Source organism: Varanus komodoensis, unplaced genomic scaffold, assembly GCF_004798865.1.
Source record: "Varanus komodoensis strain SLA01 unplaced genomic scaffold, ASM479886v1 scaffold8, whole genome shotgun sequence".
NCBI classification, from domain to species: Eukaryota; Metazoa; Chordata; class Lepidosauria; order Squamata; family Varanidae; genus Varanus; species Varanus komodoensis.
Window position 1 is genome coordinate 9337 of NW_025336481.1, and position 54054 is coordinate 63390.

The following is a 54054-nucleotide window of genomic DNA, read 5'->3' on the forward strand; positions in this document are numbered from 1 at the left end:
TTATTTAAGCGGTATTTTAACTGTTAGTATTAACTGATTTTATCTGGCCAGGGCGGCTTATTTTATATTGTATTTTTTGGATTTTTAATGTTTATATTAATTTATTGTTGTAAGCTGCCCCGAGGCTTCGGCGAATGGGGCGGCATAAAAATGTTTTAATAAATAAATAAATAAATAAATAAATAAATAAATAAATAATATCCTCAAAGTGGGTCCTACAGGTTAACTATGCAGTAGGAGAGGATGAATTTTTTCGGGGGGGGGGTGAGGGGATTCATCACTATTCCCTCTTCCCCCTTCCTGCATTTCCTATAAGGAGCACTGGTCAAAGTCTACCTTTCTGGGTGGTTTAAAGTACTTGGAAAGGACTAGCTTTGTTTTTCCGTAGTCATCACTGATTCCATGCCAGGTTCTGTTGGGAATATTGGGTGAAGTTAAGTGCCCATCTCACTGCCAGCCTTCCCAGCCTGGCCACAGCGGGATCCCCGAGCAGGAACCTGGGGGAGGGCGGGAACGGGAAAGCAGGCTCTGGCTCGGCAGTTCCCACCTGAGCGGGAAGAGGCCTCGGAGGGCCGTGTGCTCCGGCCAGGCCAGCTGCTGGCCGGAGGGGAAGCAGCCCGGCTCGCTGGCTCCTGGGACTCGGGTCAGCTTCCCGGGCCGGGGCGCAGGTCCTTCCTCTCTGCGGACTTCCCGTCTTGTCTTGCCCACTTACCCACACAGGTGCGTTCACATTCCTTTAACGTCTTGAAATTGTTTTTGTTCCCGCCACAGCCACCGTAAATGAACTTCTCGCACTTCTTGGACGCTGAGTTGTAGAAGTAACGGGGAAAGTACCCGTCGCACGGTCCAGGGTCGGAAGGGAGCCAGCAGGTGTCTGTGGAAGAGTCGAGGGGGTCGGCGATGGGCCCTGAGCCAGCTCCCTTATTGCGCAAAAAGTCGCTGGAGCCAGAGTGCCTTCTCCAGCACGAATTATCCCCCAGCTGAAGCCATGCGGAGGAGGTGGGCGCCTGCCTGCCCGCCCAGCGAGGCCAGAGGGTCTTTGGGGCGTGCGCTTGTGGCTCGGCGGAAAACCAGGCCCAGCTGTGGGCTTGGCGAGGCCACAGCGTGCAGGAGGCCCCTTCCCAGCACAGGCATGTGTGATGCGCAGCCACAGCCAGGGGCGAGCGGGGGACGTGCATGAAGGCCGTGGAGGAACTGGTGGAAGATGGACGGCCCCCCGCCTCCCACAGCACCCAGATCCGCCACCTGCCCCTCCTCTGCTGGCTCCCTGGAGGCCCATCCATCCTTCTGCGTCCCTGCACCGATTCAGAAGGCTGCCAACGGGCACACCTCCCTATTCAGCTGCAGTCTACCTGTGGGAATGGGATGCCGGAGGGAAGTCGGGGAGGGCGAGCGCCTCCATCGCCCCCTCGTACGGATGTGCTCCCGGGGGCCTGTCCCCAGGCCGGGGACCCAGTGCTGCCGCCGGCCCGACACGGAGGCCTTGCCGAAGCGGCAGAGCTGCTCTTGCGCCCACCGCTTGGTCGAGCGTCCGACGCTACGGTGGCGGCAGAGAGGAGAAAGCTGCCCTTCGACACCCTTTCTGCCTCCCTCGTGTTCGGCGCAGGTCCATCCGGGGGCAGGAGGCCCCTCGCTCCGCAGGCCCCGTGGCCCCTGCCCTCACCCCCTCTCCCTGCCCCTCTGCCGGCCTGTGGCTTCACCCGCCTGCCACTCTGCAAGCGGGAGGGCGGCCAGCGGGTCCCAGCTCATCTGACGGCTCCCAAGGGGGGCAGGCCAGCCGCATTCCTCAGCTGCAGAGGTCACACGCCCCCCCCCCCAACGCCTGTCCAAACACCCTGCCTGCGCAGCGTTTTCCTGATGCCTGGAAAGCCCAAGGCCGCAGCCCCCCTTCCGCCCGGCACAGCAGCTGTTCTAGCCTGGCACCTCCCTGCTGCGTTCAAAGTGTTCTGCACGTGCCCCCAGGTGCCGCCCCATCTGCTCTCCTGCACCCGAAGATGCAGCCGCTGCATGACAGGCAAGTGGGAACGGGGCGTTTGGGGATCGGGTGTCCCACCGCACGTGCAAACCCGCCCGATGGAGGAAATCCGCCTCTCGGAGCTCTCCCGTGTGTGTGCGAGGGAGCGTCCCACCCAGGGGAAAGGGGGGAACAGAGCTCTTACCTAGGTGTTCCTGAGCAGAGCGGGGTATCAGCTGAACCCAGAGGGCAAGCAGCCCCGCAAGGAGGAGCCGGGCCCCGGGCTGCATGATGAGGCCGGCGTGAGTCCGCGGGCCGGCTCCGGGCCCCCTGCTTATATCCCAGCCAGCAGGCCCCGCAGGGACTCTCAGGAGCAGCAGGTTCAGGAAGCGACCAAGTGCTGGGGGCGGGGCGGGGTTTTGCAACGAACCCCCGCAGAAGAGCTGCCGGGCCAGTGCCCACGGCAGGCCATTCCTGCTCCGCTCGGGTCAAAGGGCAACCATCCGGACAGGCAACTGAACACTGCTGGCTCCAGGACGGGGCAGGAGGGTCTGGGGCTGAAGCCGCCCGTGGAGGTGGCTGGAGACCGTGGCTCGACGCAGCATGGCCGACGCCAAGGCGGAGCCAGGAGACAAGTGAGGCCAGGTGCCAGCCAGGCCCAGCAGGTCCAGAGGCAAGCGGGGGGGGGGAAGCAGGCGTGGGCCAGGCGTGCGCTGGGACCAGAAGCGGGCAGGAGTCAAGGCCTGGCTGGACGCGGGATCAGACCACAGAGCAGCCACGGTGCCGCCGTGGCCACGCCTAGGCGGCCCTTCTTGGGGCCCTCCAGAGCCCTGGCTGTGCTGCACGGCTGCGCAGGCCCCGATCCCTGCGTGGGCCTCCAGACATGCCCCTGGTCCTGCAGGCCTGGCTGGAGGAGCTGCATCCACGGGCCAGATCCTGAAGCCTGCCCGGCGTCTGTCATGGAGGCTCCTTGGCCTCTGGGCAGCCTGGCTGCCATGCCGTGGGCACAGCCGTCCGATCCTGCAAGAAATGGGCCATGTATATTTGAAAGGCAAGCCAGCCACGCTTATTAAGAGCACGGCAGGCAAGGCAAAGCTGTTGCTGCCCCTGAGCACAGGCTGCACTCCAGGGGGAACCCTGGTCAGCCACGCAGCCGTGCCTCTATACTCACAGACACAGAGCGAGTCAGAAGGGGCCTCCGGGCCATCTAGTCTGACCCCCGGCTCCAGCCGGCTCTGCTCACGGCGTGCCCACCATGTGGACGTCCAGCCTGTCCTTGAGCACCCGCACCGCTGGCGCCTCAACCGCCTCCGTGGAAGCCCCTTCCACACCCTCGGCGTCCCGACTGAAGGGGACCGTGGCAACAGCCGGCCCTGCTCTGGAGATCCTCCCGGTGCCGTGCGCTGCTCGCACTTCGTCCCGAGTGCCCTGGCGAGGGTCGCCCTGAAGCCCCGTCCCTCGCCCGCCGGAACCCGTGTCCCGCCGGCTCCCACAGCGCTGCAGCGTTTCCACGGGGCAGCTCCTTGGCCACGCGCGAGCAACGAGGCGAGGGGCAGGCGGATTCCTCTCGCGCGCCCCACGCGCGGGTGGGGACGCCTCGGCCCCCGCCAGGCCCGGCTGCCCCGCACGGAGCGCCGCCCCGCCGCCCCGGGGAAGCGCCGCCCGCCCTTGGGGAAGGTGGGGGGCGACCCTGCGAGCCCCGCCCGCGCCCGCGCCGGCGGGGGGGGCGGCGCTCTCCCCTCTGCCGCCCCGCGCCCCTCCCCGCCGCAGAGGCTGCGCCCGGCGGCCCGCGCTTCCCTGCGCGGCGCCTGCGGAGCGTCGTCCGCGGCCGTCCGGCGGCTGCTGCGCTGGCGCCCCGTGGGAGCCTCTGCAGGGGGGCGGGCGGCGGGACGGACCCCCGGCCGCGCGCGGGGCCACCGGGCGAGCGCCCGGTCCGTCTGGCACCCCTGCGCTTCGGGCACGTGTGCTCGTCCTGGGCCTGAGCGTGTTCACACGTGCTTTGCTCTGCGGTATATGGGTCTGCGCATGTGCGTGGGGTCTAAGCCTTGCGTGTGTGCAGGTCTGCAGTTACAGTGTCCGTGCGTGCGTGTGTATGTGTGCGTGCATGCAAGTCTCAGAGGCCGCTTTCCGTGTGGCTCTGAGAGCCTCACACCGTATTCCTTGCCTCCATCGTGGTTCTAGCCGCGTCGTGGTTGGTGCTGTCGGCCCGCGTGGCTTGGGCTGGCTGCTCAAGAGTGACTGGCGGCTGGTGGGGGGTCCTCCCGGCCGGACGCAGCACGAGCCTTCCTCCGCGCAGGGAGGGCCGTGGCTCCGTGGGGGGCTGCGGCTCAGGCCTGCCCAAGTCCCTGGAGGGCCCTTGCTGCTGCCAGCCAGAGCCCAGCCAATGGGGCTGGACGGACCGAGGCGCGCCCTCGAGGCCAAGCAGCCCCCCGCGTGCGCAAGGCTCGGAGCCGGTCTGCGCAGCGTCCCAGACCTCCTCCTCTAGGGGAGCATTTCATTCCTCTAACAAGCCCCCCCCCCCACAAGAGTGAAATCTGCCCTTCGCCGCTGCAGCCCTTTCCTCCCTACACCGGGAGAGCTGAGTCGGAGCCCCCATCGGTGCGGGGGGGGGGGCACAAAGTACACACGGAGCAGCCAGTCAGTGGACAGAAGCCTTTATTGCGGGGGGGGGGCGAGGGGAGGAAGCGAGGTGGGATGAGGAGCCGGGGGGCAGCTGGCGGGGGCCCTGGACCACGTGGGGGCCAGGCATGGGCAGACGTGCGGATCGCTCAAAACTGGGTCCCGGGGAAGTCTCTTCGTACCTGCCCAGGGCCTGTGGGGAAGAAAAGAGGGTCGGTCAAGTTGTGGGTCCCACAGAGGGGCAGGGGGAGGCAAGCAGGTGCTCAGGTGAGTGCCCCATCGCAGTGGTAGGCGGGGGGCTAGCCGGCCAGACCTTCTGCTCCACGCAGCATGGTTGTGTCGGGGCGAGATTGTGGCTCCGGGCCTTCCGAGATCCGGGTTCAAGTCCCCACTCGGCCGTGAAGCTCACTGGGGACCGTGGGCCCATCGTGGCCTGTCAGCCTAAGCCACCTCCCAGGGTTGTTGTGAGGACAAAATGAGCGGGAGCAGGACTGCAAGAACCCGCTTGGGCTCCTCGCAGGAAAGAGGCCGGCTATGAATATAATACAAAAAATGAAGCACAACTTAAATCGTATTTGGCCCTCTGCTTCTGTTAGTCACCCAAAGCAAAGGTGGCGAGAACCAGGTCAGCATCTGAGCGCAAAGCAGAGCAAAGCTGGGAAGGACCACGGACAGAAGCACGGTGCCACGGAGCAACGGGCGCCGCACCCCCGTGGAATCTAACGTCCACGTCAGGAGCAGGCTGGCCTTGCTGAACTCAGTGGGCCGTGGCCCCGCAGAACGGTGGATGGGAACCGGAGCGGTTCCTCGGGGGACATGCCGCAGGCGGTTTCTGCAGCAAAACGAAAGCAAAGGCCGGGTGGATGACGGAAGCAGCAGCGAAGGGACCGGGCCCACGAAGGGTCCTTCCAGGGGTGTCATGTAGGAAGGGCGCCACGAACTGGTGCAAAGGACCAGGAGGGGAAGCAAAAGAGGCCACGTGGAGGCCTGTTCCAGAGGGTCCCAGAAATCCAAGGGAAACTCAAAGCTGGGTGAGGCCCGTTGAACGAGTTACAGTGGGGCCCGCTATCTGACCGGGGAAAACGAAGGAAGGCGGAAGCGATAGATGGAAGAACTGCACGGGGGGGGGGGGGGGGGGGGGGCGGGGGGGCAGCAGCCTCCTCTGCAGAGGAATCCTGTGAGGAAGAACCTGCAAGGTTGGAGCTGCTCTGGAAGCCCCCAAAGAAGGGAGGCGCCGTGGTGGGTAGGATCCCAGCCATGGGCAAAGGCAGTAAGATGCCAGTGGATGCCAAGGCCATTCCACGGCTGCCCAGAGAGGGAGAGACACGAGCTTCCTCCTTCCCTGCCAGGTGGGGAGAGCTGTGCCCCCCTGGGCGGCCCCCAAGCGTACCCCTGCCTCGAGAGCCCCTCATTTCACGGCAGACGGAGCAGTACAGTCGGGCTCACGGCAGGGCAGGGCAGGGCAGGGCAGGGCAGGGCATCCGCCCCACCGTCTGGCTTACCTTAGATGGGGTCGTAGCAGGAGACGTGGCACCCGTAAGGGCAGCACTTCTGGGGCCCGGGGCACTCCCAGTCGCTGTGGCACCTCACGTCGCACAGCCTGTCCGCGCCTGGCCAGGGCGAGGGGCAGGTCCCGGGCTTCTCTGCAGTGGAACAAGGCACATGCGTGTCCGGATGGGGACGTGGGGGGAGAGGCGGCGCGCCTGGCGGCTGGCCCTGGCCTCCGTGCGGACGCACTCAGCCTCCTGCTGGCATCTTGCCGAGGGCACGTCCTCTTTTCGTGGACCAGCCCCCTGCTCGCTCAGCTGCGCACGGATTGGGCAAATCCATGGAGAAGGCGGCTCTGCATGGTGGACGCTGCCCCCGTTTCAGAGGCAGTGTGCCACTGGACTCCCATTGCTGATGCACCCGGGAAGGGGATCTGAGGAACTGAGGCCTAGCCGAGGTGAGATATGAAATTCTCAGCCTTACTGGCAATGCATCCCAGGGTCCAGATGCATCCGACCCAGAGTTCCCAAGGAACGCAAGCGTGCAACGGCCAGCCTTCTTGCAAAACCATGTAGCACGTCGCTAAGACCAGCCTTGGGACCAGAGGAAGGAGAAATGCCGGTAAACGCCCATGTTTAAAGGGGACATGAGGGGATCTGGGAATTTACTTAACATCAGTTAAGTACGTTAAATTACTTAACCAGTCAACATCTCTTCTGGGTGAGCTGCCTGAGAGCATTATTAAAGACAGACTCGGAAGCATGCAGAGGGACAAGCCTGGCTGTCAAAAGAGCCAGCATGGCTTCTGCCAAGGAAGGCTGCACCTCATTAACCCATTAGAGTGCTTGAGAGTGCCAGCAGGCACCTGGCACGGGGATCCAGTAGGCACTGCTGACTTGGACTTCCAAAAGGCTTCCGACAAAGTCTCTCCGAAGGCTCCACGGCAAACTGAGCAGTCATGGAATAAAGCTGGAGGGGGACTGCTCTGCAGGATCAGGAGCAAGCCAACCTCCCCTGCCTGGCCACAGCCTGGCCACAGCAGGATCCCCGAGCAGGAACCTGGGGGAGGGCGGGAACGGGGAAAGCAGGCTCTGGCTCGGCAGTTCCCACCTGAGCGGGAAGAGGCCTCGGAGGGCCGTGTGCTCCGGCCAGGCCAGCTGCTGGCCGGAGGGGAAGCAGCCCGGCTCACTGGCTCCTGGGACTCAGATCGGCTTCCCGGGCCGGGGCGCAGGTCCTTCCTCTCCGCGGACTTTCCGTCTTGTCTTGCCCACTTACCCACGCAGGTCTGCCGACATTCCTTTAACGTCTTGAAATTGTTTTTGTTCCCGTCACAGCCACCGTAAATGAACCTCTCGCACTTCTTGGACGCTGAGTTGTAGAAGTAACGGGGAAAGTACCCATAGCACAGTCCAGGGTCAGAAGGGAGATAGCAAAGGTCTGTGGGAAAGAGTCAACAGGGTTGGTGATGGGCCCTGAGCCAGCTCCCTCCTCAGGTGGGCAGTCCGGCCCATGGTGCGTGAACCCGTCCCTCCCGCTTGCTTGGTGCCATCCCACTCCAGTTCCCCGCGACCCCTGAGCTCCGGTCTGCGCTCTTGGAGGCATGGCTGCAAATGGAACCCCCCTGCACTGGCAGGCCCCACAGCCGTGGAGACAAACCGCGTGGCTGAGAGGCAGAGGGGCCCTGCCGTGCTCGGCGCACCGGACTGCGCACGAGTGCCTTCGCTGGCCCACCCATGCGACATCAGGCGGGTGCGCCCTGGAAGTGAGATGTCCAGCGCTGGCGGCTCGTTTTGGTATTGACTGATTGTCAGCGACCTTGACCACTTCACTGCTCAGCCCTAATCCCGTGTCTTTTCAGAATAGGCCGAAAGCCTTGGCCCTAATACTGACGGAATTCCTCAAGGCATGCGCTCCCCAGAGAGGTCCGCCTGGCCCTACCTTTATCTGTTTTTCGGTGTCAGGTCAAGACCTTTTTAGTTAACCAATATTTTAATGATAAAAAATTTTAATTATCAATTAATTATTTAATGTAACTTATTTAATAATTAATTTTATATATTTCAGTCATGGGATATCTAATTCATTATTGATAGAGAGGTTATTGCTTATTGTTGTATTTATAGATTGTCGTGAGCTGTCCAGAGGCAGTAGTGCTTGGACGGCCTACAAAAATCCTAAATAAAATAAATAAGAAATAGAATAATGCAGAGCCCTGTGGGGGCGCCACTGGTGGCCTCCCTCCACCGGGGAAAGAGCCACTGATTCCCACCCTCGGTCTTCTGACCTTCAACAAGTTAGTGACCCTTAGCAGGAGTTCCCCCCTTTTATTCCATGATTACTTCGCTTGATGTGGGACTTTGTCCAAAGCCTTTTGGTACAGGAATGAAGTATCTTGGTGGGAAGGTCAGCAATTTCATGTTTGAGTTCCTTGATAACTCTGCACGACTCTGGTGCGCCCACAGCTGGAGTATTGTGTCCAGTTCTGGGCCCCTCATTACAAGAGGGATATAGCCAGGTTGGAGTCAGTGCAGCGAAGGGCCACAAGGTTGGTGGCCAGTTTGCAGGGGATGCCGTATGAGGTGAGACTAAGGGAACTGGGCCTCTTCAGCCTGGAGAAGAGAAGACTCGGAGGGGATCTGTTGGCGACACACAGGTATGTGAGGGGGTGTCACATGGAGGTGGGTAGAGGCCTGTTCTCCCCTGCAGAGGAAGGCAGGATGCGCTCCAATGGAGCAAAGCTCAGGGAACCCAGGCTCCGTTTGGATGCCAGGAAGCACTTCCTGACAGTCTGGACCCTGAGGGTGTGGAATGGGCTTCCCCGGGAGGTGGTAGAGGCCCCATCAGTGAGGGTCAGGCCACCCTCCAGTCCTCTGGAACTTCACCCGTTCTCCACAAGGCCTCAAAATGGAGGCCGGGGGCGTGAGAGAATCCCTGCCAGCTCTCTAAGTCCTCTCGGGTGTAACCCGTCAGGGCCTGGCGCCTTTGTAATGTCCAATGCCCTGAGCAGGCCCTCGACGTCTAGGGGGATGACTCTAATCTGTGCCCCAAAATGTATACCAATTATAAGGCAGTGATTTGCCAAATCCATTTTTTCCCCTATAACCACTGTAAGATATTTTTAAAAAGTAATTTTAGAACTGATTTTCACTGATAGCGAAATATCAGGAGGGAAGCTGGCTGGAGCTGGGGTCAGACTAGATGGCCCAGGAGGACCCTTCTGACTCTCTGCTTCTATGTTTCTAGGATGCATACCACCTGGACCGAGTGACTTGCTGACATTCAGTTTGCCAGCGAGGAAGAGAATTCAATCTTTTGTCGCTGCTATCTGCTCCACTTCCTCCTCCTCTCTTCCAGAATGCATGAGCTCAAGCTGAGGGTCCTAGTCTGCCTCCTCAGCCGTGAAGACGGATGGGAAGAATTTACTCCGCTTCTCCGCACTCTCCTTGATCCCCATTAGTAATCTGTTAATTCCATTTTCGTCCAGTGGCCCAACTGCTTCCTAAGTAGCTTTCCTTATTGTCCACATCTGAATGCTTGGCCTCGACACCGTCTGTGCTGTGCCCCGCAAACCGTCTCCCTGCTTCCCTGACGGTCTCCCTGCTTGCGCCTCCACGAGGCAAGCCTGTGGCCCCGCCTGCTCTTCTCATCTAGCCAAGACTCCCAACTTTGGCAGGGGCGTTCTCCTCCCCGAGAGCTTCCTTGACTCTTTTCCCAGGTGTCTTGTGCACATCATCTGTGCCTCTGTTACACTGTTCTGCGAAAGCAGCAGCATTAAACGGGGGCTTTCTTCTGGAGACACCTCCCCTGTCCCACTGCAGCCAGGTCCTCCTCACACCTGGCGGGGCACAGGCCTGGGCGGGGGGTGCAGCACTGCGGCTTGCTGTGAGGGGGGCATGCTGCTCTCCTGTGGGCCTCCCCCCACTGTCTTCTTGCTGCAGCAGGGGCCTCAGCAGCGCAGGGCAAAAACTTGGCAGCTTGAGCTTGGGGGTTGCGGGGACTTGTGGGAGGGCTGCCCCAGATCGCCCTGCGCTTGCCCTCTTCGCAGTTCCCCCCGGGGCCACGCATGGCTCCCTGGCGGCCGGCTCCGGCCCCGCTTCCTCGTGCAGCCTGGGCCAAGGGGGCCTGGGGGGAGCCCGGGGCAGGCGGGAGGGGCGTCCCCAGGAGGCGGTCGGAAGGGGCTCTTACCGGGAGGGTTCTGGCCAGAGACGGGTGCCAGCGTGGCCAAGAGGGCCACGAGGGCCACAGCGGGGAGGAGGCCGCCGGTCCGCATGGCGTGGCAAGCTTGCAGGGCCGTCCCCACCCAGGCCGCCTGCTCCTTATATCCCTGCAGGGGAGTCGCCGGAGGTTTCGGGGCAGAGGGACACGGAAGCAGGCCGTGGCGGGGGGAGCGGGTTGAGGGATGTGGCAACCAGCTGGCACGAGAGCCGCAGGCCACTGACCTTTCTGCCGGTATTTCCAGATTGCAGGTGGCCAAGCTCCTGCTGGGAGAGTGTCCGCCCAGCAGGCCCGGCCTCAGGACGGCCGGCTTCCAGGCTTGGGCAAGCCCGGCCCGGGGCAGAGCACCGTGGGGGTGGCCAGATCCGGAGCCATTGGGACCGTCCACCCTGCTCTTGGCTGACTGTCCCAGCCCCAGCCCCAGCCCAGCGCTGCAGGAGCAGAGGGGGGCTGCGAAGGGCAGGGCCTCTGTGGGGGGGGGGGGGGGTGGCCTCACCAGAACCACAGAATGTGCAAGGTCTGTGTTTTTTGGGGACTCGTCCGTGATGTTCCGCGGTCTGGGAGTTTTGTCCAACAATGAAACACTTTCAGGGCCGAGTGAGTCCCCGAAACGGAACCGTGTGACGTCTGCCAGTGTGGGGCTGATTTTGGCGCGTCCTGTCCAAGGGCAAACCAAGGAGGTATGTGAGAGGGGATGCCCGCTGAGGACGCGAGATGCTGCCCGAGTCGCTCTGGCCCCAGTGCCAGATTTACTCTCGTGTTGCAGCTGCCTGGAACCGGCGTCCAGCCCCAGCACTGAAGTGACCCTCCTGCCTCCCGCTTGGGAAGCGAGGCGCCCTCCCTGCGGAGCCAGGCCTGCTCCCCCCCAGCAGGGACGGACTCTGAGCAGCTTTGAGCAGCTCTGCCCACCCCGAAGATGTGACGGATTCCTTGTGAGGGATCCCTTGCGCTGGATTGCGTGCATTTCCAGAGGATGATCTGGGCGCCGGCTTGGCAGTGAGAAGTTCTGCATATAGATGGGAACCCCCAGCAGTGCGGCTCTCGGGAGATGCTATCGCTGTCCGGAGTAGCGGAGGAAAGAGTTGGCGCGACTCTTCCTCGCTTGGAGTCCTGCTTTCTGTGCCTGGCCAAGGCTGTGCACCTCCCGTTGTGAAAAACTCCCGCCATTTGGGGGAGTCTGTGGATCTCCCTCGAGGGCTTCCCTCCGTGCGCCATTTATCTTCCACGGAGGCTTCTCCTTCCATCTTCCCTGGGGGAGGAGGTCGCCTCCGCTCCACGTGGCCTTTCCTGCGCGTTGGATGCCTCTGCCCTCCTCTGTGTTCAATCAAACAATGCATAGTGGCCTTGTCATTGCAAAAACCACCCAGCCACACTGAAGAATCAGGAGCAGAACTGGAAATGGTACCAGACCTTTCCCATTCTTTAAAAGGAGCTGCAGAAATGGCCGGAAAACGCAGGAGGGGCCCTGAAGGACGGGACCCCCAGGCGAGGGACCCCCAGGCACAACTGGCGGGGCACCTCTGGTAGTGGAGCAGCTTCTGGTGAGGCCGCCTGTCCTCGACTCAGCTGTTTATTCGCCCAGCATTGCAGGTCATCGCTGTTTTCTCAGCTGACAGAAGGCCAAGGGGGCCGGCAGGAGAGCCACTCGGCCAGTCTGGGGGAATTTGCAGGGGTCAGGGCCCCTCTGCAAGACTGACACCAGAGGCCCCTTCACCTTTGCGGGTGACTTCCTCCTTGGGGGAGGATTCGGAGGAGAACTGCCAGCCTCAAACCGCACTCTGAAAACAAGATATGATGATAAAAAACCGGTTCAAGGAAGAGCGTTGCTACAGACCCGTAATCACGGGATTTGGACATCTCGCCCGGCAGCAGCTTGGGGTTGCGGATGCGATAACCCCAAGAACAGGCGAGGTTACCGGGCGACACTTGCCGTCCCAGAGGCGTAAAATAGGTGCATCTCTCCATCGCTGGGCCCCAGAGCGGCTCTTAGCGGCCCCGGGGTGTGCGTGGGTCCGTGGCAGGTCTGAGTGAGTGACCCCCAAGGGTACTGCAAGTCGATGTGGAGGGTCCGTTGAGGGTTCTGTCAGGCCTCCCCCTGATCCGAAGGCGCCTCCAACCGCCTCTCCATCCTTGCGCAGCCCTTGGCTGCTCTGGCGCGATTGTGTCCACAGCGCCAGCCACCTCTGGACGTCACTGCTCAGCCAACGGTAGCACCAGCCTCCTCAGCAAGGGCATCCTGCAGAGCCCCCCAAAATCCAGGGCCTTCCTCTTTCTCCAGGGCTGGACCATTTACACCCCGCCCCCGCCTGGCAGAGGGGAAAGGAGGCAGTCACTGGAAGCTGCAAAGACCTTCCTCCACCCCAGAAGGGTCATGTTTTGGCCTTCCCTCGCCACCGTTTCCATTCTGCTGCCCACAAATGAGGACCAAATCAGGAGAATGTTGTTCCCCAGGAGGCCCTGCAGCACCCAAATTCTCAGGCTCAGTGTGGATATTGGCGCCACCCAGAACTCAAGCCCGGGAGCGCTGAAGCCCAGACCTGAGACCAGGTCTGCCCGCTGTGGAGGGAAACGGTGGCGATGCTGCACGCAGGCCTTGGCGATTCCCCCTCCACCCCCAGGTGTCCAAATTGGGATGCATCTGGACAGGAAGGCCTGGCCTGGCATGGAGAGGCCCCTCCCTGTCCCGGAGAGCAGTGGCGTTGCTGCCCCTCCTGGTGCGTGGACCCCGCCAGCTCTGCCCTGCCCTCGCTCGGCTCGCCGAGTGTCTGGCCCCCGCTCTCCCGTCCCCTGCTCCTTGATAGAGCGGGGTTTTGGCAAACGCATTTGGACATGTGTGTGCCAGTCCGTGCTCGTAGAAATTTGCCCTGCCAGAATATGCAAAGTGCCTATTTTCAGGCTTCCACCTGGGAGGAAAATGTGCATTTTGGGGTGGGTTTTTTAAATTTTTCTTTTCATTGTGGAGAAAGTGTAAACTCAACAACAGCAGAAACCCAGTCCATAAATCTGCAGAATCCACACGACACAGAAAAGCCAGTCCATAGCATGAATTCTTAGACGTGCCCAGCTCTTCTGAGACACATTCTGATTCATCTGACATCGCTGGGTGTCCCAATCCGTGGATGGCCACGTTCATTTTGTAAATGTATTTGTGTGCATATTGGTACAAACTTGCACTCCCAAAATAGGCAAGAGCACCCAAGGTGGCTATTATCACGCGTCTGCTTAGGGGAAAGTGTGCATTTTGGGCGGGGGGTGTTCACGTTGCTTACATTTCTGTGGGCAATGTTACAAACAGCTCACCGGTCTGCAGAATCCGTGACTCAGGGAGAGGCAGGCCATGGTGGAATCCGCCACAGGATCCTTAGATGTGCCAGCAACTCTGGGTCACATGCAGGCTTCTCCTGCATGGCCAGCTGTCCCAAGGGCCACATCTGGGAAAAGGACCCTGCTCAGGGCTCAGGACCAAGCGCCAAGCCATCACGGAGGGCAGCAGTCGTGCCGTGATCGTTTGCCGACAGCCCCAGCAGAGTGGCGGGTGCACGGATGGGCCAGCCCTCCTTTATCCAGGTGGAGGGGAAGCCGGAGCACAGAGACGCGGGCTCTCTGCTCCCACGTCTCCCAGCTAGCTGTTGACCACCATGCCACATCCCCCACCCCCCTGCTGACGGTTGCTTCTGGAGTGGCACCCCGGCACCTCCTCCCCAAAGATTTCTTGTCCCAGGATCCTCTCAGCAAATGACCAGGTACTCGCCCTTGCAGGGAGACCGCCTTTCCGGAAGATGGCGCCAGCAGCCACAGCCCTGGGGTGGGGTTACATCACCCCGAACAACAGAACTGCCCCAGGAGCTAAGGGGCCAGTGGCCAGCGAGTGTGGCTCGCAAGGAGGCATCCCCACCAGCCCAAAGCACAGCTGCTTCCTCCCGCCCAGTTAGCGGAGGGCTGCTACCACCGCGGCAGGCGACTCCTCCAGGCAGCCCACCTGAGGGCCATCCCAGGCTGGCCTCAGGGACTCGGCGGCCTTTGCTCTGGCCAGCGCCGCTCTTTGGGGGCTGGAGCAGCCGGGCTTGGGCCTGATCCAGCAGGAAACTTCCTCCCACGGGGAAGGGCCACGGCTCAGTGGCTGGGCGACTGCTCGCCGGCCAAAATGCCCCACGTTGGCTAAACCACTGGGTCCCCCAGCAGGGCAGAAGCTCCTCGCCAGACCCCGGAGAGCTGCGGCCAGGGGCAGGCGCGGTTGCTGGGCCCAGGCGGACAGAGGAGGACGTTCCTCGGATGGATGGGGCAGCTTGTGGCACTCGGCTCTTATCTCCGCCAGGTGCGCAGCCCCGTGCGCAGGAGTCCTGCCCCCGCCCCGCCCACCCCGCCCCCGGGTCTCGCTGGCTTTCGTTCCTTTCCTTCACGGTCAGGTCGTGAAAACCGACCACCACCGCCACTGCCCTCGGCTGCATCAGTTCTCGCTGGGTTCATAGAACAGCCCGAGCGCGGCTGCTCGGAGACCGACCCCAAGGCCGCCTCGCCATGCAGACCGGCGGCCTCCCGCTCCTGCTGGAGCTCCTCGCTCTCGGGGCGCGGCTGGCGCCTGCCTCCGCGCGCACTCGCCCCGGTAAGCGACCCTCCCCGCCCGCTCCCCCGGGAGGCGCCCTCTCCCTTCAGCCCTGTGCAAAAGGCGGCTCTGGGAAGCGGCCGGCCAGCCAAGCCCCTTCTCCAGCCCTGCGCCTTCGACCTCCCGCAGCCCGAGGAAGGCCGCCGGGGGCGGCGGGTCTGCCCTGCAGCTTCCTCCCGGCGCGGTCGAGGCTCGTGGCCCCGGGCGTCGTAACCGCCTGCGCCGGCGCCCTCGGCAGGAAGAAACGTCCCCCCCTGGGCCCCCCCCCCCCGGGGAACCAAGAGCTGGGCCGTGCTTGGCTTGCGGGAAGCAGCGGGGGTGAAGCGGGCGGCGTCGTGCCGAGGGGTCCTCCCGGCCCCTGCCCCGGGCCTGGCTGGGGAGGGGTCTGCGACCGAGCAGGCGCACGGGACGGGACGGGACGGGACGCGGGGCGCTTCGAGGCACCACTGACGATCCGCCGCTAAACTCGCCCCTCGGCGGGTGTGCCGGCCGGGCGCACTGCCTCTCGGCCCCGGGGCTTGGGACCCGGCCGCGGCGGGGGGCTGCACGCGCAAACACGTTAGCGCATCCTGGGGGGGGTCTCTCCTGCGCGCAATCCTTCTCCCCCGCTGCACGGACGCTCACGCAAGAAGAGACGCGTTCGCCCGGGAGGCGCTGCGAGGCCTCGGGCGGCGCCGCCACGGCTGCCCGGGAGCCCCCACCCTCGGCCGGCCCCGCGCCCTCGCCAGCCCGCTTCCCGCTCGCTCCGAGAAAGGCGGTGGGCGCTGCTGCCCCCGTATGGCGGGGGCTCCCCAGGCCAGGGCGGCTCAGGTCCCTCCCGCATGACCGCCCGCTCTTCCCACAGACTTCTGCCTCCTGCCTCCAGAGCCTGGGCGATGTGAGGCGTACATTCCCCGCTATTACTACCAGCCGGCAACCAAACGGTGCAAGCAGTTCATTTATGGAGGCTGCAACGGGAACAGAAACAATTTCACCACCTTAAGAAAATGTCAAGACACCTGTGCAGGTAAGCGGGAAGGAGCAAAAACCATGGAAGAGCAGCACAGGGAGGGGTCTCTCGGGCCACGGAGCCCCACCCTCGTGCTGTGCAGGCCCCCACGTCAGAGAGAAGCCGCAGGAAATGGCTTCCCACCCACTGCCGCCCCGAGCAGGCAGCCACGGGGCCCTGGTGCCCCCCTCCAGGCCAGCCCTGAGGCTGGACCAGGAGCCCTGCCGGGTCGCTCTCTGGGCATCGGGACGTTGGTGCTGCCCTGGAAGCTGCATGGAAGCGTCTCCTGGGGAGGTGCAGCGTGTGCTCGCCCGCCCGTGTGGCGAGCGCCATGCAGGATGCGGAGGAAGCGGCGACTTGGCGCCCCGGTTGGCTGGAAGGCCCTCTTGCTAGCTAGTCATGATGCCTGCGTGTGCCCTCCAGCAAGCCGCCTGCCCCATCCGGACGGCACCCGTCCCAGAGTTATCAAGGGGCCCAAGCCTTCCTCTTCTTTGCTTCCTCTCTGGCCGCGTCGGGTCTTGAAGGAGCTGCGAGCTTCTGGTTCTTGTGCTCCGGGTGGTATCTCAAATCCCAAGCCCATGTGGATCCACGTCCTGAGAGGCGGTAGCAGAACCTCGCGCCTGGGGCTGCGTGGATCGGGCGGAGCATGGTGTGGCCCTGCGCAAAGGGACCGCGATGGCAGCCGTGAAGGTCGCCCCGGTCACCCTGAAATGACCTGGCAAAGGGGGTTCTGGTGACGTTCTGGTGACAGGCCCAGCAAGCCAGCGGTGGGTCGCATGTTGCTACAGAAATCCAGACGAGATAGAAAACGTTTAACATGCCCCCCAAGTCAGCCCCTGTACCAGAGGATTGGAAATGGCCAGTGGATTTGTTACAAAGGGATCCGGGGAATTCGGGAAATCACAGGCCAGCTAGCCTAACACCCGCTCCAGGTTACCTGCTTGAAAGCTCTACACAAGTTAGAATCCGTAAGCACACAGAGGGACAAGACCTGCTGCAAAAGAGCCAGCATGGCCTCCACAAGGGGGGAGTCCAGTCTCTCTTGGGGGGCTTTGGGGAGGTCAAGCAGCCTGCAGAGGGGGGTGATCTAGTAGACGTTGTTTATCAGGGCTCCCAAACGCCTTTGCCAAAGACCCTCTGCAAAGGCTCCTGAGCAACTCAGCAGTCATGGAATGAAGCGGCAGGTGGGGGGGGCTCTTAGGATAAGCAACTGGTTAAGTAAGTGGCAATGTCTCCCAAACGGGGTGTATCGCCAGCGGAGTCCCACGTGGTTCTGCAAGAGGATCGAGGCCTGTTAACCTCTTCATAAATGACCTGGAATTAGGAGTGACAGCAAACTTTTCAGGGTGGCTAAACCGAAAGGGATCGTGAGGCGCTCCAAAGGGACCCCTCCAAGCTCGGAGAAGGGGCATCCCAAGCTGCATGGGAAATGCAGCCCAGTGTAAGCAAGAGCAGAGGGCTGCATTTGGGGGCAACACATCCCAACTTCACGCTTTGCTGATGGGCTCTGAGCTGGGACCGACCGCTCCAGAGGGGGCCTCGGCGTGGTGGTGGGCAGCTTGACGGAGATCCTGACCCAGCGCACAGCTGCTGCGCGGAAGGCGAACTCCTCTCCAGGCTTAAATAGGAGCAGAACAGAACAGAGCACTGCCAAGCTTGTACTCTCCTGATAAAAAATGGGGGGGGGGGGCGCTGGAGAAGCTCCCTCCTGTGGAATGGCCACGAAAACTGAGAAAGTTTAGTGTAGAAAAAGGGCGAGTAGGGGGAGAAAGGTCTGCGGTGTTCATAATAATGCAAAGTGTGTGGAGAAAGCGGAGGGGGAGACATTTCCGTCCCTTTCCCAAAATACTTGAACCCAGGGTCCTCCCACGAAGCGGGTGGGTGGGTGGGAGGTGAAGACCAATCAAAGGAGGTCCTTCTGCGCACAGCCGAAAGTCAAACTGAGCAGTTTGCTGCTGTGGAAAAGCAGGGGAGGCCGCCAACCGGGTGGCCTTCAAAGGGGACTGGACAGATTCACGAGGGAGGAGGCTGGCCGTGTGCCCCCCCCCCTCGCCAGAGGGGGCCTGCCTGCCTGCCTGCACCAGTGGCTGAGGAGCTGGGCGGGCGGAGTTCTTGCGCTCATCCTGCTGGGAGGATCCTGGGGCAGCCGGTCTGCCACTGCACGTGCGGAGTGCAGGACTGGACGGGCCGAGCCGACCCGAGTGGCCCCGGCCACAGGGAGCAGCAGGAGCCCAGGCAAAGACCAGCAGGCTCCCTGGATGCGCTGCGGGGGTCCTGGCCCCCAGCCTCATTTCCAGACCACTCTCCTCACCCTCGCCTCTCTTTTCCCTGCAGCAGGAGCGAAGACGGGCGGCCCACCCTGAGCGCTGTGGGCGCTCCGGGCAGCAACTGGGCCAGCGGCTTCCCTCTCCGGCCCTGCGGAGACCCCCCCCCAGCTGGCGGCCCCTTCCCAATAAAGGCTTCTGCTCACCATGTCCCATGGAGTGCCGTTCCTGAGCATCCTTTCCCGTCCCTTTGCAGCCGCCCTGTGCTGGGGGTGGGTCACTGGCCCTGCATGCGGAGGGGCAGGCTGGCCCCCCACCAGTTCGGTGCCCTGTGCAGGGTGGCCTTTGCACCCCACAAGCATCCCCCTGGAGCTGCCGCCTCCCCCACGGCACCTCCCTCACCCCCCTTGGGCATCCCTGCTGGCTGCCTCCAGCCCTACTGCCTCCTCTCCCCCACACTCTCTCCGGCCTCTGGCCACCCCCCCCCCACAGCTCACCTGCTGTGAAGGGTCCTCCTTGGCCAGGCCTCCTGGGGTGGGGGGGCGCCCAACCCCCTTTCTCTCAGTCTCTTGTACAGGAGGGGCTGTGTGGTCCTGGGCACAGCGCAGCTTGTGAAGAGGGCCCTCCAGCTGGGCTGACTCCTGCCGTGAAGGGCACCAGTGCTGGGGGGTCCCGTGTCTGGATGGCAGGGAGACTCCTCTTCTGGACGGCAGCTCGCTCTCGGAGGGTTCCCCGAGCACCCTCTGCCAGCATCAGGGAAGCAGGCCTAGGGACTCCAGGGGCCGGGGGGCACGGGCGGGCACGGGGCTCCCCCGCTGAGCCAGCCAGCCACCAACGGAGCTCGCCTCCAGCCTGAGGCAGCCTCGCGGTTCCTGCACGAGCTCCCCCTGGGTGGCGCTCTAGGTGGGGGGTGCGCACACCAGCCCCAGAGAGCTGCCTCAGCGGGGGAGCCCTTGCCACCCACGCCGGAGTCCCCGGAGACCCAGGAGGGCCTGGCGGGACGGCAGGCAGCATCGTCCTCATCCCGCAGAGCACAGCCAGGCCCGGGAGGGTGGGGAGCGGCTTCAGGTGGAGCCTGGCCCCAGCAGCGCCAGTGAGGGCTGCCTCTGCCCCACCAGGGACGTGAACCGGAGACCTGCGGCAGGGCGGGCACATGCTTGCCCAGGGAGCTGTGCCTCCCCCAAGCCCGGGGCGAAATGGTGGCTGGACTGTGGGCATGGAAGCGGCTGGGGAGGGCAGAGGGGGAGGGCAGAGGAGACGGAAGCAGGGGGCCACTCCGTCCGAGGGCCAGGAGCCCCCCGGCTCCCTCGCAGGCGGCTCTAGAGCTCGGCCCCGCCTGGTCGGCCCGCTCTGTGTCCAAGCAGCTCTGGTGCGACGGAGCGAATGAGGAAGGGGCGGCCTTGGTGCCGAGTGGCAGTCCTCCTCTGGGGAAGGGACACGCCGTGAGTTCCCCCGCACCTGTCCTGAGGCTGCCGACAGCCGTCCCTCTTTCTGCCCTCCTGGGACAGCAGCGGGAACTGGGCAAGGCAGCGGGATCCTTGCCGGACCCCCTCTGGGCACCCCCAAGTCCAGAGCTCAAACGTGTCCTGGGGGTCCCGAGCCTGAAGCACGCGCAGCCCTTCGGTTGCTGGATGCCTCTGAAGACGCCGACTGCCTGGGGTGGCCTTCGGTGCTCTGGGGGCGCTTGCTGGATACCAGGGAGACGGTCGCTCTTCCCCGTGAGACATTGAGGGCGAATGCGACCAAACGGGGCATCCTCCCCCCGATATTGCCAGGCAGCGTCGCTATGTGGGGTGCGGTCTCCATCAACCCCCTTTCTGCACACACAACTGAGCCCTTGGCCCAGATCCATCAGCTGATGCGCATGATCCAGAGGCACTGACTGGGGGGGGGGGGGGCCCAGCAGCGTCCCCCCCACATGGGGCAGCTCTGAGCACCGGACCTTCAGGCAAGGGACTGGCAGCTGGGGAACTGGGTGCTGCCTGGCAGTGCCATCGCATCCAGGGGCTGGCGCTTCCCGCGCCCCACACGCCGCCCGCGTGGCCCTCCCCGCCACCCTTCCCTCTGGGAGCTGCACAGGCCCCCCCGGCCCAGGTAGGGCCACGGGGGGAAGAGGAGTGGGAGGATCCGATCACTTCCGGAGCAGCGACGCCAACCCGCTCCCCCTGCGGTGCGGGGGCCAATTCCACAGAGGCCGGGGGCCGGAGGCAGGGCTCGCCTGGGCATCCGGGCTTGTCTCCCCGCGGCCTGGAGCTCGCCTGGCCAGCTGCGGACTCGGGCTGGCTCCCCTCAGGGGTGGTTGCTGGGCAGACAAAATGGAGGGGGGGGCGCAGGGGCTCTGCACGAGGGGGAAAGGTGGGGCACGGATGGAATCAGAGTGCCAGTATGTGGGGGCAGGATGGGTCGTCGTTCCAGCCTGGCAGCCGCAGAGGGAACATCCCAACGCCGGAGCCAGACCTACCCCAGTCTTTTACGGCCATCAGGTATTGCCAGGTCTCCTCCCCGGTCCCTGTCGGATTGTCCCTGGCCCCTTTCCCCCAGAAACGAGGCCACCAGCTCCGTCGCCATGGCCACTTCCTCTCCCTCCTCTGCCCAGGGAGGCGACTGCCCTCCTGGGTGTCGCCTGCACTGCTCCTGCCTTCCTCCAGGGGGAGCCAGAGGGTTCCCGAAGCGCCACCGGGTGAGCGCTTGAAGAGCTGTGCGGCTGTCCACCCCTCCTCAACTCGCTTGCCTTCCAGTAACCCATCCCAGGAGACCTTCCCCAGTCTGGCCTTCAGTTGGCCAAAGTTGGCCCTCTGGAAGTCCCAGCTTCTAGTGCTCGACCTGCTGCCCGTCCCCAGTCCCCTGATCTCAAAGCAAAGGATGGAGCGATCACTCTCATCCAGAGCTCCCCTAATCTGTACCTCATCTATCAGCTTCTCTCTATTGGTCAAGACCAAGTCAAGGATGTTTCCCCGCTCGTCGCCTCTCGGACCCTCTGTGTGAAAAACGCTCCCTCTATAGCTTCTAGGAAGCGACGTGACCTGGCTGTCACCGCCGAGTGAGTCTCCCAAGTAATATCCAGGAGATTGAAATCTCCCATAATTACTGTGTCTCTCCCCCAAGATATCCTTAGAATCTGGCCTGTCAGGACATCATCCAGGGTCTCAAAGTGACCTGGAGGGCGATAACATACCCCCACTGTCAGGTCCCTTTCCCTGTCAAAACCCCTAAGTTCCACCCAGACTGCCTTTAGCTTTGCTCTTTCGCAACCCTCCTGTCCCTCTGTCTCCTCGTGATGCAACAGGTCTGAGCTTCTACCGCGCGCCCCTCTGGTGATGAAATGTGAGGGCGGGGCGGGGGGGGCAAGGCTGAAAATGAGGCTCCTCCGCGCGCCGCCCACCCCCGTGGGCAAACCAGGCAATATGCAGAAGCTGAAATGCTCGGAAGTTTTATTAAGAGTTCAAACAGGAAAGCTGCGGATCCTTTTCAAGGGGCGAAAAATGAAAAATTTCCATATAAGAAATAGCATTATCCGTTTTATTTATTTATTTTATTTGAATCTTTCCTGTACCGTCCCTTCACAGAAGTCTCGGGACGGTTTACACCATTATAGCCGAGTAGCTCCAGGCGTAACAACAGGCTGGAGCAACAGAGAAAAATACATGCAGAAAAGTTACCCAGAAAGGAAATTGCAGCGGGAATGCTTGCTAAGCCCGTCAGACCGCGCGGCGGGGCCACAGTTGCCTGCCGAGGTTGCAACACGCCAACCGTGGGGCGGAAGCTCGCCCGCCCGCCCGCCGGCCGGGCAGCGAGAGGCCGCGGAAGCCGGTGAGGAAACGGAGCCCCAAGGCAACGCGGGCAGCCCCCCTCGAGGCCGGGCTGGGGAAGGGGAAGGCGCGGGGGACGCGGCAGCCTTTGCAGAGGCCCCGCACACGGAGGAGCGGCGGGCCGGCCCCGCGGGCCACTCGGAAAGGCCCGGGAAGGGAAGCATCGCTGCCGGTGGGGCGGAAGGAGGGGTTTCCCGGCTGTGGGGCATGGCGCTCGGGGCTTCCGCGGGGGGCGGAAAGGAGGAGCGGCTGGGGGCGCGGGTCTACCAAAGCTGTCCTGCTGCAGAACCGGGCCAGACGGGGAGCAGCTGGGCCCGGGCGGGCGTCCCCCGGCGGCCCGAGGACGGACGGGGCCGTGGCCGAAGCGCGCAGCCCTTGCTCTGCGCCGCCTCTTGCTCGCGCGCGCGCCGGGTCTGCGCCAGGACGCGCGCGCCTCCGGGGCGAGATCCTCGGCCGGGCCCTGGGGCAGCTGCCCGGAGGAGGCGGACCGGCCGGCCCGCCTGCAGGACGACGCCGCGCCGGCCCGGAGCCGCATCGCTGCGTGAAGCTTGCGCGCCCCGCACCTGTGCCCTGGCGCCGGAAAGGCACTTGTCCTCCAGTCCCAGGAAGCGGGGAAGAGGCTTGTATGTTCCTCTGAACATACGCGGCCAGCGCTTTCTTCCGTTCTTGCTGCTCCAAAATCGGCCCTCGGCCTCTTGGTCAGCACCCGAGTGATGCTGCGTGTGCTGGGCTTCTGCTGGGGGGAGGCAGAGGCTGAACGCGCACAAGTGGCCCAGCACCCCCCCCCACGCCGAAGCATCTGCAGCTTTGCTCATCCGCCCAGCAGCGGCCGGGTAGAGTTCGGTGCCTGGCCCCGGGACACAAGGCGGGCAGGGTCCTCGCCGACTCTGGGGGCTTTCAGACAGCCCGGTGCTTGTCCTGGTGGCTCTGCTGGGGCCCTGAGCACCCCATGAAGGTGTCAGAATCCGTGCCAGCCTGCAGGCAGCTCTCAGTGGGCCAGGCCTCCGTAAGGCCCAGACTTGCTCAGCTAGGATGCTCGAGCAGCAAAGCCGGAGAGAGAGCGCAGCCATGGACCCGGGGACTGTGGAGCGGCCTGTCCCGTTCCCCCCCCCGCCCCCCAGCCCAGATGGGCCTTTGAACACTGCCCCCTGCTCCCTCTCTTCCAGCCTCTGCCAAGGAAGGAGCAGCCCCTGAGAAGACCGGGGAAAGCCTGCTTCTGGAACTGCTGGGAGCCATGTCTGCCGGGGCGCTGCCAGCTGCAGTCTCCAGCTTCTCGGGGGAGTTCAAGGCAGGGGCGGCCCTGCAGGTCGGCCGGGACATCACCATCCTCCTGGTGCTGAGGAACCTGGCTCCCGCAGCCAGGAGCCTGACTGCCAGGGTGACTGTTTGGACCATCCTCTACACGGGGAAGACGATGCATAGGCTCTTGAAGGACGCCCTCCCGGTGACCCTGGGTCCCGGTGAAGGTCAGTGCAGGTCTGGGGCGGCCTCCCCGTGAGCAGGCAGAGGGAGGACGGGCCATGGCATCTGGGTGGGCCGTGGCGGTGCTTGCCCGGCCCTGGCTTCAGCCAGGGAGGAGGGTGTTCCCAGCGCCGGGCACAGCAGCCCAGAAGCACCCAGGAAAGGAGGCGCCTCAGGGGACTCTGGGAGTGGAGTTCAGTTGCGTGGTGTGCAGGCGGCAGCAGCTTCGCCATGTGGCGGAGGCTGGCACTCCCCGACCGGTGCGCTGCGCATCACACTCCTTGGAAAACAGATCAGGACAGCCGGAGCCTCCGCTGCCCACGGGGGATCTGGCCGAACTCGGGTGGAGTGAGGGCAGCTTGGCCCCTCCCCGCAATCTCCTTATGCACCTCCTGCCCCCACGTCCCCTCGGCCAGATGGCGAGGAGAAGCCGTGGCACCTGGGGTGGGGGGCAGATGCAGCAAGCGCGGCTTTTGCGTTAAATCCACATAAATCTTCCTTCCCCCCAGTCCTCCACCAGAACCCCCAAATCTTTCCCGTCCTTAAAACTAACCCACCCACCCAGCCTCCACTTCAGAACACGCACCTCCAGAGCAAAGTGGCGATTCCTTCTCGGGCGTGACCCACCCAGAGCCCCCCCATCAATGGCGGGACTGGCGAGATGAGCCTTCCTTCCCCGACATCCGAGCCGGCAGGGGAAGCAGAAGCTGTCCTCCTGCGGACCCCGGGCAGGGCCTGGCAGCCCCACTCGGCCCTGGCCTGCCCGGGGGGGATTCGCGCGGGGCACGGCCATAGGAACAGAGAAGCAGAGCGAGTCGGAAGGGGCCTCCCGGGTCATCCAGGTTGACTCCCAGCTCCAGCCGGCTCCGCTCGTGACATGCCCACCATGCACACGTCCAGGACATGCATGTGAGGATCACACCCCCCGGGCCACCCTCCTCCTGCCTCAGGGAGCCCAGGCTCCATTTAGGTGCCAGGAAGCGCTTCCTGACAGTCAGGACCCCGAGGGGGTGGAAGGGGCTTCCACGGGGGGTCCTTGAGGCCCCACCAGTGCGGGTGGTCAAAGGCTGGACATGCACATGGCGGGCATGTTGTGAGTAGAGCCGGCTGGAGCCGGGGGTCAGACTAGATGGCCCGGGAGACCCCCTCTGACTCGCTCTGTGTCTATGTTTCTTTCAGAGAAGAGGATTCCGATTACGATCCCATATGCTGAATACAAGCAGCACCTGACTTCCGACAACATGATCCAAGCGACTGCCCTCTGCCGTGGAGCAGCAGGCCGCCTCACAGTGGTGAAGGGGGTCTTCGCCCTGGGCAGCCCCCCCATCCTCATAAAGGTGGGCATCCTTGCTGGCCGCTCCCCTGCCCAGACCTGCTCCCCTCCGCACGTGGGCCCGGGGCCTGGGAAGGGCCCCTCCCGGGAGTTCATGCCACCACTGCCACCCAGGTGGTCACTGCCGAGCAGAACCGTGCGTGTGAACCCCGGGTGCGGGGAGACCCGGCAGTCGGTGAGAGCGGCATTTCCAGGGGAGGAGTCCCCGGGGGGGCAGGGCGGGGGGTTAGCAGCGCCTGGCCTGGCCCGGCCCGGCCCGGCCCGGCCTGCCTCCCGGGCCGGGGAGCCTCGGCGGGGGCTTGGGGCCGCCCTGCTCACCCGTGCTTCTGCCCGGCAGGTGCTGGGCCAGGCGAAGGTGGGCGAGGTGGCCAGAGTGGAGGTGACGCTCACCAACCCGCTGGACGAGGACCTGCAGGACTGCAAGCTGCGGGCGGAAGGCAGCGATTTGACGGTGGACACGGTCGAGATCGCGTAAGGACCGGGACCCCCAAGTGGGCAGGCAGCCCCCATGGGCGGCGGGGGAGGGCCCCGTGAGCCTGGGGTGGCTCTGCATTGCTTGGTCGAAGCCCAAGGGCTGTGCTCCGCCGGGGCAGGCAGAGTGGGGCTTGGGGAGCATGCCCCCCGCCGACTTCCCACGGTCGTCACTGGGCACGGGCGTTACACCTGATGGAGCTTCCCGTCCGGCAGTCCAGGGCACGGGCGTGGGCATGGCTGGAGGCAGGGGCGGTTCTGCCATCCCCAGCATCCCCAGCCAGCACTGCTGCCGACGGGGCATGTTGGCTGGCCGAGGCGAGGCGAGGCGAGGCGTGGGGGTGTGGAGGCCGGCCGTGCCGTGGCGCGAGTGGGGCGCGCATGCCACGCCGGCACGGACCGGGGCCTGTCGGGGGTGGCGCCAGCCTTCCCGTGCCGGCTCTGCTGCGGTGGAGCCCGGGTGGCGAGGGGCCCGGCCGCAGGGCGGCTGCGCCTTTCCGGGCTGGGCCGCCTTGGACTTTGCGAGCCGAACCCTCAGCCCCAGGGCAGGCCAGCCCCTCCGGCCCCGCCGTGCTGCCGCCGCCGCCTCCCTCGCAGGTTCAGCCTGCGATCGATGCGACTGCCAGCCTGGACTGCTGACCTCCGTGCCCCCATGTCGAGAAGCAGGGCTCTAGACCCTCAGGGCAGCAGTCGGAGTTGGGGGCCGCCCCTGCAGACTGTGGCCTCCCGCCTGGAGGACGTCACGCGTGGGGACGGACACACTCCTGCGCAGCCGCAGCCCTTCCTCGGCGGGGGGAGTGGCGGGAGGGGGCGAAGGGCCCACAGGCGCCTTCGTGGACGTGCCCAAAGCAGGCGGCGCCTCCCTCGCCTCGTTGGTGCACCCGCCGCTCACCAGCCGCTGGGGCCCCCGAGCAGCCGCCCTGTGGAAGCTCTTCCAGCTCCCGGCGGGTCGAGCAGGTGCTTCCTCCCCCCGCAGGCTGCCGCCAGTGAAGGCCCGGGCCTGCTCCCACGTCCACCTGGACATCGTTCCCAGAAGAAGTGGGACCAAGCACCTGGTCGTCAGTTTCTCCAGTGACAAACTGCAGCACATCAATGCCTTTGAGGCCATTACGGTGGACGAGTGACCGGCACTTGGGCTGTGGCCGCCCAGGTGATGTCTCCCCCAAGGACAGCGCTCCCTGTCCCAGCTGCTGCCGCCGCCCTGAAAGCTTCGGCTGCTGTGAGGCACAGAGGTCAAATAAACAGGAAAATGCATCGGCCCAGGGCTGCACTCGGGCTGTGGGAGGACTCAGCGGGCGAGGGCTGCCACGGGGACCCCCATCCGCACGGGCACGGGCAGGGCTGCGATGTGGCCCCCCCTCCGGGGCCTGGCCGGCGGCTTGGCCGAGGGCGACGGGGCCTGTGGGGGGGGGACGAGCCCCCTGCGTGCAGCAGGGCTGGGGGTCTGCCACGGAAGACCCTCCTGTTGCACTGCAGGGACTGGCAAGGAGCGGGTTGGCGTTGCCCACGGCGTTCCGTTTTCATTACGGGGCCTGGGATCTGCATTCCCGTTTCCTACCCCTGGTTGGGTTCGTTCTGCAGGCACCTCCCGCGCCCTCCACGGGCCGAGGGGCTGCCCGCCCACCGCGTGCTTCCTCTCCACGGGGGGCCAGGGGTTTGCACGCTGTTTTTCTCCATGCTGTTGCCGCCACCACGGCTTCTGCCCAATGTGCATTTTTTGGTGGTCCAGGACCTGTTACCCAAGTAACAGGAAGCAAAACACCCGCCAGCCCACAAGGTGAAGAGGCCAGTTGTGGTTGCTCCGTGTGGGGTGGGAAATGGAGCAGTGGGGAGCCCATCTGGAAGGCAAGCAATCAGCAGCATGAGGTGAGGGACAGGTGCTCCTGAGCGGAGTAAGAGCGCCGCTGCTGCAAACCAGGCACGTCCCAGAGCAGGGAGGGCCAGCCTTTGAGAGACCGAGCGCCCAGACTGCAACCCAAAACCCACGAATTTATTGCAAAGTGCCAGCACGGCAATAAAACCTGAACACTGAGGTTTTAGCTTAGAAAAAACACCTCACAGCCAGTCCAAGCAAATATATAAATATATATCCTTGGCAGCGCACTGACCAGCCATGCGAAACCTCGGATGAGTTGCGGCTCATGTGGCCTGGCACCACTATCCCTTTCCGCGCATGTGCATGGCCCCTTTTGGCGCTGTTATTCGATGCTCGGCTGCCGGGGCGACTTGGCTCGCGTGCCGACAGAGAGGGCTCTGCGTGCCCGCTGTGGGATGCGTGCCATGGGCTCGCCACCACTGGCCCAGAGCCATCTCTTGTAAGTGCAGGAAGCTGCAGGAAAAGTCTAGCAGCCTTGTTCCTGAAAGGCTGCATCCCTTGTTCCAGCGGCCCCTCGCCCTGCGCGTTCTGAGCAGGGTCGGGAGTGCCACACCCCTCTGGCCCGCCACGGCCTCCTGACCGCTGATATTCCCACATGGCGGAGAGTAGCACCTCGCTGACCCCCGAAGGCGCCCCCACGCGGCAGTCCCCAGCTGTGCAGGCGGGCACCTCGGCCCGCTCTTTGGTCCCCTGGGGGCCTGCCGGGCCACCTGGCAGCCGCTGCGAGGGCTCGTGGGGGGTGTGGGGCCTGCCCGAGGCTTCCCCAGGCCGCTGCCCGGGGGGAAGGGGCATCAGCTGCAGCCCATGGGGGCCTGGGCAGGGCTGGGGTGCAGCCGGCCGGAATCCACCCTCTAGCACTCGCGGGCTTCTTGCGGTGCCCGGCTTGGCCCTGCGGGGTGAGCCGGGGGGAGAGTTCTGTTCGTCGCCACACGCGGAGCGAAGGTGTTGTGACTCCCACAGCACAGAGAGCCAGTGATGCGGGTGGCGTGGGAAAGAGCGCCGCTTGCGCAGTGCCTGGGGTGCAATTCCTGGTGTGCGCCTTCTGCTTGTTGAGCACACGCCCCTGGAACGGTGACGGAAGGGACCAGGATCCAGGGAGCTGGGTCTGAGGGGGGTGTTTGACCATGGGCCCAGATGGCCCACCCTCCCTGAGGGAAACCCTGGCATGGCTCCCACGGTCCTCCTGCCCTTTAGCCCAAATCTGCCCCTTGCCATTGGTTCTGATCCTGCCCCCGGAGCAGCTGAAAGCACCTCTGAGCCCCCTGAGCCAGGCCAGCCTTTCCGGTATCGGAGAATCGCCTCTTCTCCAGACTTGCTCAGCTCTTTCAACCATTTCTCAAGCATTTCCAGCCCGCTAACCATCCCAGTGCTGCTTCTCTGCACATGCCCCGTCTCATCACCATCCCTTGTAAAACGGGGCCATTCATATTCATAGAATCACAGAATAGAAGAGTTGGAAGGGGCCAGGAAGGCCATCGGGTCAACCTCCTGCTGTTGCAGGACGCCACGTTACACCATCCCACTCAGGTGGCTGTCCAGTTTCTTGAATGTTGCTAATGTGGGAGAGCCCCCCACCTCTCCGGGCAGCTGGTCCCACTGTCGAATCGCTCTGACAGTGAGGAAGCCTTTCCTGATGTCCAGCCTCAATCTGGGTTGTTGCAACTTAAGTTAACTATTCCGTGTCCTGCACTCTGGCATCAGCAAGAAGAAATCTTGACCTTCCCCTTTGTGATAGCCTTTGAGGGACTTAGAGGGATATCATGCCCCCCCCCCCAGCCTTCTCAAGGCTGATTATGCCAGTTCCCTCAGTCCTCTGCAAACCGGCCACCAACCTTGTGGCCCTACGCTGCACTGACTCCAACCTGGCTATATCCTTCCTGTAATGAGGGGCTCAAAACTGAGCACAATACTCCAGTTGCGGGCGCACCAGAGTCGCATAGAGTGGTAGCAATACCTCTCTTGATCTAGAAGCCACACTTCTGGCTATGCAACCAAGGGTAGCGTTCGCCCTCTTGGCCACCGCATCGCACTGCTGGCTCACGTTCAGCCTGCAGTCAACCTGCACCCCGAGGTCCCTTTCACAAGTGCTGCTCTCCAGCCCCTTGTCACCTAACTTGCACTCATGACACCCATTCCTATGCCCCAAGTGCAAGACCTTGCACTTCTCCACATTGAACGCCATCCTCTTGTCTCCTGCCCACTTCCATAGTCTGTCCAGATCCTTTTGGATCCGGAGTACCTGCTCCTCAGTTGTGGCCACTGCTCCAGTTTTAGTGTCGTCTGCAAATTTGATCAGCAGACTGTTCACCCCTTTTTCCATGTAATTGATGAAAAGATTAAATAGGATCGGCCCCAGGACAGAGCCCTGGGGGACCCCGCTTGTCACTGGCCGCCATCCCGCTGATTCCCCACTAATGGTTACCCTCTGCTTTCGGTCAGTCAACCATGCCCTAATCCACCGGACAGTGCTTTGGTGTATCCCAAAACTCCTCCGTTTCTCCACCAGGATATCATGGGGCACTTTGTCAAAGGCCTTGCTGAAATCCAGGTATACCACATCCACTGCATCCCCGCCATCTAGCCATCGCGAAACCTTGTCATAGAATCCCACAAGGTTTGTCTGGCAGGACCTGTTTTTGCGGAAGCCGTGTTGTGTGGCCGCCAGCCTCCCTTCCCTATCCAGCATCGCTAGATCTCTCTCTATTATGGGCCTTTCCATGGTCTTTCCCAGAATGGGCATCAGGCTAACCGGCCTGTGATTCCCTGTGTGCCCTCTAGCACGGCATCACAGAAACAGCTGCTTACTCAACAGAATGCGGCAACCCATCCAATGGCGTGAGAGGCCCCTGTGAACGCACAGCTCCTCTGCCAGGTCTGCCTGACAGAGACAACGTGTTCCACACGCACCGTGAGATCTCTATCGGTTGCACATCACATCCTGATGCCTCGACGGTGCCACCCACAGCACAATGCGAACTCCAGAACAATGGGGGCTTCAGGGCCCTGGCGAACCATGGAGGGAAATCTTGCAGGCACGGAATCCTGGGTGGCCAGCGCTGTGCGCTCTCTTCCGCACCCGTTGGTAGCTTGGGTGCAATTCAGCGTAGCAAACTGGCGGTTGGAGCTGTTTCTTAGCAGGCTGCCAGGCAGCTCGCTCCCACTCCTGTCCCATGGCTGGAACACTGCTTGGGATGAAGACAACATTTCGGCAGCGGGCAGACCAGTTCTCATTCTCTGGGTTTCCATCCATCCCATGTTGTGAATTGTGGATGTCTCAAACGATTGCCTTCAACTGTTTCAGAGTGAAAGGGCCTTGTTGAGGTGGCCCCTGCAGAGCTTTTCATGGGCATTAGCAGCTGCTCTGTTTCCCTGTCCATTTCTCTGCCAGCACTGTTTCCAGGGGGGCTGCTTAGGCCACAGAATCATCGAGTCAAGAGCTGGAGGGGGCCATGAGGGCCACCGGGTCCACCCGCCACCTCTTGCAGGACACCAGGTCACACCCTCCCCTGCCCAGTCTCTCCTTGCATGTCTCTCGAGGGCGAGAGCCCACCACCCCTCCGGGCAGCTCCTCCAGCACTCTGTTCACCCAAGCCAATCCGAGGAGGAGATGTGAGCTTCGTGTCGTCCGAAAGCCAATTCAGAGTGGGGCCACCTGGAACTATTACAGAATACAGGGCAGCGGGTGTATGCGATTTCCCTGACCATCCACCCGGGGGCACCGTATTTTTGCAGTGGCAAATGTCGTGCCAACTTCTCGTGCCAGAGCAAGGCTGTGTCTGGATAGTCTGCCGGAGAGAAAGTGGGAGGCAGGCCACCAATTGGCAGGGGAGAGGGTCTAAGGGAGCATCCATTTTTTTCACCGTGATGGCAAGAAAAGAGAAACGGGCAGGCAGGGCCGTCCCCGTGGCCGAGCGTTTGCTTCTCTGCGGGGGCCTGATGCTGCATTGCGCACCACCAGGGCGACGACGGCCACTTGGAGTTGCTGAGTGACCTCTGCGTTCTGGTGAGCAGCGGCAGGGTGTGCGTGCAGACGAGTGTGCCTCTTCCCCACGGGTGGTGCAGCGAAGGAGCTGGCACTGTGTGGAGACTCTCCCGACGCGCACGAGCAGGTTGGAGATGGCGCCCAGCGAGACGAGTCGCAGGCCAGCGACTTTGCGGGAAAGGTGATATGCGCACAGGTGAGGGCCTGGGCACACTGGGCGCCCTTGAGCACCACTTGCCCAGCAGCTTCGTGGGCGAGGCCTTGGAGGGAGAGGGGGAAAACGGTCTCCCCCTCCATTTCCTACACAAAATGCATTTTCTGTGCTCCTCTGTTATGTCTTCCCACTTCTGCCCCTCTCGGAAGCTGACGCAGTCCCCGCGGTCGGAGCCACGGCTCAGGGGAGCCGCTCCAGCTGCTTCACCGCTGCCCTTGCCCTTCTCTGCTTTGCTGGCAACTCCGTGAGGTGCTTTTTCAGGTCTCGCGACCTGGAAGGCAAACAAGATTCCACGTGTGTCTGCATCAAAACTTTGTGCAAGGGGAGCAGGATCCTGGCAATTTGTGTCCGATGCCGTTGCTCGTTGTGCCCAGCGCAGGCTTCGCCTTGCGCGCAGCAGCTGTGCGCTGGGTCAGGACCTCCGTCGAGCTGCCCAGCACCACGCCGAGGCCCCCCTGGAGCGGTCGGTCCCAGCGCAGAGCCCATCGCGTGCTTACCCTGAGCCGCACGTGCTGCTTCGAGGCCCCCTCGCCCAGCCTGGCGAGACCCCCCTGGGATCCCGTTTGGGTTTCACCACCCCACCTAGTCTGGGGTCGTCGGCAGGCTCGGCCACTTCACTGCTCGCTCCTGACCCCAAATCATTTACGAATAGGTCGAAAAGGATTGGCCCATGCACAGAACATGCGGGACGCCACCCATGACCTCCCTCCACTGGCAGAACCTGCCACCTGCCTTCTGTCCTTTGACCAGTTATTGACCCATAAGCCCCCCACACACTGATCCCCCCCACCAACCCACCCATGTTATTCCATGACCGCTTCATCGGCTCGGGAGTCTGGGGCGAGGGGTTTGGCAAAAGCCCTCTGGAAGTCCACTGGATCACCCCGACTACCTGCTTACTGACTCTCTCAAAGAAGGGTCAGTGAAAGAGGACTTGCCTTTCCGGAAGCCAGAAATGTTGATTCTTTTCTGTCTTTAGTAGGCCTTCAACCAGTTAACACAGAACCCTTTAAGCCAACTGGCCGGTGGTTTCCCAGCTCCCCCCAATCCCTTTGGAAAGCTGGCATTACACTGGCCCTTCTCCAGCCCTTCTGGTACAGCGACTGATATTTGGGGCATGTCAAATGTTTTGGCGAGAGGGTCAGCAATTCACTCCCGAGCTCTCTGAGATCTCTGGGATGGCTGCCGCCTGGGCCTGGAGATTTATTAACTTCCAGGCTGTCAATGAGGCCAGGAGCTTCACCTTTTGCCTCCGCTCTCCGCCTTCGCCCTCGACTCCCTTCGTGCACAAGCATGGATGTTGGCTTGGCCTGCGCCGGTGGGCACCCCTTCCACCACCGCTTCATTGCCATCACCTCAGGGTTAAAGTGTCAATTCTGCGCTCTCTTCCTTCCCCCTTTCTGCCACTCAAAACATCACCGTGCCCAGAGAAATGCAAGATCCTTGCCAATGAAGCAAGATCGACTCCAGAGGGAAGTCACGAGACAGAGCCTTGCGAGGCCCTGCAGGCTGAAAAGCGGTCCCAGGTGGTCCATCCCCAAACTGGACCACCCCTCTGGGCACGGTTTCGAGAGGCCGTCACCTCCTAGGGCAGTCCAGGCACCAACCGTTCTGGGCTATCGCCCAACAAGCCAAGGGTTGCGGGTTGGCGAGCGGCAGAGCGAGATGCGGTGGCAAGCACAGCGCGGGACGTTTCTCGCCACAAAGTTGGGGCGTAATTCTGAGTAGAAAAAGGCGAACAGGCGCCCTTTCCATTCTGCAGACGCGACAAGGCCGATGGGGCGGCAGCTTGATTCAGAAGGGAAACCTGGTGGAGGGGGAATTCAAAGGCACCCGCAAAGGAAGCGAGGCACACGGGGATGGTGCGCAGGACGGGAGGGAGGAGCCCCGTCTGCGGCTGGGTGGCTCTCCGGGGGTGGAAACTGCAGGGCCCTGGGCGGGCGCTGGGAAGCCGCAGGGACCCTGCCTGGCTGGGAGCATCAAATGGAAGGGGGGGACCTGAAGGTGCTGCGGGAGGGAAAAGGGAGGGCTCTGAGGATAAGAAGACGTGAGCCAGAGGAAGCAGCACGATGGGCCAGCTGGCCGCTCAGGAAGGTGTTCTCGCTGGGGCACGGAGACGCGGTGTATGCGTGTGTGGGGGGGGGCTGCTTGCCATGCCAAGGAGCTGCCTGCCCGGTTCCTGCTGCTGCATCCTGCTCGGACGGAGGCGTGCTGGGAAACAGCCTCCCGCCAAGGGAGCGCTGGTCACCGGCCGCTGCCCCGGGCATATCAAAGCCCCGTCCTCGCGCTGGTTTGACTCGGAGCCATGTACTTGTCCTTCTTGGGAACATTTCAGCCTCGCTCGTTCTCTGCCTGCCGCCCATTGTTCGGGGCTGGGCTGGGCCTCATTGTGGAAAGTCGAGGGGAGGCCAGGTATAAGAAGCGGTCCCTGGCGGAGGGCGCTCACTGCCGGCCGCGCCATGTGTGCTCCTGGGGCCCTCCACCTCCTCCTGGTGGGAACGCTCATGCTCCCAGCGCAGCTGCCCCTCACGTCTGCCAAGGTTTACACAGGTGAGTGGACCCCCAGCTCGCCCGGTGCTGCTCCCAACGGCCAGCCCCCCCCCCCCCCCCCCCCCCCCCCCCCGCCATCGCTGTAGCTTGCCCTGGCTTGTGCTGGGCACCTTCCCCTCCTCCTGGTGCTGGCCCAGCGGCCGCGAGGCGCTCTCCACCGGGACGTCGCCAAGATGCCCTGAGTGATGCTTCACCCCCAGAGGTGCCATTTTGCCCTGAAGGCCGGCTCCTCGGGCTCCTCGCAGAAGACCCAAAAACCTGCTCACCGTCTCCACACCTCCCTGTCTACCTTCAGCACATCTGTAGCTTCCTGGTCACCTCGTGGCCCAAATCTTCTCTGTTTGTGTCCTCACTCCGAAATCTGTAAAGATACATTTATTGTTCATACCGGTTTTAGAAATACATTCCTTGGATTTTCTTTCACGCTGGAATTGTTGTTGGAGTTTATGCTCTTACCTGTGGTCACTTGGGCAAGCATTCCTTTCTTCTGAAGGAACCCTTCGTGCCCATCCTGTCTCTTGCCCCCTTTCGGTCGTTGATATAGAAACAGAGAAACGGCGAGTCGGAAGGGGCCTCCCAGGCCATCTAGTCTGACCCCCGGCTCTGGCCAGCTCCGCTCACGACATGCCCACCATGTGGACGTCCAGCCTGTCCTTGAACACCCGCACCGCTGGGGCCTCAACCTCCTCCCGGGGAAGCCCATTCCTTCTATTTTCCCTCTGTTGTATTTTTATATATATTGTGCCATTCCAACTCGCCTTTTCTTGCAATAGTATTAGATAACCCTCAAGCATCCTGAGGAGATGTGACTCCACCATTTCTCCCTTTCAGCCTCTTCCAAAGTAATCCCATACATTAGACCGTTTTTCTTGTGCACTTCGACGTGTTTGTGCCGCATTGTTCCACCAGCTGATCACTTCCGCCTGTGCTGAACGCGAGAGCCACGGTCTCTCTTGCCATTGGTTCAAGCAACACATACAAGCAGCACGTACTGCTGGAGCCGGGGTCAGACTAGATGGCCCGGGAGGCCCCTTCTGACTTGCTCCGTTTCTCTGTTTCTATGCTTCTATCTTGCGACAGGTCCTGATCCCTACCCAGGATTAGACCAGAGTCACCTCCCCTCTGGTTGGACCCGTGACTCTTCAAACCAAGACCCGCCCGCTGAAGGTATGTGCAATTGGGGGCTTTTCTACCTGCAGATGCATATATATGGTTGATGTGATTATAACTGAGCACAATCACGAAGGCTTTTCTTTTGGATGCCTCCCAGTTCTTTTATCCATGTATTCAATTTATGTCCCATGAAATTTGTCCGCGGGGATCCCCTGAGCACCCGTTATTTGAGCAGCGAGGTTTCTCCAGGGTGCTGGTGTCACAACCCAGAAAGATGCTGGGCAGGAGGCCTGCTCTGCTAACTTCCCCGGTTGATGGAGCTCTGTGCCCTTTTGACTTACGGCGGTGCAGCACCTGTGTGAACCCGTGCCTGGGATTAGCGCGATCCCAGACCCCCGTTCCTGCCGGTTTCCATCCTGCCCGCTGCATTCGAGCTGCGTGATGTTAGGTGCTCCAGCTCCCTCTTTTAGCCGGGAGACGTCCGCCCTCCAGCAAAGCCGCCCGAGTGCCACGCGCTCCCCAGAGGCTCTTTGGCGCCTGCCCTTCCCCGCCGCCTGTGCCTCCCGCAAGCGCTGCCAGGCCTCTCTCGGGCAGCAGGCCCACATCCTGCCCCACCCTCCTGTGGGTGACCTGCGACACTTTCATTGCCGTGGTCCCCATGGATGAGTCGGTCTGCCCTGGAGCCTCGCCTGGCCCTGCCAGCGTCTGAGTGGCCGTCTGCCATGTGCCATGCTGGCCCCGATGCCTTCGGGGGGGCCTCCCTTCTGCAGGTTCCCCAGCACCTGACATGCCCAAGCAGCTTCTTCCAAGCTCGCCACATGGCCGGACCCTCAGCTACTCCTTGACCTGCTGGCATGACAAATAACTTTTCCAGAGCTGCTGTTTCAGAGGCCTGGGAGTTTTGCATCCCATTTGGAAAGCCGGGTGTTCCCTCAGGTCCCCAGGACCCCACTCCCACCAGGACAGCTGCTCGCTCACAGGCCCCACAGCCACGGATGGCCCCCTGCGCTCTCTCCGGCTCTTCTGGCCCGGGTGGGATGCCTTCCTCCATCTTGCCAGGGACACGGTGGGGGAGTCAGCACGGATCAAAGGCAGTCCTCCTTCACACAGCACAGAGCTAAACCGTGGGAGCCGCTGCTGCAGGACGTGCCGCTGGCCGCCAGTCCGGAGGGCTTTAAAGGGACTGGGGAAATCCGCGGAAGCTCCCATGGCCGCTGAGGCTCTCGGTCTCCTCCTGTGTCCCCGGCTGCACACTGCCTGCTCCCCGAGTGCGCAGCAGTGGCTGGGGAACATGGGCGGGGGTGCTGCTGCACCCGTGGGCTTCCCACCTGGCCATGGTGTGATGGGGCAGCCCAGCCGGACCTCGGCCCGTTCCTCTTTCGTCCTTCTGTTCAAAGCACCGGGATGGCTGAATCCTCTGCTGGGATTCCTTGGCCCAGAGGCTCAATTCCCTGGCAGATTTCCAGGGAGTACTAGTGGCCGGAACAGGAAGCAACGCAAGGAAGGGCTCTGTCTTTGCTGAGGCAGGGAAGCCCGCCGGGCTAATTTTACGTATGATTCTGCTCAGATTCTGCGTGTGCCCCCGCCCCTCTCTCTCCCCCCCCATTCTTTGTCCCCAGGTATTTGCAACCTCCCGTTTGCTGTGGGCCCGTGCCTGGCCTTGTTCACCCGCTGGTACTATGACGCGTGGGCCCGGAGATGCCTCACGTTCACCTACGGGGGCTGCGGCGGGAACGCAAACAACTTCAAGACGCGTGAGGAGTGCGAGCAGCGATGCGCCCAGCCGTGTAAGGCCCACAGACAGGCGCCCAGCGGGAGAGGCAGGCCCGGCTGAGCTCCTCCAGCCGTGTTGGGAGGCACCTGTGTCGGGAGCGATAATTTCAGGAGCCTCCCCAGGTTCATCTCTCTTGGCTGCGGCCGCCACAGCTTCTGCACCCCCGGCAGCAGCCCCGGCGGGGTGCGATGCCCCCGAGGGGCTGTTGCCAGAGCTTCTTCCCCGCACAGGCCATGCATGGCTGGGGGGCGCTGGGCCCCGGAGGGGAGGGTGCAGCAGGACGGCGTGGTGTCGCCCAGCAGCCAGTCCAAGAGAAGGGCAGGGAAAGAGCCCCGCCGGGTGTGTGGAAGGCCTCAGGTGCCTCCTGCAGCATCGCCCAGCAGGGGGCGCACCTGACACCCTGCAGAGATGCTGCCCTCCTCTCCCAGGACTGGAGGAGCTGGACCGAGGCCTCCTGGCTTGCTCCAGGCGCTGCCTGGGCCCTCACCCCCTTTCTGCCTGCTGGGAGACTAAATGGCACCCGCCTGCCGCAGAGGTGAACCGTGGCCGCACGCTGCTACTGGCCTTCGCCCCCTCCCACTCCCTCCAGAGATTGCGAAGTGAAGTGACCCCCCCTTCCCAGCCCGCAAACAGGGTGGCAAAATTGGGGCTGGGGTCCTCGCGAAGCAGCAGCTGGCTTGGGCATGGAGCCGAGGGCACGAGGCAGGCGAGCGCCCTGAACGCACTCCAGCGTCCTCCACAAGCAAAACCATCTCCCCACTGCGGCCAAGGACTCGTGCGAGGGGCTTCTCGTCTTCCTTCTCTGGCGATCTTCCCCACAGGCCCAGGTGGGGGAGGGGAGGCAAGGGGAGCGCTGGCTTTGCCTGGGGGCGAGCACAGCTAATTCCCTCTCCCCACGCGCAGTCCTGGAGCAAGCCTCTTTCTGGGCTTGCCGGGAGGGGCGGGCAGGGCTGTGGAGGAGAGCCCTTCCTCCCCACCCCGGCCGGGGGCCCTTACGGCTGCAGCGCCCACACAGGACAGAGAGCAGCCGCCTGCCAGAGACGCAGCTCGCGACCGCCCTCTGGAGAACGGCAGGCCCATGCGCCTGAGCAATGAATGGCGACCTCCAGGAAGGGGCCAAGTCCTGGCTTGTCCCGGGGCAGCCCTGAGACCACCACCGGATCTGGGCAGGGTGGCTCTTGCGGACGCCGTGACAACCCGAGGACAGAGGCTAGAGGCCCCTCCGATTTCCACAGTGAAGGCAGCGCAGGCACCGGGGGCGAGGAGCGTGCGCTGGCTGCGGGACGTCCCGCGTGTCCCGGGCCTCAGCGGCTCGCCCGTGCGGTCGCTGCTGTGGTCTCAAGCTGATTTCACCCTGTCCGTGCGTCTGCATGCGCATGTTCGTTTCTCCTCTGCTTCTGTGAGCCCCCCAGAGATGGGGGGAACCAAAGGAATGGATGTGCCACACGCTGGCCAGGAGCGCCTCGTCTTCCGTGTGCAGAGGGACTGCGGCGAGTGCGCCTGGCCGGAGCGGGCCGGGCCCTCCGCCGGTGACGTGGCGCTCCGTGTCTTGCAGCCCGGACCAAGCCGGGCACCTGCCCCGTCCCCACGCAGGGGAACGAGACCGTGTGCGGCCGCTTCTGCGCGACGGACACCAGCTGCCCGGGGAATGAGCGCTGCTGCCGGACAGCCTGTGGGCGGCAGTGCCAGCTCCCGCTGGAAGGTGAGCGTGGGCGGCTCCCCCCGCGAGCACCCCGTCTCCGGCCGAGGCGCGTCCCGGCCCACCCTCCCCCACCCACCCTTGCCCTTGGCCGGGCGTCCGGCCCACAGAGGGGCTGCGTAGGGGCGGCCTTGGGTGGCCCACGGACACAGGGGCACCTCCGCTCTCGGTCTGGGCTCACTGGCCACGAGCTGACCGATCACCTGCTCTTGTTGCTCAACACCGTGGGGGGGGGGGCGGACTTCCCTCCCGTGCTGAGTTGGCCGGGCTCAGCCCTGACTGGCAACCGCGACCTGGCCTGCCCTGCTGCGTGCTGCCAAGCCCTCGCCAACGCCGCACAGCAGCGCCCTCCGGCTGCCCTCTCCTGGACAGCCCCGCTCGGCTCTTGTGGCCCCGGGCCTGGGGAGTCCGCCCGTCCCAGGGCTGCTCCTCCTGCTCTCCTTCTGCCTCGGACCCTCCCAGCACGATGGTGGAGGGGGTCTGACTAGCACGCCCCCTGCTCCTGAGTGGGGGCGGAAAGCCCCAGCTGGGCCTCGCTGGTCTGGGCAGCCCCCTTCTGCTCCCCTCCTGCAGCTCCGGAGGGCAGGGAAGAGTCCCATTCCCAGGCACGTCCAGATGAGCCCTAGAGACAAAGAGGATGCGCCCCCGGCACAGTCCCAGTCCAAGGAGACGCCACACGAAATACCCCGGGGAAAGGGAGCGACCGTGGGCGGGACGTTAACAGACACGCACCCGGCACAGGCACAGGGTCTGTGCTGCACAAGCTGAGCCCAAACGGGTGCACAGCCGCCGCCACCGGTGGTCCCCATGGCCGGTGGTGTGGCTCCATGCCCCCCCTCGCCAAGCACGCCCTCGCCACCGGTGGTCCCCATGGCCGGTGGTGCGGCTCCATGCGCCCCCTCGCCAAGCACGCCCTCGCCACCGGTGGTCCCCGTGGCCGGTGGTGCGCCTCCATGCCCCCCCTCGCCAAGCACGCCCTCGCCAGCCTGGCCGTCGGCTTCCAGCCCACGGAGCGGCAGTGTGGGGTGGGATCCTGGCTGGCAGAGGGGCAGGCGAGGTGGGCGAGGCACGGACACCCCTGGGTGGCTGGCCAAGCCTTCCGCCCGCCCCCATCCGGGTCCTCTGGCCCTCCGCAGCCATCCACGGCTACTGCCCCAGGGCGACCGTCAGCCACAGCCAGACCAAGCTCTGCCTGACCAGCTGTGTCACCGACTGGGACTGCGGCTGGGGCCTCCGCCTCCCGCGGAAGAAGTGCTGCCGCTACGGGTGCCGCCAGGTGTGCGTGGAGGCCGAGGAAGGTACTGCGACCGGCGCCGCGGGCCCGCCGGGCGGGGTCTCTGGGGCGGGGGGAGCTCCGTCCCGCACTCCCGGCCTGGGAGCGGGCGGCCTCACGGGGCCCGGGAGGCCGCCAGCAGGGCTGCCCCGCCACGCGCGGGCGGGCGGGGAGGCGCTGCTGGCGTTTTGCGCCCGCGCCCGTGCGCGCCCTTCTCCGCCACAGCTTCGGCCCTCCGACTCGCCGGAAAGTTTCTCCTCCGGGTCTGCTCGGGGCCCCTCGGCATGTGCGCGGCAGGAGGCGGACGGCCGGGCCCGGGGGCCGCTTCTCGCGCGCTCGGCGTGCTTCTCGCCTCGCTTTCGGGTTCCTGGGAGGACCGCTCGACTCGCCCCGCCGCGTCTGCTCTGCGTCTGCCACGCGCCTCGCTGCGGCAAGGTGGGCCGTGGGCCGTGGGCCGTGGGAGGGGAGGGGAGGGGAGGGGAGGGGAGGGCGCTGCGGGCGCTTCTCTCGCCTGCCGGCCAGCCGCCCCGGGGCTGCGCGGCGAGGAGGCGGCCGAGGGCGCGCTCCCGGCGCCGGCTTGCGCGCACCCGAACCCGGGGCCAGCCGGCGAGCGGCTGCGGGGCGGCCTCGCGCAGGGCCGCTCCGACGCCTGACCGATGTTTGTGCCCCGCCCTCCAGGGAAGCAAGTCCTGCCAAGGCAGCAGAGAAATAGGATCGAGAGACCCTAAACATCCCAGGAGCGAACGAGCATGACTGCAGGGCGGCCGGTGGGAGCGGCCCGGGCACGGGGCGGCTCAGGGCCAGGGGCTTCCCGCCGCCCCCCTCCCGCGGCTCCGGGGAGACGGCGGGACGCGCACACAGCTCTCCTCTTCTCCCCCCCCCCCCCGCAGAGCAGCCGGGCGTGTGCCCCCGGATGCGCGTGGTACAGACGTTCGTCCCCTGCAACGACACCTGCGCGGACGACCGCGACTGCCCGCCCGCCCAGAAGTGCTGCTTCACCGGCTGCAGCCGCGGCTGCCTGGAAGCAGGTACGGGCGGGCCGGCGGGCGGACGGGCGAGCGCCGGGCGCGGCGCGGCGCAGCGCAGCCCCGGCGCTAGCGGCGCTCCCTTCTCCCCGCAGTGCGCAGCGAGCGGTGCCAGGGGCCGCCGGTGAAGGGCCCGTGCCGAGCGCGGCTGCGGCGGTTCTACTACAGCCCCGCCGAGAAGGCGTGCCTCCCGTTCTTCTACGGGGGCTGCGAGGGCAACAGCAACAACTTCAGGACCAGGAGGGAGTGCGAGAGGGCCTGCGGCAGGGCCGGGCCAGGTAGGCGAGCCCTCACTGGCTGTGCGGGATTCAGCCCCCTGGTGGCGCGCAAGCCCCGCAGAGGCTGCGGGACAGCCCTGGGCGGCGTGGGCGGGTCAGGCGCTGCTTTCGCACCCGCGCACGGAGCCCCCCCCCCCCCCCCGTGAAGCACTCTGAGCTGGTCGGGGGTTTTCTTAGATTTAAGCGGCGCACAGATGGCACCGACAGACAAATAAACCACACTGGGGTTCCGGGTCAGTCTGCCCCTTCTGGGCCTCCACCGTCCGGCTCCCACAGCCAGGGGCTGGGCTTGTCCCACCACCTTTCCCTGGCCCGGCCGTGGAGTGGGCAGCAGTGCCGGACGAGGCCCGCCTCGTCCACAGGGGCCACGCAGCTGCCCACGGGAAGCCCACGGGCAGGGCAGGAAAGCCGTGGCACCCCAGCCAAGTTCTCCCACAATGGGTGCCTGCAGGCATCCCGCCTCCGCCGCTGGAGGAAGCACCTGTCCATCAGGATGGCGGCTGTGGGGGGCCCCCTGCGCCCTGCAGGGTCTGTGCCGCCCACCCCTGCCGTGCGAGGAGCCACGGACCTCGCCATGCGGGCCTGGCCAGTCTCTCCGAGGAGGGCCCCGCCAGGAGCAGGCCGAGTGCCACAGGGGCCAAGCCTTCCCCCGCAGGCCAGCACGGCCGAGGTCCTCCGGCCCGCTCGTCTTCCTTTCTCCAGCAAGGTGGCTCTTGCACAATCGTTATAAGAAATATTGTTTCTACATGTGTCTTTTTAAAATTTTGAATGCAAGTTTGGGAGAGCAGCATGTTAAAAGTTCAGAAGAGGCGGTGAGCTGTGGAAGAGCAGCTGCAGTTGCTGACGCGGAGGGTGCGGATCATCTGGGGTGCCGAAGATCAGTGGCGGAAAGAGGGGCGCTTGCAAGCGGCAGCAGACAGTCCCGCCCGCCACGTCGCTTGCGGCTGCCCAGCGGGAAAACGTTGCCCGAGGGGAAGGGGCTGCTGCGGCGGCTGCCGTGCGCCATCCTGCTGCCTCCGGCCTGTGGAGCCCCCAGGAGTGGAGGCCTTCGCAGATGTCCGGCTGGCAGCAACGGCACGCAGCCGCTCTTGCAGGTTCGAGGCTGTGACTTCCCTCCGGTGCCCCCCGCCTCATGCTGGGCGCTCCTCTCCTGCGCCCTGCCCCGTTCCTGAGCAGGACTGCCTTCTCTGGGAGCGCTGCCTTCCCAGGACGAGCCCGAATAGGGCAGCCCCCACCCTGTCCCTTTTGCTTCGAGGGGAAGCTCTGGCTTGATCGGATCTAGAACCTACCTACCTGTCTGCCCTTCTGCCGGTCCGGGGGATCCACAGCGCTCTCCTCCTGCACCGTGTTCCGAATGCGTCTGCTTCCTTCCTGCCTGCTTCCTTCCCTGCCCAGCGCTCACACCACCCACACGCTGTGGAAAAGGGGCAGCACTCAGCACTGCCTGAGTGATCCGTTGCCAGCAGGCTGCGCGATTGTGCTCCGTGCCGGCCTTTCAGGTTGCAGGCAGCCGGATTCTGGCTGGGCATCCGGAAAACGCCCGGCTAGGGAAGCGGTGGGCTCTCCCACACTGGAACCATTCAAGGGGCAGCCGGGCAGCCAGCCAAGAGCGATGCTTTTACCGGGAGGCCTGCACTGAGCACTGTTCCAGCTCAACTGTTCTAGGTTTCCTCGGAGGTATTCAGGGCAGTGAGCAGGACTTCCCCCCACATTATCCTCTCAACAGCCCTGTGAGGTAGACCAGGCTGCGTGACAGTGCCTGGCGGAAGGTCACCTGGTAAGCTCTGGGCCCGAGCGGAGAGTGCCGCCTCGGCCTCGCTGGCCCCGTCCGGTCCCCTCACCAGAGCACCGCACGGCTCTTATCCCGGGAGTCCAAGCGCACCGCTGCAGCCAAGGATGCCGGTGGCGCGTGGTCTGTCTTCCGGCTGCGTGTTAAGGAAGTGACATCTCAGCATTAGAGAAGGTCAGAGCCTGTTTCCAGAATCAAGTGCATAGATATTATTCGTGCTAATTTGCGGAGAGAGGGCCAGGCCCCAGAAGTGACCCCCGCCCGGCCACGCTCGCCCTGAGACAGCCAGGCCCAGTGTCGCCCTGACGAGGCCCCGGGCAGGCCCCGTATGGCCCAGGCATGGGGGCGCGTGGAAAGTGGCCCTCTGACAGCAGAAGCCCGAGGGGCGGGCAGCCCCCCGGCAGGCGCTCAGCCCCCGGCATTCCCCTGCCAGCAGACCTCTCCGGCGTGGGGACTGAACGAGATTTCCCTCCCAGGGACGTCTTCTTAGAGCCAAAGCTGAGCACCTTTTCTGGCACCTGCTTCTGCTCCTCCTCCTGAAGTCATCTCGTTTTTCTCTCGGCACCCCCAAATCCCCCCAGAGGTTTGTAAACAGCCCAGAGACGCCGGGCAGTGTCTGGCGTACTCTGAATTCTTTACTACAACGCCACCTCTGCCACCTGCGAGACGCTTGTTTATTGTGGCTGCAAAGGCAACAACAATCGTTTTTCTACTGAACTGGAGTGCGTGATGACCTGTGAAAAGCCAGGTGAGGGGCACGAAGCGCTCACGCGCCGTGTGGTGTGACGCAGCCGCCCCCGCCAGCAGCACCGCTTGCACCCGGCCTCCTGCCCCAGTGCTCCAGGAGGGGCGTCCCCTTCCTCCCCTCCCCTCCCCTCTTCTTACGCGACTGCCTCTGTTTTCCTTCTGCAGCCAACACCACCATGAATTGAGCCGCTCAGTAACGCCTTTGCACGGGAGCGGGATTCTCCACCGCGATCCCACAGCCCCAGGAGCAGACGCTGGTGCGCCCCCCCCCTCCCCAAATCTTGGGGAAGCCTGCTGGGCATCACTGCTCTACGAAATAAAGGCTTCACCTGCACAAGTCTCGTTCTTTGATTGGTTGGCCTTCTGGCGGACTGTGGGAAGCCTGACCGCAGCCACGCCTTTGGGAAGTTCGTGATCCGTGGACTCGCTTGGCGTGGGCCGGGTGGAGCAGCCCCCGGTGGGGCTTCAGTCGGCTTCCAAATTGGAGCCCTTCTCAGCCTGGGGGGCAGAAATGATGGGGTGCCACAGGGGTCAGTCCAGGGCCTGCACTCGTCAACATTTCTATTAATGATTCGGATAAGGGAATTCAGGAAGTACTTATCGTGTTTGCTGATGAGACAGAATCGGGTGGGGTAGCTGGAAGACAGAAATGAGGAATAAGACCCCAGAGGACAAAGTGACCAAATTCAAAGTGATCGCGATAGGTTGCGGCGCTTGGCTACAGTCCACAGGGTGAAATTGAATGGGAACAGATGCCAAGTTCCGCACTGAGGAAAAAGAAACAAAAGCTGGGGAAACTTGGCCCAACAACGCCAGAGGCGAGGAGGATCTTAGAAGGGTTGTGCACCACGAGCTGGGCATGAGTCGACCGTGTGGTGTGGCTGTAAAAGGGCGAATGCTGTTTTAGGGTGCATTAAGAGAAGCATCACTTCCGACTCCCGTGAAGCGCCAGTTCCCCTCCACTCGGCACTGGTCGGGCCTCGTGTGGAGTCCCGTGTCCAGTTCTGGGCACCACCGTTGAAGAAAGACGCAGGCAACCTAGAAAAGGTGCAGAGGAAGGCAACACGGATGATGCAGGGACGAGAAACACGTCTGTGAGGAGAGACCGGGAGAACGGGGGTTAACCTTGAAAAGAGGGGACTGAGGGCAGGCATGGAAGCCCCCCTCCTCTTGGAAGTCCTCGAAAGGCTCCCACACTGAGGAAGGCTGGGATCTCTTTGGATCATCCCGGAGTGCAGGACAGGGGGCCGCTGGCTCAAGCTGGATTCCAGCTGGGCACCAGAAACCCTTCCTGGCTGTGAGGGAGGTGGCGGGTTCCCTCCACCGAGGGACATTCAAGGTGCAGCCGAACAGCCACGAGTTGGATGATCTCGCATGCAGTCCTGCACAGGGCGGGGGTTCAACCTGCCGGCTTTCTGGGCCCTTCCAGCTCTGCAGTTCCACGACGCCGAGTCCGGCTCTCCAGTAGAAGGTCTCTTGTCCCAAGTCTCACCTTTCCTGCCGCTCCAGAGTGGTGATGTCCATGGGCTTTGCCACATCCCTTCCATCTGAGCCTCATGGATTTCAGCGGCCTTTCATCCCATCCTTTGCTCATCGATGGGACTGATTTTTTACTGGAATTTTGCTGTACTTACTCAAATAACCGATTTGCATTAATGCAAAATCCGATCACCCGCAAAAAAAGTGAAAGGACAGACTGCAGAACCCGCGAGACCCAGAAAAGGCTGGTCCGCTGCGGAATCCGTAATCGGAGTCACGAAACTCGACTCTCTTGAGACCGTTGTGCGTCTCTCCAGCACCACGAGGCGGCGGCAGATCACAAAGTCCTTTTGCAGCGCTGAGCCTGCAGGTGGGTCTGCCGGGTGCAGTCGCACCGGCAGGGTCTTCGTCTTAGCCTTTGCTGGGTCTCGCCCAGGATTGTCTCCCTTGGCAGCAGCTCCTGGGGTCTGAAGAGGGGGGAGGAAGAGGGGCCGGCCTTGGCCGTCTTCCAACTCTCCATTTCTCTAGCCTGCCCTGGTTCCCAGGCGCCTGAATTCCACCCCACGGACAATGTTCTGCCCTCTGTGTTCTCCCACTTGCCCCTTTTCTAAGATAAGAATTTCATGAGTTGATTCCAAATTGGATGTTGAACTGTCTGCTGCAGTTCTACTCATTTAAAATAATTATGCACCACGTTTTCTTGTTGAAAACCTGCAGGAAAACTGCTACCGGAGGAGAGATCATGTTTCTCGCTTTTACTTCCCTCTCCCCACGCCGTCTGCGCAACCAGGTCTGCCCTCTGACATTTGAGGGATTCAAGCTCCGCACGGCTTGACTCCCCTTGTACAGATCCCTATGGAGCGTCCCGGTCCCTGTGGGGCGAGGCCTTCCAGGCGGGCCCTCCAGCGCACACGCAAAGCGCACCGGTGCCCCAGCCCCACCCGCCGAGCATCTGGAAGGAAGCCCGCTGCGCTGGCCTCCGTTCGCCGTGCTTCCCCGGACGTGCGCCCAAGCGTCCCGTTGCCTCTGGGGGCCCAGTGGAACGCCCTGACAAGGGCGACGCTGTGCTGGTGGGGGGGCTTCACGGGCCCCCCTCCGGTTGCCAGCGCCGTGCCTTTCGCACGGAATCCATGTGCCACTGCTGGGCTGCGGCTACAGCACATCCCCCCGTGTTGCGGGGATCTCGTGTCGCCCGCAAGGGCAACTGGGGGCAAAGGAGCAGCGGTTGGGAGGGGGGGGCATGCCGTGGAAGGGCCCTTTGAAGGGGGGGGCCACCCTGAGACAGGCGGGGCCACCGGCCGGAGGGGCTGATCAGGCGGCATCCCCTGTCTGCGTCCTCCCTTAGCTGTGGCCCGGCTGCCTGGGGACTCCCCTCCGACGCCCAGGGTTGGGTTGGGTTTGGTTTTGTGTTGTGTTGTTGCTTTGTCTTCCTTCCTTCCTTCCTTCCTTCCTTCCTTCCTTCCTTCCTTCCTTCCTTCCTTCCTTCCTTCCTTTTTGGTTTTTGGTGCTGTGCTGTGCTTTGTTTTTCCTCCAATTTAAATTTTATCCTTGCGTGTGCGAGTGGGTTTTTGTCTGGGAGAACTGGGCGAGTGAGGGGAACTGCAGGACTCACAAGGCGGGGGACCAAGGCAAGGTCTCGGAAGGGATCCCGATGGCAGGCCAGGATATGGCCTTGGCGGGAGCCACGGGTGTTGCTGTCCGCTGCGAGAGCTGCGACATGTTCGCCCTTCTCCCCCAGGAGAGGCAGGGCCACACTTGCCCTCGGTGCAAGATGGTGACCCTGCTAGAAGAGGAGGGGAGGTGTCTGGGGGCCGAGAGAGCTCTCCAGGCCTCCCCGGAGCAGCCCCCCTCTGGACAGAGGGCTGAGGGAGAGGCCACGGGAGGAGCAGCCGGGGAGACATGGAGGTATGTCACCCACAGGAGAGGGAGGCCAGCACGGCCTCCTCCTTCTCCTGGCACCAGTCTGGAGCTGGGAAACAGGTTCTCTCCACTTGGGGAGGCTGGGGCTGATGAGGCCTCGGGGGACCAGCAGGACCCCCAGCCTGAGATGTCAGGCAGCAAGGGGGCCGCTGCGGGAGAGGCGAGGGCCAGGGCACGGCCGCCCACCAGCACCAGAAGGGCACGGTGGCAAATGATTGTTGTTGGGGACTCCCTGCTGAGGGGCACTGAGCCAGCGGTGTGCCGCCCCAACCTGGAGACAAGGGAGGTTTGCTGCCTGCCGTGCGCACGCATCCGGCATGTGAAGGACAGAGTGGAGCGTCTTGTTCGCTCCGGGGGTCACCAGCCGCTCCTGGTGATCCATGTGGGCACAAACCATGTGGCCAGGCAGGGTGTGGTTGGGACCACCAGGGACTTCGAGGCCTTGGGGAAGAAACTCAGGGAGCTGAAGGCCCAAGTGGCCTTCTCGTCAGTCTTACCTGTCCGGGGATTTGGGCCAGGAAGGGACAGGAGGGCCTCCAAGGTGAACGACTGGCTTAGGGTGTGGTGCCAGAAGGAACGCTTCGGGTTCCTCGACCACGGCACTTGTTTGCTTGCCAATGGACTTCTGGCAAGGGACGGGTTGCACCTCATAAGGATGGGGAAAAGGTCCTTTGGAGATGCTCTAGCGAGCTTCATCCGGAAGACTTTAAACTGAGCCAGGGAGGGGGGTTCAGGCCCCCCAGTAACGTGTCTGCACTGGACAAGTGTGGGGGGAGGATCAGGGCTCTGGGAGCAGGGTTTTAGAGGTACTGCAGGGACTGACAGGACTCCTACAGAGAGGGGCCAGGTATCAGGGAGGAAGGGAGGAAGGAGGAGGCTGGGAACTCCAAGGAAAGGAAGCGGTGGGAAGGAGTTGAGGTGCGTGTACACCAATGCTAGGAGAGCCAGTGTGGTGTAGTGGTTAAGAGCGTGGGACTGGGACTCAGAGGACCCGGGTTCGAGTCCCCGCTCAGCCATGGAGCCAGCTGGGTGACATTGGGCCAGTCACAGACTCTCAGCCCAACCTACCTCACAGGTTGTTGTTGTGGGGATAAGATGGAGGAGGAGATGTAAGCTGCCTTGAGCCCTTTGTAGGAAAAAGGCAGGATATAAATTGAAAAATAAATAAATAAATGGGTAATAAGCAGGAAGAGCTGGAAGCTCTCCTGGGAATAGGAGGGTATGACCTGGTGGGAATCACAGAAACTTGGTGGGATGAAAGGCAAGTCTGGAATGTGATCACAGAAGGGTATCACCTTTTCAGAAAGGACAGGAAGGGAAAGAGAGGTGGGGTGCGGCTTTATACATCAGGGAAGGATAGGATGCAGTGAGATAGATTGCAGCACAGATGGGGATTTGGTAGAGGCAGTCTGGGTGAAACTTAGGGGTTTTGACAGGGAAAGAGACCTGACACTGGGGGTATGTTATCGCCCTCCAGGTCAACTTGAGACCCTGGATGATGTCCTGACAGGCCAGATTCTAAGGATATCTCGGGGGAGAGACACAGTAATTATGGGAGAGTTCAATCTCCCAGATATTAATTGGGAGACTCACTTGGCGGTGACAGCCAGGTCACGTCGCTCCCTAGAGGCTATAGAGGGAGGGTTTTTCACACAGAGGGTCCGAGAGGCGACGAGGGGGGAAACATCCTTGACTTGGTCTTGACCAATAGGGAGGAGCTGATAGGTGAAGTACAGATTAGGGGAGCTCTGGATGCGAGTGATCACTCCATCCTTTGCTTTGAGATCAGGGGACTGGGGACGTGCAGCAGGTCGAGCACCAGAAGCTGGGACTTCCAGAGGGCCAGCTCTGGCCAACTGAAGGCCAGACTGGGGAAAGTCTCCTGGGATGGGTTACTGGAAGGCAAGCGAGTTGAGGAGGGGTGGATGGCACTCAAAAGGGAGGTTTTGGAGGCGCAAGCCTTGACAACACCTCTAGTCAGTAAGGTGGGAAGGTGGAGGAGAGTGCCGCCATGGATGCAAAAGGAGGTGGTTAGAGGGATTAGATGAAAGAGGAACCTCCATAGGAAATGGGTACTGGGGGAAATAGACAAAAGGGTATACGGGGAGGAGGAGGCCCATTGCAGGAGGATTCTTCGCAAGGCTAAGGCTGATTATGAGCTGAGACTTGCCAAGAACATCAAGAGCAACAAAAAGGGCTTCTTTCAGCATGTAAATAGCAAGAGGAAGGGGAGACTAGTGGTGGGACCACTAAATACGGAGGAAGGAGATCCAGTGACTGATATGAGGGAACAGGCACAGATGCTAAATGACTCTTTTGCCTCTGTGTTCTCCCCAAAGCAGGACGGGGGATATCCGCATAGGCGATTAGATGAGGCTGGGGACTTAGGGGCACAGATTAGAGTCACCCCCCTTGAAGTCGAGGGGCTCCTCAGGGCATTGGACATTACAAAGGCGCCAGGCCCTGACGGGTTACACCCGAGAGTACTTCAAGAGCTGGCAGGGGTTCTCTCACGCCCGCTGGCCTCCAGTTTTGAGACCTCGTGGAGAACGGGTGAAGTTCCAGAGGACTGGAGGGTGGCGTCAGTGGCCCCAATTTTCAAAAAGGGTAGTAGAAAGGACAAGTGGAATTATAGACCTGTAAGCCTTACGTTCATTGTAGGAAAAACAATGGAAAGGCTCATAATAGAGAGATATCTAGTGACGCTAGACAGGGAAGGGAGGCTGGCGGCCACACAACACGGCTTCTGCAAAAACAGGTCCTGCCAGACAAACCTTGTGGAATTCTACAACAAGGTTTTGCGATGGCTAGATGGAGGGGATGCAGTGGATGTGGTATACCTGGATTTCAGCAGGGCCTTTGACAAAGTTCCCCATGATATCCTGGTGGAGAAACTGAGGAGTTTTGGGATACACCAAAGCACTGTATGGTGGATTAGGGCATGATTGACTGACCGAAAGCAGAAGGTAACCATTAGTGGGGAATCATTGGGATGGCGGCCAGTGACAAGCGGGGTCCCCCAGGGCTCTGTCCTGGGGCTGATTCTGTTTAATCTTTTCATAAATGACATGGAAGAAGGGGAGACCAGTCTGCTGATCAAATTCGCAGACGGCACTAAAACTGGAGCAGTGGCCACAACTGAGGAGCAGGGACTCGTGAGGTTTGTGCTCGAGAGCGGCCTCTCACTCTGTGAGGGTGCGGACCTGATTGTGTGGGTTCGCCCCCGGAGCCGGATGGATCGGGACAGATTCCTGAAGGCCCTGGGGGAGTTTCCGGCTTACAAGACTGGTGCTCCTGTCGATGCTCTGGTCGAACTATGGAATGGGGAATTGACCAGGGCTGTTGACACGATCACTCCTAAGCGTCCTTTCCCACCGGGCAGAGCCCACCCTTCCCCTTGGTATGCACCTGAATTGCGGGCAATGAAGTGGGCTGGGAGACATCTAGAGCTTAAGTGGAGGAAATCACTGGATGATTCTGACCGAACACACTTGAGAGCCCACTATCGGGCCTATGCTGTGGCGGTGAGGGCGGCGAAAAAGAAATTCTTCTCCGTTTCCATTGCCTCCTCACAATGCTGTCTGGCAGAGTTGTTTCGGGTGGTACAAGGGCTGTTTCATCCCGGCCCTAAGAAAGATCCGGTTCCACCCTCGAAGGCCCACTGTGACAACTTTGCCAAGCATTTCAGAGAGAAAATCACTCAGATTCGTCACGAGCTGGACACCACTAGTGATTCAGAGGCTTCTGGGGAGATACCAATGTCACCGTCTGGTCCAAAATTGATGGATGAATTTCAGTTACTGCGGCCTGATGATGTGGACAAGGTGCTTGGACAAGTACGTCCCACCACCTGCCTATTGGACCCTTGCCCATCTTGGCTAATTAACAACACCAAGCACAGAATAGGGACCTGGATCTTGGAAGTGGTCAACGCCTCTCTGAGGGAGGGCCGAGTACCTGCCCCTTTAAAGGAGGTGGTAGTCCGACTGGTCCTGAAGAAGGCGTCACTGGATCCAGAGATGGCCACTAATTATAGACCAGTGGCCAACATCCCGTTTCTGGGCAAGGTGTTGGAGCGGGTGGTGGTGGGACAACTCCAAGCACTCTTGGATAAAACTGATTATCTGGACCCAGTTCAGTCCGGCTTCAGAGCCGGATATGATACTGAATCTGCCTTGGTCGCCCTGTACGATGACCTGTGCAGGGAGAAGGACAGGGGGAGTGTGTCCCTGTTGGTTCTCCTGGACCTCTCAGCAGCTTTCGATACCATCGACCATGGTATCCTTCTGGATAGGCTAGCGGGATTGGGGGTTGGAGGCACTGCTTTGCAGTGGTTCCGCTCCTATCTCAATGGCCGATTCCAGAAGGTGGTGCTGGGGGATGATGGCTCTGTGCCATGGCAGCTATGCCATGGAGTTCCGCAGGGGTCCATTTTGTCCCCTTGCTATTCAACATCTACATGAAGCCGCTGGGAGAGGTCATCAGGAGGTGTGGGCTGCGGAATCATCAGTACGCTGATGATACCCAGCTCTACCTCTTTTTCAACCAATCCAGGTGAGGCAGTGGCTGTGCTTCTGGCCGAGGTAATGGGCCAGATGAGGGTCAACAAACTGAGGCTCAACCCAAACAAGACGGAGGTCCTGCTGGTTGGTGGATTGGGCTTTGGGGAGAGTGAATTGAACCTAGTCCTGAATGGGGTTGCACTCCCTCTTAGGGACAAGGTCCGCAGCTTGGGAGTGCTCCTCGACCCAGAGCTTTCACTGGAATCTCAGGTGACAGTGGTGGCGAGGAGTGCTTTCTTTCAGCTTCGACTGATCCATCAGCTGCGCCCCTCCCTGGAGAACGACTGCCTGGCGACAGTGACACACACATTGGTCACTTCCCGATTAGACTTCTGCAATGCACTCCACGTGGGGCTGCCCTTGAAGACGGTCTGGATACTTCAATTGGTTCAAAATAGAGCTGCCAGGCTGCTGACGGGGACTGGGCATTATGTTCACATGACTCCAGTTCTCCGTCAGCTTCACTGGCTTCCCATTGAAGTCCAGGCCCAATTCAAGGTGCTGGTTATCACCTACAAAGCCCTGAACGGCTTGGGTCCTGGTTACCTAAAGGAGCGCTTACGTCCATACATGCCCTCCCGCTCCTTGAGATCGGCGGCAGAGACCCCCCTCCAGGAGCCCTCCGTGAAGGACGTTAGGAGGGTGAGTACTCAGAGGAGGGCTTTCTCTGCGGTGGCGCCCCATCTGTGGAATGCGCTCCCCAGAGACGTCCGCCTGGCACCGTCGTTATTTGTTTTTTGGTGCCAGGTGAAGACCTTTTTATTCAAATGTTATTTTAATTGTTAATATTATTTATTTATTTTATTTTTCGGGCCAGGTCGACTCATATTGTTTTATACTGTGCTTATTTATTTATTATTATGAGCCGCCGCAAGGCTTTGGCGAATGAGGGGGGAGAAGCCTTCCAAATAAATAAATTTGGGGGAGGCGGAGGAGAGCGCCGCCATGGATGCGAAAGGAGGTGGTTAGAGGGATTAGACGAAAGAGGAACCTCCGTAGGAAATGGGTACTGGGGCAAATAGACAAAAGGGTATACCGGGAGGAGGAGGCCCGTTGCAGAAGGATTCTTCACAAGGCTAAGGCTGATTATGAGCTGAGACTTGCCAAGAACATCAAGAGCAACAAAAAGGGCTTCTTTCAGTATGTAATTGGAAGAGGAAGGGGAGACAAGTGGTGGGACCACTAAATATGGAGGAAGGAGATCCAGTGACTGATATGAGGGAACAGGCACAGATGCTAAATGACTCTTTTGCCTCCGTGTTCTCCCCAAAGCAGGACGGGGGAGATCCGCATAGGCGATTAGATGAGGCTGGGGACTTAGGGGCACAGATTAGAGTCACCCCCCCTAGACGTCGAGGGGCTCCTCAGGGCATTGGACATTACAAAGGCGCCAGGCCCTGACGGGTTACACCCGAGAGTACTTAGAGAGTTGGCAGGGGTTCTCTCACGCCCGCTGGCCTCCAGTTTTGAGACCTCGTGGAGAACGGGTGAAGTTCCAGAGGACTGGAGGGTGGCGTCAGTGGCCCCAATTTTCAAAAAGGGTAGTAGAAAGGACATGGGAAATTATAGACCTGTTAGCCTTACGTCCATTGTAGGAAAAACAATGGAAAGGCTCATAATGGAGAGAGATCTAGCGATGCTGGATAAGGAAGGGAGGCTGATAGCCACACAACACGGCTTCTGCAAAAACAGGTCCTGCCAGACAAACCTTGTGGGATTCTATGACAAGGTTTCAGGATGGCTGAATGGAGGGGATGCAGTGGATGTGGTTTACCTGGATTTCAGCAGGGCCTTTGACAAAGTTCCCCATGATATCCTGGTGGAGAAACTGAGGAGTTTTGGGATACACCAAAGCACCGTCCGGTGGATTAGGGCATGGTTGACTGACCGAAAGCAGAAGGTAACCATTAGTGGGGAATCATCGGGATGGCGGCCAGTGACAAGTGGGGTCCCCCAGGGCTCTGTCCTGGGGCCGATCCTGTTTAATCTTTTCATCAGTGACATGGAAGAAGACCAGTCTGCTGATCAAATTCGCAGATGATACTAAAACTGGAGCAGTGGCCACAACTGAGGAGCAGGTACTCCGGATCCAAAAGGATCTGGACAGACTATGGAAGTGGGCAGGAGACAAGAGGATGGCGTTCCATGTGGAGAAGCGCAAGGTCTTGCACTTGGGGCATAGGAATGGGTGTCATAAGTGCAGGTCAGGGGACAAGTGGCTGGAGAGCAGCACTTGTGGAAGGGACCTCGGGGTGCTGGTTGACTGCAGGCTGAACGTGAGCCAGCCGTGTGATGCGGTGGCCAAGAGGGTGAACGCCACCCTTGGTTGCATAGCCAGAAGTCTGGCTTCTGAATCGAGAGAGGTATTACTACCACTCTATGCGACTCTGGTGCGCCCACAACTGGAGTATTGTGCTCAGTTTTGGGCCCCTCATTACAGAAAGGATATAGCCAGGTTGGAGTCAGTGCAGCGTAGGGCCACAAGGCTGGTGGCCGGTTTGCAGGGGATGCCATATGAGGCGAGACTGAGGGAACTGAGTCTCCTCCAGGCTGAAGAGACCCAGTTCC

General features: G+C 62.2%; 3 protein-coding genes across 3 annotated transcripts; 2 read left to right on the forward strand and 1 right to left on the reverse strand.

The window, feature by feature from the left end:
- Window positions 1–6076: 6076 nt before the first annotated feature.
- LOC123036454 (kunitz-type serine protease inhibitor 1-like) lies at window positions 6077–10463 on the reverse strand. The gene is made up of 3 exons (XM_044455725.1): window positions 10247–10463; window positions 7337–7498; window positions 6077–6216 (listed from the first exon to the last, which is right to left on the reverse strand). The coding sequence occupies exons 1-3, from the start codon at window positions 10329–10331 to the stop codon at window positions 6077–6079; spliced, it is 387 nt and encodes a 128-aa protein (XP_044311660.1). The 5' UTR covers window positions 10332–10463.
- Window positions 10464–14763: 4300 nt separating this feature from the next.
- Window positions 14764–18230, forward strand: LOC123036106 (kunitz-type serine protease inhibitor-like). Its single transcript, XM_044455109.1, has 3 exons — window positions 14764–14879; window positions 15724–15885; window positions 18202–18230. Exons 1-3 carry the CDS (start codon window positions 14795–14797, stop codon window positions 18228–18230), a joined length of 276 nt encoding a protein of 91 aa, XP_044311044.1. The 5' UTR covers window positions 14764–14794.
- A 3545-nt stretch (window positions 18231–21775) lies between these two features.
- On the forward strand, window positions 21776–26464 carry LOC123036107 (protein-glutamine gamma-glutamyltransferase E-like). Its single transcript, XM_044455110.1, has 5 exons — window positions 21776–21941; window positions 23107–23406; window positions 24581–24738; window positions 25072–25205; window positions 26182–26464. Exons 1-5 carry the CDS (start codon window positions 21776–21778, stop codon window positions 26327–26329), a joined length of 906 nt encoding a protein of 301 aa, XP_044311045.1. The 3' UTR covers window positions 26330–26464.
- The last annotated feature ends 27590 nt before the right edge of the window (window positions 26465–54054 follow it).

Coding starts and splice junctions, on each gene's coding strand:
- LOC123036107 (XM_044455110.1), top strand. CDS start 21,776: ATGCAGAAAAGTTACCCAGAAAGGAAATTGCAGCGGGAATGCTTGCTA. Junction 21,942..23,106: donor GCGAGAGGCCGCGGAAGCCG/GTGAGGAAACGG, acceptor CCTCTCTTCCAG/CCTCTGCCAAGGAAGGAGCA. Junction 23,407..24,580: donor GACCCTGGGTCCCGGTGAAG/GTCAGTGCAGGT, acceptor TGTTTCTTTCAG/AGAAGAGGATTCCGATTACG.
- LOC123036106 (XM_044455109.1), top strand. CDS start 14,795: ATGCAGACCGGCGGCCTCCCGCTCCTGCTGGAGCTCCTCGCTCTCGGG. Junction 14,880..15,723: donor CTCCGCGCGCACTCGCCCCG/GTAAGCGACCCT, acceptor CTCTTCCCACAG/ACTTCTGCCTCCTGCCTCCA. Junction 15,886..18,201: donor ATGTCAAGACACCTGTGCAG/GTAAGCGGGAAG, acceptor TTTTCCCTGCAG/CAGGAGCGAAGACGGGCGGC.
- LOC123036454 (XM_044455725.1), bottom strand. CDS start 10,331: ATGCGGACCGGCGGCCTCCTCCCCGCTGTGGCCCTCGTGGCCCTCTTG. Junction 7,499..10,246: donor CTCTGGCCAGAACCCTCCCG/GTAAGAGCCCCT, acceptor TCTTTCCCACAG/ACCTTTGCTATCTCCCTTCT. Junction 6,217..7,336: donor ATGTCGGCAGACCTGCGTGG/GTAAGTGGGCAA, acceptor GTTCCACTGCAG/AGAAGCCCGGGACCTGCCCC.